Raw genomic sequence first — 67,995 nt, 5'->3', positions numbered from 1 at the left:
GTATATTTTTCTATTACTAGGTTTTCTTTGGGGAATTCATGTAAGGAACATTCCACAATATAACAGAAGTGCTTTTGTTTTGGTTGTCTTAATTTTTTTAACTTAGTGTCTTATGTTTTATATTGCTGTATTTATATCTACTGTGGTTTAGATTGCCAAGAGTAAAGACTGATAGTAAGTTAGTATACACTACTGTAGTCACATCAGCCATGAAAGAACTAATAATACTGCATGCTATTCATGCTATTTTTATAAATATCCTCTACTTTGGGCCTCCAAGTGCTATCAATTCTACCTGGAACACTGTCATGGTGTCTCCTACACCCCCTCCATGATCATCAAGTAGTGGGGTAATGCCAGCAGAGCAGTGTGCATCCGTGCCCAGGTCCAGTGCAGGGGCTGAATAGGCAACTGTTTTGTTGGTGTAAGTGCTGTACCAATTATGAGGTATTTTTGAATATCACTCCTGTTTATAGTGTTAAATATAGGTCTAACTTTATTTTTCTCCATATCTACCTATATAAAACCCTAATATGCAAATAGACAGAACAGCAGAACAACTGGTGGAATGACCAGTCTCTATGATGTGCACTGACCACCAGGGGGCAGATGCTCAACGCAGGAGCTGCCCCCAGCCTGCAGGCCCCAACCGGCAGTGGCGGTGGGAGGCGAGACTGATGAGCAGGCCATGCCAGCCCAGCCAAGGCAGGTGTGAGTGGGGGCTCCCTAATCGCCCCCCCACTCCCGGGTCGCCCACAGAGGGAGACAACTGCCGGCAGCAGTGGCAGGGGGCGGGGTCAGAGAGCTGGCAGTGCCAAGAGAGCCAAGATGGGTGTGAGTGCGAGCTCCTGATGGCCCCACCGGTCACCCCACAGAGGGAGGTGACCGGCAGCAACAGCGGGGTTGGGGTTGGCGAGTGGGCAGCACCAGGCCAGCCAAGGAAGGTGTGAGTGGGGACCCCTGGTTGCCCCACCAGTCGCCCCACAGATTGGCCCTGATTGCCGGCCAGGCCTAGGGACCCTACCCATGCCCAAATTTCGTTCCCCAAGCCTCTAGTAGAGATAATAATTGATCTTTTTCCCACTACTTTGAAATGTCAGCTCTATTATTTACCAAGTCCTTACATTTATATGGTTGTGTTTCTTTTCCATCATTGATGTTTTTTACTTTTCTTACAGCAATGCCACAACATTTTTATTATTAATCTTTTTAACGTATACTATTATATGATAAGGTAAGTTCCCATTAGAATTCTGTCAGGAATTTTTAGGGGGTTTTGTATATTTTATTTTCTACACATTTTATAATCAACACCACTCTGTCACATCCTATTGGTTACAAGTGAGTCACTAAAGAGAAGGGAGACTGGACTTGACTTCTTCATGGGAGAAATGTCAAAGAATTAGTGGCTATCTTTAAAACTTCCATATGTAATGTTAATTTTTCTCCTTTGTGACTTTTTTGTTCATTACTAAAATTGCAACTATGATTTACTTTTGTTTTTCCATACTGTTTATATCTTGAGTGCCAAAGCTGTAAGTCCAAGAGCTTACTATGTACTTCAACTTATATGTCTCATGGGTAATCAAACTCAACATGCCTAAAAATGTACTTCTGATCTTACCCTTGAGCCTCTACCTCTTCCTATAATGATGTTCCATATAGTTTCTCAGATCATAACCTCATGCATGAATATGCTCTCTCCCACACTCTTGCCATCTAATGTAATAACCCAGAAGACAAGGGCCATGTTTGAATTATAATCCTAGTTACTAGCATACATTCAATCATTTGTACAACATTTATTTAATCATTTATTTAACAAACATTTATGGGTCTCTCCCATACACCAAGCACTGTTCTGGCAATGAAGATACAGCAGTGAACATAACAGAACAAAATTCCTGCCCTTATGCTGTTTACATTTTAGTGAATGGAGACTAACTGAACAAATAAATGAGTAAAATGTTATGGTCATTGACAGTGATAAATCCTATGCAGACCAGTGAAACACAGAAGGCATTAAGAAAATATTTGTGTTTGGGGGGAATATTGTTGAATACTATTTTAAATACTGTGGTCAAGAAGACCCATGGGCAGAGGAACAAACAGTAAAATTTCCCAAAGGCAGAAATATGGTTCACATTTTTTGCAAAATTGCTAGGAAGGCAGTTTACATGTAGTAAACTGAAGGAGGAAGTCAAATAGGTGAGTGAGTCCCACCTAGAGAAATAAATTCCTCTCCCTTCTGGGCTTCAAAACAGCCTTATTGCCCTAATCGGTTTGGCTCAGTGGATAGAGCGTCGGCCTGTGGACTGAAAGGTCCCAGGTTCGATTCCGGTCAAGGGCATGTACCTTGGTTGCAGGCACATCCCCAGTAGAGGGTGTGCAGGAGGCAGCTGATTGATGTTTGTCTCTCATCGATGTTTCTAACTCTCTATCCCTCTCTCTTCCTCTCTGTAAAAAATCAATAAAATATATTTTTTTTAAAAACTGCCTTATTTATGTATTTTAATCTAACTCTTATTACATTGCAATATAATTGATTTTACATATGCGTGTCTTTCCCACCAGACTATGTGTCGTTTTTATATAATGGGATCAAGATTATTTTTTGAGATTCCCATTTTCTAGCACTCTGCTGGACATAAAATAACTTTCAATAAATATTTTTAAATACCCAAAGAAAAATGTTAAAGCATAGTGGCTATTTTAAAAGTTGTTTTTTAATCTATTTACCCTTCCAAAGCCCATGTACTATCTTTAGGTACTGACACTTCCCACCAACTACACATCTTTAATTAGTATAGAATTTCCATTTCCACTGGCTCTACTGGAGATTTCATCAGGATCAGGCAATTAGTTTTGATGCTTGACTCATCAAAATTCATAGCACCCGGTCTGAGTAGCATAGTGAGCAATTACACAACTATATCCTTAGTTTCTGTCAAGATACCATAAAATAATAAGAAATAAGATGTAATCCTGCATATCATTAGGCGTGTCCAGAGAGATTAAGATTTGCATTTCTTTCAATCCCTGCCTCCTGATCATGATTGTGAGTATTCTTTATTGCGAAAAGCAAAGCAAGAACACAATTACTTTCTTCTGTCACCTACCTCTCCTTAATAATTTCCAAATCCCCTGTTTAATCTCCTGGGTGCGTACGCCATAGACAATGGGGTTGAGAGCTGCAGGAATTACATGGTGTAGGACATTAAGTAAGACAGGGATATCAGGGGAAACCTTTTTCTTGGCCATATGGGTAAAAACAAAAACCAGCAGGATGGTGCTGAAGAAGAGGATGAGAATAAAATGAGAGCCGCAAGTGCTCAGAGCTTTGCCAGCTGCCCCTTTTGCCTTGAGTCTAAGCACAGCTCGAAGGATGAATGTGTAGGAGAGGAAGATGAGGATGAGGTCAGAGCCCAGGAGAGTCCAGGCCACAATTAACTGGTAGATTTTATTAAGGACAACTTTATCACAGGAGAGCTTGGACACAGAGAGGTTGGCACAGATACAGTTCTCAATGATATTTTTTCCACAATAATGGAGCCAGGCAGAGAGGATAGGGATTGGTGCAGTGAGAAATGTATTCCGGATCAAGATGAAGACAATGGCTTTTGCCACAAATTGGTCAGTGATGATGGATGGGTAGTGCAGAGGCTTACAGATGGCCACATAGCGGTCATAGGCCATGGCCAGGAATGTGCAGGATTCCATTGGCAGGAAGTTGTTCATGATGAACATCTGAAGGAAGCAGGCAGAGAAGCTGATGGACCTGAGGTCAAACCAAAAGATGGCCAGGACCTTGGGAATAACAGTAAGACAGAGCACCATGTCCAGCAGAGAGAGGAAGCTGAGCAGGTAGTACATGGGCTCATGCAGAGACTCCTCTAGCCAGATGGTGATCAGGAGGGTGGCGTTGGCCCCCATGGCCAAAAGGAAGAGGAAGCTGAGAGGCAGGGACAACCAGAGTTGCCACTTGGGGGATCTGACAAAACAATTCAGGAGGAATTCAGAGACTTCAGCGGAGAGGGAGCTGTTGCTATCAGGCAGCATTGGCAGTGACTTTCGTGAGGTAGATGTCTTTGAGTAGCTGAAGAAGGAAAAAGGAGTTAATTCTATCATAGACTCTGATAACTACATACTTAGCTTGCAAGATCCATGAAGATAAGGACACAGCCCACCTCATCTATCCCACACCCTTGTGCCTAGCACACTTTTTAACACATAAGAGGTGGCTAAAAAATATTTGTTGAATGTGTAAAATAATGTTTCCCTGTTGTTCTTTCATCTGTGTTTCATTTTATATCTTCTCCTGTGTGAACTGGAGAAATCTTTTTAGTGTTTTCTTGGTTAATACTTAATGAGTAAAAAATCATTTGAGCATCAAATGTTATTTTAATGAAACATATAAAATCAAAGAGAACATTTTAGTTTAAATTTTTAAAATGTATAAGTATACATTTTAAAGGCTATAGTATCCACAATTAAGTTTTTAAGGAAGTAAAAGATAAAAGCACTTTAGAGGCATGATGGTCTGGGTACATAGAGTAAATCTCCTTATGAAAATGAACAACAATCATATCTATGGTTAGTCTATGTCTCTATATATGTCAGTATCCTTTTCTATAGCTATATCTATACCTATATGCATATTTGAATACCTTGAATGTATCCATAGCAGGCAGAAAGAAAGAATTATCAGGCTACAGATTGAGTGACATCCAGACATGAAAATCAAACCCTGATGTTGGCTTTCAACCAGAGGGCATTTGTGGCATTATATAAACTAAAGCACCAGTTTTCATTACCTAACAGAGCTCAGGGACAGAAGTAAAATCCAGGCTGAAGCAGGTGACAAACCTATTAGGTGATATCCCACATGATAGGCCTTTACAGCACTATATCCTGAATAAAGGGGCTAGAAATAAACTCACTTTTTCATCCCCATCCCTCATCCCCACCTGAATTCAAAGAAAACTCGGAAAAATTCCTCCGACTCATTGTATACTGGTAGAAGTTTCCCTGTAAAACCTGAACTGCAGGCTGGTCCTCATGTGACTTTGCAGCCTGAGTTCACATCAACAGTTTGGCTCAAAGAGGAATTCAGAGTTATCCCAAATTGTAGTGGCCCCAGAAAATATAAGATGAAACACAGATGAGAGAAGAAAGTACAAATCCTTTTTTTAGGAACCAGCTTTTATCTCAGGCCTCAGAGAACGTCAACACAGATCCTTCTGAAGATAGAGTTGCTTGCAGTAAAAAAAATAAATAAAATAAAATAATTAAGAAAAATATCATGAGTAAAAAGCCCACAAAAACAATGGAGGATAGAATAACTTACATATGGTCAGAGTTCCAGATTGAGGGGGAGAGAGAATGGATAGAGACTTATGAATTTTTCAGCAGAGATGAAATACATCAATAACTAAATTCAAGAATTCAAGTGAATCTCAGTGAGATAAATAAAAATAATTTCACACCTAGATATATCTAAGTGTGTAACCCTTGATTTCATCTTCTAACTTCAAATACCAAAGGCAAAGAAAAGACCTTAAAGATTAATGTGACTATAACAATCAGAGGAATCAGTGTGTGCCAGGACACTGATACTAGAGTTGCACACTAGTCTTAGGATTCTTGACCTCTTTTTTGAAAGGTACCTTTACTCTCACAGTACCTCCTCATGCTTCTCCTTCTAACCCGCTGCATTTATATTATTCTTCCCTCTTTTCCCCAATTGTTAGATTTCTTTGTGCAGCTTAAATGGTGTCACTGTCCACTTCATTGTCTCCGATAGCCTGTAGACAGCCTTCCTGGGGCAAAATTATTATCTCTAATGGGCTATTTCACGAGCAAACCACAGTGATCCAACCTGTAAGATTGTTGCTTTTTGATTTGCATCTCTCGGATGATTAGTGACTTTGAGCATGTTTTCATATGTCTCTTGGCTTTCTGAATGTCCTCTTTTGAGAGGTGTCTATTTAGATCCTTTGCCCATTTTTTTATTGGATTGTTTATCTTCTTTTTGTTAAGTTGTATGAGTTCCCTATAAATTTTGGAGATTAGGCCCTTATCAGTCAGACTGGCTATCATCAACAAATCAACAAACAACAAGTGCTGGAGAGGATGTTGAGAAAAAGGAACACTCGTGCACTGCTGGTGGGAATGCAGACTGATGCAGCCACTATGGAAGACAGTATGGAGTTTCCTCAAAAAACTAAAAATGGAACTCCCATTTGACCCTGTGATCCCACTTCTAGGAATGTATCCCAAGAAACCAGAAACACCAATCAGAAAGGATATGTGCACCCATATGTTCATAGCAGCACAATTCACCATAGCTAAGATCTGGAAACAGCCTAAGTGCCCATCAGTAGATGAATGGATTAGAAAACTGTGGTACATCTACACAATGGAATACTATGCTGCTGTAAAAAAGAAGGAACTCTTACCATTTGCAACAGCATGGATGGAACTGGAGAGCATTATGCTAAGTGAAATAAGCCAGTTGATGAAGGAAAAATACCACATGATCTCTCACTCATTCATGGATAATAAAGACCATTATAAACTTTTGAACAATAATAGATATAGAGGCAGAGCTGCCTCAAACAGATTGTCAAACTGCAGCGGGAAGGCCAGGGAGGGTTGGGGGGCAGGAGGGAGGCAGGTAAGAGATCAACCGAAGGACTTGTATGCATGCATATAAGCATAACCAATGGACATAAGACACTGGGGGGTAGGGGAGGCCAGGGGATTGTCAAGGGCGGGGGGAAAAAGGACACATATGTAATACCCTTTGTAATAATTTAAGCAATAAAACAATTAAAAAAAAAAAAAAGATTGTTCCTTTTTGTGACTACAGGGCCCACATCTGGGCAGAGACTTTTCTGTTACCTTTTTGGGCACTAAATTAAGAGTATAGAGAAGGTGGCTACGAATTTGTCTTAATCTTAAAAAAAATAGTATTTCTGATGTCAAACCTGTTCTATAGGACCTGGAGGCAAGAGAGGGGTAAGGAATGTAATAATGATGAAGGGAGCAGAGAACGTTATTGAGTGGAACACAATCATCTAAGCTTGCTTCCCTGGGTACCTCTGTTGGCGTGGAGGAAGCTGTTAACAGTGGAGTGAATCTCAGCCAATAGGTGGAGGATAGACTAAGAGAGTGAGTGGAAAGAATGGGGAGAACAGAAGCATACATGCCCAGGAAATAGATGGTGGAGAGAAGATGGAAAAGAGAAAACTGAAATCAAAACAGAAGAGATTGCATGTAAGTAGAAAGGACAAGGAAGTAAAGATCCGAAAGGGACCAGAGCACTTTCAGGGAATGAGAAAGGCAGTAAAGGGCGGACTAGTCAAGATTTCTTAGGAATGATAATCAAGGGTGTGTGACTGGGAATCCTTTTTCCCTTTTAAATCTGCATTCTTCGTTTTCCCGTAAGAGTATGATTAAGGCTCTTTAAGACATCGCCCACATGATACTCTGCCACAGATCCTTGAGCCTCCATCTGGACCTCACCTCTCCCCAGAGCACACAGAAGTCTGGGCTCTGCTTTGGCACAGCCATCTGTATCTAGTCCTGTCATTTTTCTCCCCTACTTTCCCTTCAAGCTCCTATCCTCAACTTCAATCCTACAGCTTTTCCAGTTGAAAGCCTGGTTTTAGTCCCACCACAGTCCCTGCTCTAGCCAGCTGTCCAATACCACAGTGGTAGCTTAGTGCCTTCCCATTCTAGTGGAGCCAGACTTACAGGATGGAGACAGTGATCTCTGCCAGGAAGGGCTATTTCCAGCTCTATCTGTCTGAGTCTGTTACACTCTGGCTTTCAGAAGGTAGAATTATGCTTGAGCTTCCCCAGGGAAAGACTGCTTTGCTGACCCTGAAGGGGCCAGAGACTCAAGAGCCCAGCATCTTCTTATTCCTGAGGTAGAAAGCTTTCCTCTCAGTTCTTCACATTCTGTGATCCCTAAGCAATTAATTTTGCCCACAAAGGCATAGGTAGAATCTCAGAGTCATCACCCTGTACCAGTTGAATGAGTAGAATGTTAATACTTAGGAAATACAAGTATTAATTGTTATTTATTTATTTATTATACAAAAGCAAAGCCTTAGGGCAAGAGGGTTTAGGCAAAATGTCAGTGTGTACTAAGTTCTGATTTCCCAAAAATGTATTAATAAAAAAAATACATAAATCCAATTATGTGCACTCCTATAGTTTGTAGTAACTATAAAACACTCAGATCACTCCCTAACTTTTTAATGTCTGACCAATAGTTCTACTTCAATGAAATGTTTTCAAGAAGCCCTATTCTTATGACATTTTTAGTATAAAAATCCAAGATGTTTTTGGTTGCTTATGTCTAACTAACCTATAATAATAAAAGCATAATATGCAAATTGACTGAACGACTAAACAGCAAAACCACTGAACAGCAGAACAACCGTCCGGACCACCTTTTTGATGACCACGCTATGACACACACTGGTGCCAAGGCAGGTGCGATGCAATTGGTCGGGGAGCCCCACCATCGCCCCACGATCATCTTGCAGAGGGATGCCAAGGCCAGCCAAGCAATCGCACCCCACACCTGTTGCCTGCAGAGGGGGGTGACTGGTGGCAGGGGAGGGGAAGGTAGCACCACACAGATGGCAAGTAGTGGCAGCAGCATGGGGGGAAAGAAAACCCTGATAGGCCCTAATCTATGGCCAGGCCTTAGGACCCTACCTGAGGGGTTCCAGATTGCTGCAGGGTGCAGGCTGGGCTGAGGGACATCCCCCACCCACACCTGCATCCCTACCCCATGCACGAATTTCATGCACCAGGCCTCTACTTACTACATAATATATGCCTTTTGCTAGGTAGCATTCCTAAGAGTTTTAATGTCTGTCCCAATTTTCCAACAATACACTGGGATCTGTTTTATTATGTTTGGTTATACATTCATTTACTTAATCAATATTATTGTAGCCCAACAACTGCTGTGCCAGATTAGGCATCTTTACTAAAACAGTCAAGGTGCCTAACATTTACTGTGTGAATATTATTCTCACTGATGTGCTCTTTTCAGTTAATCTCTATCAAGAAAACAATTGTCAGCCAACTAGGGTAGGCAGCAGTGCGCATACAAGGACTTTGTGTAGGTTACATTTACCTTTTTGCTCTGTCACAGAACAGACTGAAACAACCTGGATCATTTAGATGCTTCCTATCACACTGATCCAGTACATCGATGTCATCATATGAATTAGACTGCTTAAACAGAAAATTTCAAGGACCCTGGATTCTCTGATAAGACACACGCACATGACAGAGTGGAAGATAAGTATCACAGAAATTCAGAAGCTTGCCACATTAAGGGTGTTTTTACAATTCCAATGGTGGGGAGCATGCTCAGACATCACCCCCATGTTAACAAATTACCTTAACGTGCATCTCCTACCACTAAGAAAGAAGCATCTCTGGATTTTGGAGACAGCATAAACAACCCTTGAAAATTCTGGTCTAACATATGATTTATCTGGTGACATCAAAGGCTGAGAGTTTTGATTGGGACCAAGAGCAAGGAAGAACTCTATAGCAAGTTTAGACTGAGGTTCAAGCAGCCTGCTTCTCAGATATGGGAGATACAGGCGGTGCTCCTGGCATTCGTGGTAGATAAAGAAATAGGGGGGAGTCTCTGATAAGTCCTAATATGAGTCCCAGAATAAACCCGTAGAGTCTGCAGCAAAGAATGCAACAAAGAATTAGCCACTATTTGAAACAGCTACAACTGTCTGAAACAAGAAGCAATTAAGTTATATAGGCATAGCAGCAACCCATTGTATCAAGAGAATAGTATTTAAGGGGGTTGTCCCAGACCTTATTTTGCCTACCTCATTTGCATGAATGCCTTTCCCTCTCCTCACACATGGTCTCAGGGAGACTCCCTATGATCAGATAAAAGGAGAAAAAAAAGCTCGGTCCTGGTAATGAATGAATCATCTCACTATGTGCAGGCCAAGAGCAGTTTCCACATTATAGTCCTAATCGTGGGAAAACCACAAAGATGGAAACAGGGTTCTGAACAGTGCATCTGGACATTAACCAGATGAATTAGCAAGACTTGAACATCAGAGACAAAGAAGTCTGGGGAGAAAGCACATGAATTCCCCCCAATGCATTTGTCACATGCAGATCTTAATAGTTCACACTAATGCCCCCCTCAGAGCATGAGTTATGGAGGAAGAGGCAGCCAGAAGTAGCAGTGACTTCTAAAAGCTCTGATTTCCGCCCTGGCCGGTTTTGCTCAGTGGATAGAGCGTCCGCCTGCGGACTCAAGGGTCCCAGGTGGGGAGTGTGCAGGAGGAGGCTGAGCAATGTTTCTCTCTCATAGATGTTTCTAACTCTCTATCCCTCTCCCTTCCTCTCTGTAAAAAATCAGTAAAATATATTTTAAAAGCTCTGATTGCCTGTGAGCAGAATCTAGAATGGGCAAGAAAGGAAAGAGGGAAAGAAAGTTATTGTAGCCTATAGACAAACTGCAGTGGCAGAAATGTATCTTTCTATCCTCAGAAATTGTGATAACCCACATCTTGAAGAACTAGAAACAGGACAGAGCTAAAAAACATAGAGAATAAGATCTTACCAGTGCAGGGTAAGCTGTAGCAGACATAGTCAGTGCCCTGTCCCTGTTCCTTCTGCACTTTGATTACACACCAACATATTTCTCTTGCCAACACCTGGGAGTGTGTCTTGGAGCGCCCTCTGGCTGTGGAAGCATGCTAGACTTGTGGTTGGGGCAGGGCTGGAAGTGTCAGGGGATGAAAGCCTTGAGCAACAGTTACCAAACAATGATGGACAGAAGTTATGGCAATATCTTTCCAATCATTCTGATCATCACTTGGATCTGCTACTACCACAGTTCTCTCCTGATTTGATTCAGTGGCCATCATTTTGTTTGTTTGTTTTTTAAATTATTTATCGTATTATATGAGTCTCCTTTTCCCCCCATTGACTTTTCCCCAGCTTCTCCAATCCCCCAGCACATACCTTCACCACCCTACTGTGTCCATTGGTTATGCTCATATGCATGCATACACGTCCTTTGGTTGATTTCTTACCTCCCCATCCCCCACCTTCCCTCATAGGTTGGGCAGTCTGCTCGATGCTTCTATGTATCTGGTTCTATATTTGTTAATCAGTTTATGTTGTTCATTATAATCCATAAATGAGTGAGATCGTGTGATATTTATCTTTCTCTGACTGGCCTATTTCGCTTAGCATAATGCTCTTCAGTTCCATCCATGCTATTGTGAATTGTAAGAATTCCTTCTTTTTTATAGCAGCATAGTATTCCATTGTGTAGATGTACCAGTTTTTTAATCCACGCATCTGCTGATGGGTACTTAGGCTGTTTTTAAATCTTAGCTATTGTAAATTGTGCTTCTATGAACATATATCCTTTCTGATTGGTGCAGAGACCATTGTTTCAATAATGGCGCCAAAAGCAGGTTACATTACATAAAATCCCTGCATATATGCTGGAGAGATATCTGAGATATTATTAGTGAGTCTCTCTTGATTCAAAATTTACTTGTATGGTCATTGAGGTATGTGGATCGCTAGGGCGTATTCCAGGAACACTAGAGGCCGGACTTAAAAGAATAATATTAAGGTAACACATACTTGCTAAGGGAATGAGGTTACCTTCGAAGTTGTTTCCTTTTAGAAAATTGCACAAAAGCCCTTAAGTCCTCTCAATGGAAAATTTTTTGTACATAAATAACACATAATATAACTCATACATGACAAATATTCTGGCACTAAAGTTTCTATTAAACATTTTAGCTTCTTTGGTGAACTCGTTATTTCTCTTAGATTTCAAATGGCCTTTTAGAAATGCAAAAATCTAGCTAATTATACTAACTAAAGCCAACCTATGGCAAACTTTGGCAAGTTGAGTCAGTTGTGGAAAGTAAGGTTGGATCACACACACGCAGCACAACTGTATAATGGAACATGTGACAGACATGTGATGAGGGCAGGAAGATAATAATTAATGTCTCTGGTAAAGCTTTATCAAGTTGGTTCAGAAAGTCAGCAGGGTGAAACATAGGTATAATGCAATAGTGCTTGAGTGTTTAGAATACAAACATTGGGCCGGCCTGCGTGGCTCAGCGGTTGAGCATTGGCCTATGAACCAGGAGGTCACTGGTTCGATTCCGGTCACACACCCAGGTTTTGGGCTTGATCCCCAGTAGGGGGCGTTGCAGGAGGCAGCCGATCAATGATTCTCTCTCATCATTGATGTTTCTATCTCTCACTCTCTCTCTCCCTTCCTCTCTGAAATCAATAATAGAATACAAACATTGTACTTGGCCTTGGTTTCTTCTTCTAACTGAATCCAAACACAAATACATACATATATGATTCATATATATATATATATATATATATATATATATATATATATATTAGAAGCCCTCTGCACAAAGATTCGCGCAATAGGCCTTCCTTCCCCTGGCTGCTGGCACTGGTTTTCCTCTGGCACCCGGGACCCAGGCCTTTGGTCCAGACGCAGCGAGGCTTGGCTTTTCCCTTCCTGCCACAGCGAGGCTTCTTCACTCCAGCCAGAGCCTTCTGTCTTCGCTCCACGCCTGCATATGCAAATTAACCACCATCTTTTTTGGGTTAATTTGCATAGTCACTCTGATTGGCTGGTGGGTGTAGCAGAGTGACACCAGTTTGCATGTTTCTCTTTTAATAGTGTAGATCTATCACAATACCATACATATCATCATGATTGGGGCAGCTGAGGAACAAACATTTTTAGGGTTAAGAATTCTTAGAACTTGCTCCCGGATCTGTTTTGTCCTGACCCCATAGATAACAGGGTTGAGTGCTGGTGGAACAACTATATATAAGTTGGCCAGAAATATATGAACATAGCCAGGGATGCTATGACCAAAGCGGTGGGTCAAAAATGAGAAAAATGCTGGGATGTAGAAGATGAGCATGACACAGACATGGGAGCCACAGGTGTTGAGAGCCTTGAATCGGGCATTCCATGATGGTAAACGAAACACTGTGCAGAGTATCTTCACGTAGGAGAAACCAATTACTATAAGGTCAATGAATCCCACAGAAAAGGCAGCCATCCCAAACAAATTGTTGGCCCTGATACTGGCACAGGAAATACGGGCAATGCCCATGTGCTCACAGTAAGTGTGGGGAATGATCCTGGCACCACAGAATGACAACAGCAAGATGAGAAACACAAAAGGGATAACAAAGATTAAAGATCTCACTATCATGGCTATACCTAGAATGGCCACTACCTTGTCTGTGAGTATCATGGTATATCTAAGAGGATTGCATATAGCAACATAGCGGTCTATGGCCATTACTGTCAGTACCCCAGACTCCAGACCAGTGCACAGATGAATCATGAACATCTGTGCAAGACAGGCACCAAAAAGAATTTCCCTTAAATTGAACCAGAAGATGCCCAGCATCTTGGGGATAGTGGCAGTGGACAGGCTTAGGTCAGTGCAGGCCAACATTGCCAAGAAATAAAACATGGGCTGATGGAGAGTAGGCTCAGCCTGAATTATAAACAGGATTGTAATGTTCCCCAGGAGGGCAATCAGATAGACAGCACAAAAGGGAAAACCAATCCAGATATGAAGATTTTCCAGGCCTGGAATCCCCAAGAGGACAAAGGAGAAAGGATGGAATTGGGTGGTGTTCTGATGGGCCATCTTCATGGCTGCTGGTCAGTTTTTTCACTCAACTCAAGACTCTAATCCCATTCATGTCATTTTTTCAGGTCACGGAAATACACGGCATCAATTCTCTGACTTAATACAGCAGAAGACCCTGGAGTGAAAAATGATAAAAGGTTTGAAAAGCTCCCAATGTAGAACTGACCAGATTCATGACATCTTGTTTTCCTGTCCAAAGTACATTCCAAATTTGATGTTCTACTACAGTCCCAGCAATGATGTAATTTCAGTTACATTTTAGAGGGACTTCTGTAATGTTACAATGGACAATGGATTGAAGGGGCAAGTAAGAGTTTGCAGTAAACTGAGAGATATATTGCTTGCCTAATCTAAATAAATAGTACTGGAGATGGCAAGGCAATGATATATAAAATAAATTGGCAGGAAACACTTTCTGATATGATTTGGGGGATGGAAGAGAGTAATAAGTCATGTTTAATTTCCAGTATTCTGTCTTTGGTTATTAAGTGACTATTGGTGCTATTCACTGAGATATGAGAGAGTTCTATTTGTTTATCTTAATTTATGAGTGAAGTTGTTGAAATTAATTCTGCAATGAGTAGATATGAGATTCATATTGAATCAAGCACAAATTCTCAGCAGGCAGAATATGAGTTAAGCTCCCATTTTCACTGAAGTCCAGTTTTTGGACATCAGTGAGTTTATAAAACACTAAAAGTTCCATTCACGTGACTCTAAAAATAATAGGATTCCAACTGTGATGAAGTTAATATCATATTTTTTTCATATTAAAAATATTTACAATCTCTGCAGAACTATGCTACTTAGAAATTACAATCTTACTGACCTCACTCTTTCACTCATTTCCAATTAAATTACTCACTTTCTGGGCTAAGTTACATTTACCAAAGCCTCAGATATGGACATCATTAGTGCATCAGAAAAGCTCTCATATGGTAGAAGTTGTTCATGGATGATACTAAAATTGAGTTTTCTGGAAATTCAATACATTTGCAAAAAGAAAGAGTAAACATATATTAAAAAGATGTTTCTTCTATAGGTCTTATTTTAGGCTTTAAATATATAAATGCAAATATTCAGCTCTAAGAATAAGATTTTGTAATTAAATATTAAATAATAAATTACCATTAAATATTAAAATAAGTTTGCAGCATATCCTTAAGTTATGATCGCAAGAAATCCATTTAATTAAACAGCTAAAATTTAGTTCTTAAGGGAATACAATGTTATTCTATGGTAACGTTTGGGTGCCGTGGGTCCTCTAAGTCTTTCTGAGACATAAATGTTTCAAGTGTTTATTTAATATTTATTATTTACTTTATAGCTAGTGTTGGATGTGAAAATACCTAAGATACATGGCCAAGATAAAGAAGAGTCTTTTTTTCATAACTCTTACATTCTAAATTAGCAAAAAAGACAATAAGCTTGCAAAAATAATTACTCCAGATAATCTTTTATGAAAATAAAGTTGAATAGCTTTAAAAATCAGCACTAAGAATACAAAAGCATCAATTAAAAAGAAAAAAAGATGAACAGACACTTTTATAGAAGATACACAAGTGGTTAATAGCAAATGAAAAGATACTCAGCATCATTAGTCAGCAGGGAAATGAAAATTAGTATCACAAAATGATTTCATTTTATTCTCCTTGAACGGCTAAAGGAAAAATGAATAATATTATAATATATTAAAGAAGACGTGGAATAACTGAAATTCTCATACATTAATGTTTGGTATGTGAAATATACAACTACTTTGGAAAACTGTTTGGCTTATTTCTTATGAAGTGAAAAATACATCTTCACTATTTTCAACAATGCCACTCCTAGATATTTACCAAAAAAATATCCAGTGAACATATCAAATAGACAATTACATATATAATTGCAAAAATAATTACTCCAGATAATGTTTTATGAAAATAAAATATATATATGCCTGACTCTGGAAAGGTCATGGCTGCTAATAAATATTTGGAAGTCATCAGTGTATGATGTCTTTGATACACATCATCTGCATTGTATATATGGATGGGAGATTGAAGAGGAAAAGCTCTAAAACAAAAAGTAGTGATGAATATTCTTATTTATTGCTCTTCTAATCAATATTTTAGGATCCACTGCTGATAATAAAAAACATACAGAAATAAGTTTATAATTCAACTCTATTTGAAGAGAGAGAGAGAGAGAGAGAGATTACTGGTCATTGAATATGAGGTGTAACAGAATCATAGATGGTCTTCATAAAAATCAGGGATGCTCCATGCCACCCTTTCCCCCTCTATTATCAAGATTAATTAAGAATTATTTTCTTTTTCCCAATCCTTTCTTTCAATGACTTTATAACAAATGGGTCTAAGTCATCTTACTCTTTTCATTATCTCTTCCTCTGCCCGATTTCTTTACCTTTATTTCTACTAGAGCTCCATTATTTAATAGGAAGCCAACGTACCAACTCTTTTAGCAGCTCATCCATATTCCAGAAGAGTCATCTGCTTGGATGCTACAACCTCTGGGCTTTGTGAAGTCATAACTTATAGTAGTAAGAATTTATAGTGATATTTCCCAGATGCATTTGCCCTTGGGGCTCCCAAGGGCCTGAGGATAGAGAGGAAAAAAAAGAATTCCCGAGTTGCCAAACTAAAGCTGATTATTTCCCCAATGCTGGTTCAGGTCCATAGTTCAGTCATACTCTTGCATTGCCTGTGGGCTCTGTACTGGCCGAGATGGTGTTAGAAGAAGCCACTTTATGGAAGCAACAAACAATTAGAATAGAATAAGATAATTTTTCACTTTTTTAATCATTCCATAATTTTTACAAGTCCCTGTAAGGGACTCGGGGATATCAAGAGTAGAAACACTTGCCAAAACCAGTTTGGCTCAGTGGATAGAGTGTCGGCCTGTGGACTGAAGGGTCCCAGGTTCGATTCCGGTCAAGGGCATGTACCTGGGTTGCTGGCACATCCCCAGTGGGAGATGTGCAGGAGGCAGCTGATCGATGGTTTCTCTCTCATCGATGTTTCTAGCTCTCTATCTCTCTCCCTTCCTCTCTGTAAAAAATCAATAAAATATTTTTTTTAAAAAAAAGAGTAGAAACACCTACTATTTTTATTTAATAGGAAATGAGACTCAGAAAGATGAGATACATTATTAGGTCATAGCTGAGCAATGCCAGAGAAGAAAGTGAAATCCAAGTCCATTGAATTCCTAAACCAGTATTATTTTCAATAAATGCTTCTGAGTATCCTTCTTAATTCATAGGTTATTTATACAGATTTAACCTCGATATTTGTGCTACAAACGATGATAATAATAATGAGGCAGAGATTGCTAGCTAGGCAGTTTCCTACCATGTCATGGCTTAAATATCTTTGATAAGTCCTAGCCTAATGCTAGTATGAATGGTAGTCAGAAAGGCAATGCTGAGATTCCAGTTGAATTCTGAAGGCTTGAGAGCCAGAGCTCTGATGGTGTAAGTCCTAGTGTTAGAGTAGGTGAATACTGAGTTCCAGATCATTAGGAGAGAGAGAGAGAGAGAGAGAGAGAGAGAGAGAGAGAGAGAGAGAGAGAGAGAGATCTAATGGCCAGGGGATGAGAAGCTGCTGGGGAAGCTGTTGTAGCAGACCCTAATTGTGAAGCACCATATGTAACAGATTGTAACTTAGGGGAAGGCGGGACCTACGCCCTGGCCAGCCACTGGAGAAGAACGAGATCTTTGTCCTGTGTTTGAACAGTGGTTTCCCATTGACTGAAGATGAGGCAAGGTCTGCACAGAATGAGGTTATGGGTTAAGACATGTCCTGTTGAGCCTGAATTTGAAGAATGAAAAGGTGTGGATGATGGTGGTTGGAAGCCAAGATTTATTAAACTAGGAAGGGCTGCATTTTGCTGAAACAAAACTGGAACAAACTCTTGACTAGAGGTAGCATGAATAGAAAGGCAAGAAGGTTCATTGTACACATTAGTTTGCATAGGCTGATAGGAAGACCCCATAGGAGATGTTAGTGTGACTGGAAAAGGTTGGTGCATGACTGAAGAAAGTGTCATATGCTATTCTTTACCATAACTCTCATTGCTACATTGCAATTGTGTCAGATGAAATGAGTGGGGTTTTTTTAGTTTTTTTAATTGGACACCTAACTCTGTAGGTCAGAAGTGGTTGGAAGCCAAGTGGTTGGTTTTCGGCTTCAGGGTCTCCCAAAATTGCAATCAAGATTTTAGGAAAGACTCTAATTTCATCTGAGGCTTACTCTAGCTATTTACCTATCATCTATCTATCTCAGATATATGCTATAGATACGATGCATATAATTGAGAAAACAGGACAATAACATGCAAAAAAATTAAACTGGGTCCCTGTCTTACACCACACACAAAAGTCAAAACAAAATGGATTAACAGCTTGAACAAAAGACCTGAAACCATAAACCTCCTTGAAGAAAACATAGGGATTAAGCTATTAATGATTTTTGACAATATTTTCTTTTAATTTGACACCAAGAGCAGAGACAACAAAAGCAATAATAAACAACTGGGAGTACATAAAATGTAAAAGCTTCTGCATAACAAAGAAAACCATTAATAAAATTAAAAGGCAAATTATGGAATGTGAGAAATATTTGTAAATCTTATATCTGATAAGAGATTAACATCCCAAATATATAAAGATATTCTACAACACAATAGCAAAAAAATCCAATTTAAAAATGGGCAGAGGATTTGAATAGATATGTTTGCAAAGATAATGTACAAATGGCCAGCAGTGCCGGGAGCCTGTCCATGCTTGCTGTTTCAAGGGACCTGGCATATATGGCATACTGTTCTTAATATGTTTGCTCACCTTCTTGGCACTATGTGTTTTAACCAAGGTCTCTGAGAAAGGTTGTTTCCCCAGGTGGGGATTTTCCCCTGAAGTTAGGGAGGGAATAAAACCTCTTAACTAAGTGCCAGGTGGGTAATTAATCACTTTAACTATGAACAATCATGCTTAAGCTACATAATCTTTACTCCCTGGAATGGAGATAAGAAACGCCCTAACCTTTGTAGTAGAGATTGATAGGATTGAATCAACTGGTATAAATACAGTTGTAACAAGACAGCAAGAGACAGAACTTAGGAGACAGAAAGAAGACAGCACCTACACAGAACCTACAGACAGAAGAACTTCGCTGGAGAGAACATGGCAAAAGATCCTGGACTGAACCTGACTACAGAAATTGGCAAGAGAACCTGACTAGAACCTGGTGACTGAACCTGGCTGGAGAACCTGGACAGAACCTGGCTGGAGAACCTAGCGAGGGAACATGGCTACAGAACCTGGCTGGAGAATCTGGAGAACCTGGAGAACCTAGCAAGAGAACATGGACACAGAACCTGGCTGGAGATCCTAACCAGAACCTCTCTGGAGATCCTAAATAGAACTTGGCTGGAGATCCTGGCTAGAGATCCTGGCTAGGCTGCTGATCAACTGAATGCTGTCTCCATGTCCTTCCTTCTTCGCCGACTCCGTCCACACCTTTGCGGACCCCTGGACCCGCTGGGGTTGGACCCCGGCACAGCAGATATATGTAAAGATGCACAACATCATTAATCATTTCAATAAAGCAAATCACAGTCAATAATATTGTGATATGTTTACATGGTGACAAATGTTTACCAGAATTGGTGATGTGATCACGGTGCAAGGTATAAAAATGTTGAGTTACTATATTGTCTACCTAAAACTAATATAATATTGTATACCAACTGTACTTAATTTTTTTAAATCTTTATTGTTGAAAGTATTACATATGTTCACTTTTTTTCCTCATTGACCCCCTTTAGCAGCCCCTCACCCTTGCCCCAGGCCTTCACCACATTATTATCTGTATCCATGGGTTATACATATATGAATAAAAGTTCTTTGGTTGATCTCTTCCCACCCACCCACCCGGCCTTCTCTCTGAGATTTCATAGTCTGTTCCATTTTTCTATGTCTCTGAATCTATATTGTTCATAGTTTATTTTGTTCATTAGATTCCACATATGAGTGAGATCATGTGATACTTGTCTTTCTTTGACTGGCTTATTTTGCTCTTATACTCTTCAGGTCCCTCCATGCTGTCTCAAAGGATAAGTGATTCATCTTTTTTACTGCTGCATAGTAGTCCATGGTTTTAATTTTAAAAAAATAAGCTATCACTTCATACCTTTTAAATTGATTATCATCAAGAAGACAAGAGAGACATGTAGAAACATGGAACAGACTGGGGGATCTCAGGGGGAAGGAAAGAAGGGGCAGGAAGAGATTAACCAAACAATTTTTATGGGTATGCATTGTCCATGAACACAGACAATAGGGTGGTGGAGACCTGGGGTAGGGCAGGAGCTGGATAGTGGAGGGCAAGTGCGGGGGGAAGGGTAAGGAGAGACATCATCAATACTGTCAACAATAAAAAATTATTTTTAAAGAAGACAAGAGATAAGTGTTAGCAAAGATATGGCAAAAAGGGAATCCTTTTGCACACTTGGTAGGAATGTATATTGTTTCAGCCACTATGGAAAACAATATGGATAGCCCTTAAAAATTAAAAATTAAACTACCATATGACCCAGGAATTTTACTTCTGGGTATATATATATATATATATATATATATATATATATATCTCCAAAGGAAATGAAATCAAGATATTGGTGAGATACTGTATTCCCATGCAGCATTATACACAATAGCCAGGATATAGAACAACCTAATTTCCATCAACAGATAAATGGATAAAGATGATGTGGTATATGTATGCAATACAGCCATGAGGAAAAAGAGCATCCTGCCATCCTGCAAAATATGAATGGACCTAAAGGGTATTATGCCAAGTAAAATAAGTTACACAGAGAAAGATTCATGCTGCATAGCCTCACTTACATGTGAAATTTAAAAAACTAAACTCATAGAAACAGAAAAGAAACATGTTGTTGCCAGAGGTGTGTGTGTGGGGAGGGCGGGGGGAGGTGGTCATGAAAATGGGTAAAAGTGGTCAAAAGATACAAACTTCCAGTTGTAAGATAAATAAGTTCTGGGGATGTGATATATAGTATTGTTACTATAGTTAACAATACTGTATTGTGCATTTGAAGTTTAAGAGAATAGATCATAAAAGTTGTCATCACAAGAAAAAAAAAGTGTAACTATATGAGGTGAGAGATGCTAACTACACTTTCGTGGTAATCACTTCACAATATACATATATCTGATAATGATGTTGTACACTTTATACTAACATGTAATATATCAATTATATTTTACTAAAACTGAAAAATATGAAGTAAATATATATAAAATTAGAAAAGTTATTTTAAAAAGAGTTGTGGTAATGCATGAAGCAAGGACCTATGTCTTTTCAACAACCATGTTGGGACTTGTTTACAAGTGCATAATCATTCTATGATTCAGACATTCTAGATTCCTTTCCACCTGCCCTAAACTGCTGGGTATCAAATTAATATTTATAATGTCAATACTAAGTGCCAGAAACCAAGTCTGGCTGGGGATATAAGAAGCTTGGGATGTAACTCAAGGGTTTTTAAAAATTCAATAAGTTATTCTGTTGCCAAGGTTGGGACAAGCAGTTTTGTGTAAAGAGTTCAGGCTTCAGAAATCCAAGTGGCATGGAGTCATCCTGCTCAATTGCTTGGGAGTTTGTTTCTTCATCGAGAGCCAACATAAAAACCTCTCAGAGCAAAAGTAGAGGTAAAATAAGAATGTATATAAAGTGTCTGGTACATGGTAGCTATTCAAATAGTAAGTTTATAAAAAGGAGGGATTAGAAGGGATGAAAGAAAATGACAGAGAGCTCAGCCAAATCAATCTCTTGATACCTTCATGAGGCCAATGTTATGAAATGGGTTGTAACAGACCCTAAAAGAAGTCTCTTTCAAAATCAGCACTTCAAAAAGGCATGCATAGAGTGAAATTTAGCCTTCTCAAATGCAGAGCAGGACCAGGTACCTGTGCCAAAGAAAGACATCCTAAAAAAAAATCCCATCACAAAAAACAACATTGTAACTATGTGAGGTGATGGATGTTAATTAAAGTTACTGTGGTAATCATTTTGCAATATACAGATATATCAAGTCACTATGTTGTATACCTTAAATTAATACATTGCTATATGTCAGTTATCCTATATAATAAAGAGGTAATATGCAAATTGACCCTCATGCCCTCGTGTAATCACAAGATGGCCACCCCCACGTTGTCACAAGATGGCCACCCCCACGTTGTCACAAGATGGCCTCCCCCACATTGTGAGATGATGGCCACCCCCACGTCGTCACAAGATGGACACCATAAAATGGCCGCCCCCACGTCATCACAAAATGGCCGCCCCCACATTGTCACAAGATGGCCAGCAGGGGAGGGCAGTAGGGGGCCATTGGGCCTGCAGGGGAGGGCAGTTGAGGGTGATTGGACCAGCAGGGGAGCAGTTAGGTGTCAATCAGGCTGGCAGGGGAGTGGTTAGGGGGTGGTCAGGCTGGCAGGCAGAAGTGGTTAGGTGCAATCAGTCAGGCAGGCAGGCAGGTGAGTGGTTAGGAGCCAGCCATCCGGATTGTGAGAGGGATGTCTGACCTGTAGGATCAGGCCTAAACCAGCAGCGGACATCCCTCACGGGGTCCCAAACTGCAGAGGGTGCAGGCTGGGCTGAGAGACAACGCCCCCCCCCACCCCCCCCGTCCAGTACACAAATTTTGTGCACCCGGCCTCTAGTATTCAATAAAACTAGAAAAAATAAGTAAAGTGATACACAAAAGGAAAAATACTATAGAAATACTACATTTGAATTAAAGTCATTTGGCAAACATAGCTTCAATACAAAAAAAAGTAGGATCATCCAATTGGGAAAATTATTTAAATAATCTTTTGGAAAATGCAGAACTTGACACAATATCATCTTCAAAAGAGATAGGCTGCTCCTGAAAAATATTTCTTGGAAATATTGGACTAATGTGTGCCATCATGAAGAAGGGGATTTAAAAAAGGGCAAAACACACCTATGAAAATGAAACCTTAGAACTTTCATGCCTCAAACACTGGACAGCAGCACCAGCCACAGCTTGGGATGGAGGCTGAAGCAAACAGGACAACAGAGAGGATGAACAGGATAGTTTATTTGTGTCTAGAAAGGACAGGTCATAGTGGAATTGAGATGTTACCTGAAATTTTATCAAAAGTTCTAAGGTCCTTATAGGCTGATGAGATGAAATAATGTAAAGATTTTAAAGTCATAAAGATGAAGATAATGAAAAAAAGAGCACATAACACTTTGAAGAATACAACCCCTTCACTGATCTCCTCCCCCAAAACTAAAAAGCTGTCTATCTCCTTTACAGACAAAACAAACAAACAAACAAAACACTAAATAAAGAACATCCTAGTAGAAAGAAAGAAAAATAGGGAAATGCTGTGCCCAGAGAGTTTCACAGACAGAAAATCTAAGCAGGATCTGAGAGTCTCTGAGGAACCAGAAGATGGCATGCCTGCCATAGGTGCCAGAGAAAAGAGTCAAGAGATGCTCAGGTTAAAACATTCAACTTCAAGAGCCTAAGTTTTGGGGTAAATGTCTACACTTCAGCCCAAGAAACAATTCACAACACAAAGGCCATGCTGAATCAAGAGATGGGAGAGGCATGTGTATCCCTTACAATTCAGAGAACATGCAGATCTTTTTAAAGTTATTGTATCAAGTTTGTTTCCTTAGCTACCAAACACTCCATTCCCACTCCATTTTGCTAATGCTGGGCAAGGCCTTGGTTAAGGATTTGGTCTAGGATATTTCCCAAGTAACAAGAAAATCCAGGAAGGGGAAGTTTTCTTTGAAGCAACAGGGAACAATGAGTCACAAAGGAACGTTTCCATTGTTGTTTGAGGTAATAAGGAAAAGAAAAGTCAACACTCATTCCACTCATTAAAAGTGAAATTTCCTTTCCAACATAAAAATAATTCCTGACTTTCATTAATAATTTCAAAGACGAACCTGATCCTTTTTGTGTCTTACAGTCTTCTCAGTAGCTTCAGGATTCCCTGCTTGATCTCCTTGGTTCTCACGCCATAAACAATGGGGTTCAGAGCTGGGGGGATCAGGTGGTGCAGGATGTTGAGCAGGATGGGGACATCTGGGGGGATTCTCTTCTTGGCCAGGTTAGTGATGACCAGAACCAGCAGGACGGTGCTGAAGAACAGGATGAGGATGAAGTGGGAACCGCACGTGCTCAGGGCCTTGGCCGCAGCACCCTCAGCCTTGATCCTTAGCACAGCTCTCAGGATGAAGGAGTAGGAGAGAACAATAAGGATGAGGTCAGAGCCCAGTAAGGTCCAGCCTGCCACAAACTGGTAGAGCCGGTTGAAGGTGATGTCATCACAGGAGAGTTTGGACACAGACAGGTTAGTGCAGATGCAGTTCTTGATGATGTTCTCTGCACAATATCTGAGTCGGGAAGAAAGGATTGGAACAGGAAGAGAAAAGAGAGCATTCCGGGCCACAACAAATACGGCAGCCCTAGCCACAAATTGGTCAGTGATGATGGATGGGTACCGTAGAGGGTGGCAGATGGCCACATAACGGTCATAGGCCATGACCATGAATGTGCAGGACTCCATGGTCAAGAAGCTGTTCATGATGAACATCTGGAGGAAGCAGGCAAAGAAGCTGATGGACCTGAGGTCAAACCAGAAGATGGCCAGGACCTTGGGGATGACGGTGAGGCAGAGCACAACATCCAGTAGTGAGAGCAGGCTGAGCAGGTAGTACATGGGCTCATGCAGAGAGGCCTCCAGTCGGATGGTGATCAAAAGAATACCATTGGCCCCCATGGCCAGGAGGAAGAGGAGGGTGAGGGGAAGGGACAGCCATTGCTGCCAACTCTGGTAGTTAGGGAAGCAGATGAGGAAAAATTCAAAGACTGGAGCAGTGGAGTAATTGCTGGGTGATGCCATGTAAAGGCTCCTGTACAAGCTAGAAATTCGGAGTCCCTGAAAATGACAACAGAATATATCACAGTTGAAAGTATATATTCTAGATTCAGTAGAACTCCGTGTCCATTAAGAACTCAGTTTCTTAGCCTGTCCCAATGGAGTTTTTATTTATTTATTTTTCTTTCTGACAAATGTACCAATATTTATTTAACCAATCCCCTTGCTATACATTTAGTTTGTTTCTAGATTATCCCTGCTCCTATAGAGTTTGAAATCATCATCAATCATCTCTGACATTTAACTGAACACTTGTCATGTGCTAGGCATTATGTTTATAACCACAATCTTACTCTATACTTTTTAAAAACACTTAAGAATAATCAATACTGTTATACTAATTTCACAGAAAATGAAAGGGTATCAATAAAAGGGAACAAAGTCATTTGAACAAAATCAGGAGAGCCAGTAAATTGTGAAGAACCAGGGAATCTGACTCTAGTTTCCATGCTTCCAACCACCACACAAGATTTACACTCAACCAGAATAATTCCTTCCTTCAGTGTAGAAGAGATAGCTATATGGGGAGCTCTGCTACCTGACTCCCTACAATTGGACAGAACTCAACATCGGGATTCTGCGTTTTCACTCCTCAGAATATACTGGGTTAGAGGTAGAGCAGCCCTTGATCCCACCCAAAGGCAGTGATTTATCTTAGCTCCAAAGAGGGTTTTGGTTTAAAGGCATAGAGTTTATCATTCTCTTACTGGATTACTTGCTGCTGTTTATCTTTTTTGAAGGATCAAGAGTCTCTTTGGATCCTTTAGTCAGTACTGAAAGATACAGGAGGAGGTTCATCAAAGGCAGAATGGAAGCTAGTTAGTAGTGAATAAGTGTAGGCATATAAACCTACATAGGGATTCATCTGCTCTTATGGTAAACAAAGCTGTCAGGATCCAATTTTCCTAGCCTGGCCTGTGGAATCTGTGTTCTGTAAATGCATCAGCTTTGGTTCCAGGTGTCTCTTTAGTTGGGTACTCTCTTATTTTCCTTACTGCTAAACAGAGAGCAGGTGACCAAGGGTGACCAAGTGCTAGAAAGGGTAATAGTAATGGCTGTCACATCAAAGAATCAGGGAAAAGCCCAGGATTTATGGCAGGTGGAGAGGAAGCCCAGGAGGCATATAATCAGTATAGTTGGGATTACTGATCCTGCTCACCCATCTCATCTAATAGTCTTCTCCAGGACATCAAGTGTGTCTGAGAAAAGTATCAGACTTCAGCTTCCAGAGAAGGTAAGACCCAAGGCCTTTCATTCTTTCATTTTTAACATCCCATACTCTCCAAAACAGTACACACACACACACACACACACAACTTTCTACCCATTGTGGGGCTTTAAGAAACCAAGGATTCGAAGGTTAAAGCTAGGTTAAGGACAAGTATATATCAGTTCTGTCCTGTAGTTTCATATGTGATTAGGAAAATGGCCCTCATTGAGAATCAAAGAAATAAGGATAGAAAACATACCTGCTTTTCTGAAAACATACCTTCCTTTCCAATAATCTCAAGTTCAGGACCAGAGAGTGACTTGATCTATTTGAACAAGTGAGAAAATAGTCAGTGCCTTCCCTGTACTTGGTCTTAATGTTAGGCATACTAATATGCATCATGGATTTAGCAAATATCTTCTGAGAACTTAATAGAGAAAAATTTTAAAAAGCACTTATAATGCAGTATAAATGTTGGTCTACTAAAGATGATCTTACAGTAGGAAAGGGACATACATACAGATAAATAAAGCAATGTGCTGTGGTTAGAAAGTTGGCTTCAGCCCGGCCAGTATGGCTCAGTGATTATCAACCTATGAACCAGGAGGTTGCAGTTCAATTCCCCGTCAGGGCACATGCTCAGGTTGGGGCTCAGGGTTGTGGGCTCAGGGTCGTGAGCTTGATCCCCAGTAGGGGATGTGCAGGAGGCAGCCAATCAGTGATTCTCTCTCATCATTGATGTTCTCTCTCTCCCTCTCCCTTTTTCTTAATAAAAATATTTTTTGTTTGCCTCAGATAAATTCAAATCTTGTTCTTAAACTTATTCTATGACCCTGATATCTATTTAAATTCCATAGTACTTAGTTTTCTCATTTATGAAACAAAGAAATAATATTTAAGCTTAAGGTGTTGTGTGGAGGGAAAGGGGCTATCAGTTCCTGAGGTGCTCTTTGGCCCAGAGACATAGCAAGCTGGGAGCATGAGTGAAGAAAAGAAAAAAAGAGACAACATTTACCTGAGGGAAAGAACTATCCTTATAGGCAATGGTAAGAGAAGAAAGCCCTGCCTGGGCAGATGTTCGGTAATGATTAGTTATGAGGTGTAGGTGCTGGCAGATCCTAGTTCTTTGAGGAAAGGAGGTAGGAGAACAGAGTGTCCAGAGACAATGATCAAAGGTATGCAGCAGTACATCCAACCATGTGAGGCCTGTAGCAGTAGATATCTTATACACTGCAAGGAAGCACAGAATATTTGAAACAGAGAGTGATGTGCTATAGGTGGGACAAAAGGGAATCACACAGAAGGTAGGGACTCTCTTTTTGGTGAGTTCTGAATAGTTCAAAAGAGAAGTGATTACAATCTGAACAAAGCCCATGCAAGTGAAGAAGAAAGATTGTATTTGAGGGTGGGAGGACTGTAGAATTTAGTGTAAATAACAATTAAGGGGTCAGGGAGAGACTAGAGTCAAAAATGTCACTGAGGATCTCTAAAACATATTTAAAGGATCTTTAAAAGAGGATCTTTTAACTGATACAGGGAAGAAATGTCACTTTCAGACCTATAGCACAGACATGTTCTCTCAGGCAGTTATATACTTTCAGCTCTGTTTTGTAGTTCCTTTTAAATTCCTTAATAGGTGAACCAATTTTCCTCTCTGACTGTATACTCCTCAGTAAAACTGAGCCTCCTAATCTGAGAAATAAAGAATTGTTGGCTAACTGGGCATTGTTTTGTTCTCCAATATTCAATGCTATTAGTTTGCATTCACGGGCTGATATTCACAAAGAAGTTGTTGTAATGGTTCCTTGTTCTAAGCACTCATGAGCAAAACATAGTCTCTCACTGTAAAATATTGACAGTCTGGGAAGGTCAGACAAGTACTGAGGTAGCTAAAATTACAGCAGAAGATTCAAGCCCAGCTATGATTGCCTAGAAAAGGAGTGATCACCTTGGCTGATTACTTTGGGTCAGAAAGAAGATGATGGCCCAATCAGACACAGAGGCTTGACCTCCCAGCCATGATGTGCATGGTAGTCTTTGATCTACAGAGGTTTTGGACACACAACTCTTTATTATCACAGAATGACTCAGCCTCAGCTCTAAATGAAATAACAGCTTTAGGTCACCCTTACACCAAGATCTACTAGTAAGTATCTTGGCAGTTTTGGCATCTGCACCCTATTAAAAGAGTTATATCTTCTATATATATACCAGGCTCCCAAATTCCCCTTCTTTCTCACAGTTTTCCTGGACTTAACTTAAGACTCACCGTCTTCAGAAGCCTGCACAATTGCTGTTTCTGCCTGTTAGAAAAAGCACCGAAACCGGCTCCTCCATGGACTCTAGAAGCTGTTTTTATGGGCCCTGGTTCCACTATGCCTCTTCCCTCTCCATTACTCCCAGGACATGTGCTCTTGTTAGGAACCTGTACCCTAATCTCTGGTCTATTTCTCAAGAGAGTATACTATAAAAAGCTTAATTCAGCATTGTGAATTGAGGGAGGGAGGGGAGATCAAAAGCTCTCGGGTAGTCTAAATAAAGAAAAAGAAACTCTGGGTGAAGGAGGGGGGAAGTCGAGTGATTAGGTTCCTCGGGAAAAATTCTATGTGGGTAAGACCTGGAATAACCTACCCTCAGCCCTGTAGCTCCTTAGAGGGAGATGATAGAGGAACATCCCCAGCAATCAAAGGAGCATACTTCTCTAAGGACAGTGAGGTGGGCAGGGAGCACTTTCCCTCTGAGCCCTCTCCAGCAATGGGAATATTAGTCTGGACCCACGCAAATCCGTGGGAATGACCTCGTTTATCATATGGTCTTATGTTTAAATTTTCCCTTTTTGTCTAAAGTCCGTTTCTTAAGTATAGTTGTAGAAAGGGCAGCTGTTAACCATACTCACCTTCCACAGAGCATCACTTAGCATTGATTCCTTGGGAAAACAGTGGGATTGTCACCAGCACAGCCACCACTCTGAACGGATGCACAATAGGACCTGGAAAACAGCCTCTCCAGTGAAGGTCTCCAGATGCGTCTTAGAACAGGGATACTCAGTCTAAGTGTAGGCTCTTTGGGGCTTTGAGCACAGGAATCCTGGAGAGAGGAGAGTAAGTGGACTCGGGTTCTAGGTCTTACACTTCCCTACCTACACTTTCTCCCATTCCCTCCATGCAGTAACTCCTCTCCTGCTCTACCTCTACCTTGGGGCCTGGAGGTTCTGAATGTAACAGCAATGACCTTGGCAGCATCAAATAAAGTTGATCAATGAAGAAAATTGTTACATGAGTCAATCATCATCCAATGAAAGTATGTTGCCAGAGCATGCAGTTTATACTGGGCAAAATATCCTGATCCTCAAGGTTACTTATAAAAATAAACAATCCCTCTCCACTCTCAAATCACAGGGATATGGCAAAGAGACAACTGGAGGCTTAAGTGAAATGACATATAATAAAACTAATTTTGCCGTAGGCTAATTGATATAAACAAAGAAATAAGTTTCTACGGCATATTCCTGGTCACAAAAATATTACCAAACTTCTAAATAAAGACCCCAAACACGTATTATATTGAACATTGAAATACATGTGAGCTATACATACATTTTTTAAAAAATTAATAGAAATAAGTAAGATAATTCTTTCCCAACCCGCTATTTCAGTTCATGGTGGGAAGTGGCTGGAAGCTATCCCAGCAGCTCAGATTACAGGGTGGAAGTCACCCTTCACAGGACACCCTTCCATCAAGGGCACACTCACACACACACGCACACTCACTCAGATGGCAGGGTTTACCCACATCAACTCATCTAGCATGCACATCGTGAGGATGTGGGAGGAAGCTGGAGTACCTGGAGAAAACCCATGCAGGCGTGGGGAGAGCACGCAAACTCCACACTCACAGTGGTCCAGGCCACAGTAAATTTTTTTCCTCATCAACATTATAATGAAACAATGTTGAATAAAATGATATTATTTGAGGACCTCTGTATATGTCATATATAATATATATGTAATATATACTAGTAAATGTGTACATATACATGTAATATATATATATATATATATATATATATATATATATATATATATCCACAGCTTTCTTGCACCTATTGTTGCTGTTGAGAATATGCTGTCAGTAAAATTGCTGTACCTTTGTAAGTTATGTATCACCTCTCTGGGTCTTTTCAGAACATTTTGTCTTTGGGGTTTTAGAATGTTAGCAAATGTGCATAGATTTTTCAACATTATTCTGTTTATGATTAATTAGGCTTCTTGAGTCTAAATATAATTTAGCCATTGTTTGAATAGTCCTCTTCCCCTATTTTCTATATTCCAATTAAGAGTATATTGGGCCTTTTAAGTCAATTATCTTTTCACTTCTGTTTCACATTCCATTCTCTTTCAAATTGCACTGCTTTTAGATTAAGCTCTTCAACTTTTGCTCCTTTTGACCTATCCTCAGCTTAGCTTTGTCAATCTTTTGTAATATGTTATTCTTTTATTTATATCAGTTTCTTGTAACTTAGAAACCATTGCCTAATCCAAAGTCATGAAGATTTACCCCCATGTTTTCTCCTAAGAGTTTTATGGTTTTAACTCTTACATTTAGGTTTGCATACATCTTAAATTAATTTTTATAGTGTGGTTTCATTTATTTCTTATAGTAACAGTTTATAGATTTGAACCGATTTTTTTTCTATTTCTCCTAATTTTGCTGATAGAGTTCCTAGTTCAAGAGCACCCTTTCCAGTCAGCATGAAGATCAGTTTATTTGAAGAATAATAACATTGCTGGGAGAGCAGGGAGAGGTTGCCCTGTCTGTGGTCTTCTTTTATTTCTTTAGGATCTTGAGCCTCCCACTTCCCTCCTCTTTTCTTTTCTTACCACCTCTCTAAAGAGGCACCTTTTGCCTTCAGTTGTCTCCTATGTCCCCAGAAGCAATGCCTTTCTGCGGCTGTCACCTCTGGGCCTACTCATTTTGAATCCACTTTCTTGTAGCCAGTGTTGTTTCAATGACATCCTTGACCTTTGTTTGACATTTTAGAATTTCATGTAGATTTCTTATTTGTGGTGAGTTTATTTGTGCTATGCATATTTCTTCCACACCCTCTCCTCTCTTCCACTTAGCGTTGTAAACTGCCCTTTACCTACACTCTGAACCTACAGTTAGTGGCATCTGTAATTCTTTTTCTCTTCTTAAAACAATTTGAAATTGTGCCCGTCTGTTTTCTATTGTTAAAGGAGTGGACCAATGTGGTTTTATTTACACTCCTTCTGATGTTATGGCTTCTTAGGGAGGATGGTGAGGCTCAGAATCAGGCAGCCATCATTTTCCCAGGGCCAATGAGAATATATGCACAGATACATTTACATGTGTATGTATGTATATGTGTATGTATGTATGCATTAGTTTGCAACCTCGGGACATCTCCGGGTGAAATCTGAAACCGGCCCCACATATGGAGGGCCAGAAGAGAATGAAGAAAGAGACAGACCACTGCAGATTTTAGGTGGCAGGTTTAATGAGCAAGAGAACTTACAAACAAGGCTTGTCTTGGGTGGCCACTATGTAAGTAGATCTGCTAGAATCTTAAAATGTTCATATAGCCCTAGCTAGTTTGGCTCGTTGGATACATATTATTTTTTAAATATATTTTAAGAAAGCAGATACTATTTTTAAATATATTTTTATTGTTTTCAGAGAGAAATGGAGAGGGAAAGAGATAGAAACATCAATGATGAGAGAGAGTCATTGATTGGCTGCCTCCTACATGCCCCACACTGGGGACTGAGCCTGCAACCCAGGCAGGTGCCCTGACCAGGAATCAAACCTTGACCTCCTGGTTTATAGGTCGACACTCAACCACTGAGCCATGCCAGCCAGTCAACAGATACTATTTTTTTTAAAGTGCTTATACAGATTCCCTCGACAACATTTTACTCTCTTAAGACTGTGTCCTTGAAACAGCCTTTAGTGTGTGAATGGTAGGTGGAAGTACATTTCACCTCCCAAGAACAGGGGAGTGGATGAGAAGTCTGATTACCCAGGTCAAGCTTGCTGGTCAACCTGTGATCACGTTCTGTCAATGATCCTCAACAGTGCATATATGTGCACTTGCAGTTGTTACTGTGGTTTTGCACTTTGGCTATTATCTTAACTGGTTTTATTGTCATAAGATATAGCTGGGTTTTTAGTTGACAACACTGGAGATCTTGTGAATAGCAATTTTTTCAGACTATTCTGTCAATATTTTAGGAAGAATATTGTATTACTTACAAATAGTGATTAATTTTAATTTTTTATGTATGTTTCCTTCATTTACTAGTTGAATTTTATTATATCAAGTTGATATTATAATACTTTAGTAAATAATTTCAAGAAACTTATTAGAATAAAACAACTTATTTCTGATTTTAATAGCAATTATATACTTAAAAAGAAAGAATTATTCTTCCATGTTAATAAACTGACTTAATTGTTGTTCTATACATTTTTTTAAATAATTCATTTTTTAACTTTTTCACTAGCCTCAAAATTTATGGAGTTTTTTATGTAATATTTATAAATTAATTTATTGCATAACCTATTGTTGATCTAATGGATTTAATTTCTATGTTTTCTCACATTAAAACATTATTTTTCTCTGTAATTATTCAATATAGGTTTAGAACTTGGAATGTAAAACTAGAGCGAGGCTAAATTGCTACATGATATTAATGAAAAAATTTATCATGTTGAAGTCACAATTTTCTTATCTTAAATATGGAGATATTAAATCTTCTGACAGAGGGTTGTTGAAAGGATAAACTCCCTTTTACTTTTTCATGGAACAAACATTTGACCTTTTTGTACAAAACACTATACTAATGCTAGAAATAACGTACATCAAAGAATGGTTTCTCCCACCTTAAAGAAGGAAACCAAACCTGAGCATAAAGTTATGCCAAGGATTACACTAGCAAGAGTAATGATGTCATTGTTGAATCCTGAATATGTCACATTATTCCAGTTATTACCTAATATTTTATTTTATTTTCATAACTAGAGGCCTGGTGCATGAAATTTGTGCACAGGGAGAGGCGGGGGGGGGGGGGGGGGGCGGGTGCGGTCCCCTCAGCCCAGCCTGTACCCTCTGCAATCTGGGACCCTTCAGGTGATGTCCCACTGCCAGTTTAGGCCCGATCCTGGAGATCAGGCCTAACCCGGCAGTCGAACATTCCTCTCACAATCCTGGACTGCTGGCGCCTAATTGCTCACCTGCCTGCCTGCCTGATCACCCCTAACTGCCCCCCCCCCCCGACAGCCTGGTTGCCCCCAACTGCCCCCCCCCCCGCCGTCCTCGTCACCCCTCACTGCCCCCCATGCCAGCCTAATCGCCCCAACTACCCCCCCCCGGTGGCCTGGTTGCCCCCAACTGTTCCCCCTGCCGACCTTGTTGGCCCTCATGCCCCCCACACTGGCCTGGTTACCCCACACAGACTGCTGTTTAGTTATTTGGTCGTCCTTCACTAACACCCCTGCTGGCCTGGTCTCCCCACACAGCCTGCTTGTTCAGTTATTGTTCATTCCTCACTAACCCTCCCCCCCGGCCCCCCCCCCCCCCCGCAGCCTGGTTGTAGGCAGCCATCTTGTGAGGGTGTGTGGGTTAATTTGCATATTACCTCTATTACATAGGATGAACTAAGGAAATACATATTATAGTCAACAACTATATGAACAATTTGTAATAAGGAATAAAAAAATGTTATAGCTGGAAATGTGCCCCCAAAAAGATATGTTAAAGTCCTAATCCCAGATAACTATGAATGCAACCTTATTTAGAAGTATGGATCTTGTAGATGTAATCAAGTTAAGAGCTACCAGTTAAAAAAAAGATTAATGAGCTTCATTTCAACCACACTCTGTTTGTATATCCCCAGTTTAAAATGTGTATTTGAGAAGATAATTATCAGAATCTATTTTTGGCAAGTCCTGGCCTTTGTTTTTTATCTCCTCATGCCTGGAAGTTGCCAAATTTTTGCTCCATTTCATACTGATTTCTTCATGATTTAAATCCTGAGTTTATCTGTCAGGATAACCTTCTCTAGTTTTGACTTTCATTCTTAACTCTTTTGTGTTTTTAAAAGTATGTTTCTATTTCATTAGTTCAAGCAAATTTTTAGTGACAATTTAGCTAGATAAATGTTTGAATATTGACAAGTATTTTATGCATATATAAATAGAGTAATACAAATATGTGTTTTACATATAATTTTGTGTCATATATATGTACTTCTACAGTTTTTTGACATATATTGTTGCTGTTGAGAATATACTGTCAGTTAAATTGTCTCCTGGAGTTCCTAACTGGTGACCTTTAAATGTGCACCTGAATTCATCGGTTTTCTTCTCATAAACACGGATGTGCTTTTCCCACCATTCTAATACTTATACTTTGTATTCTCATCCTGAACAAAACAGCCCAATGAACAGAAGTTTTTAATTTTTCCTTTGATTATAAAATGATACATCGACATGCTAGCATTCAAATTACATGATATTATCATTTGAAGTCCAGCAAAATGTCACCCATCAGAAATAACTGGTGTAACTATCTGTTATGTATTTTTCATCTGTTTTTCCACATATATATCAGGATTGGGATTGTGTAATTGTAGCAGTCTGTTGCCTCGATGGAGCTATGTATATAAGTAAATTATACGATCCCATATCATTTAACTTCTATGCATTTGTCTGTTATAAACTCTTTATAATGTCCCAGGCCTTTATGCTAAGCACCCTCATTTTATTTTTTTAATCTTTATTGCTAAAAATATTACATATGCCTCCTCTTCCCCCCTCCCTTAACCCCTTTCTAGCCCACCTCCATCCCCTCCCCAGGCCTTCACCACCCTATTGTCTGTATCCATGGCTTATGAATATATACATACAAGTTCTTTTTAAAAAATATATTTTTATTGATTTCAGAGAAGAAGGGAGAGGGAGAGATAGAAACATAAATGATGAAAGAGAATCATTGCTCGGCTGCCTCCTGCACTACTGGGGATCAAGCCTGAACCAGGAACGGAACTGTGACCTCCTGGTTTGTAAGTCAACACTCAACCACTGAGCCACGCCGCCGCCGGGGGAACAGAAACAATGATTGATCCTAATAGTTTACAACCGGAAGTAGGCTCCAAATGTAGCGTCTGCAAATGAAGTCATGTGCTCCAATGCCTGCTTCACTTGATGTCAATTGAAGACACTGAAGAAGGGACAATCCCCCAAAGTCAGAACAAGAGAACAGAGAAGACAATGGCCAGGAGAGTTCCTCCGGAGAACATAACCAGTGTCTGATCAGGGACCTTACCTGACTAACGTGAGGTAAAACTGTTGTGATGCCTGCCCCCAAAGTATTCCAGCATTACCATTGGCAAATTATTCCTAAATGAATTCCATGCTTCACTTCCAACTGGGAATCTTTATGGCTGGTCCCCAGTGTCTGCTCCACCTTAAATATTTAGTGGGAGGGAGAAGATGACTTGTCTAATAGGAATCACATCCGGAACCCATGGAGAAGACCACACCCCGGGAGGTCTTGGGCTTTGTGCTACACTCAGGGACTAGATGAGAATTTGTATAGTCTGATTTAGGATGCAGTAACATATATTTTACATGCAAGAGTCTCTCAGATTATGTCTCCTAAGACATGAATATTTAGTGACCTAGTGTCTCCTTTGGGCGCTTGGATCTATGTGAGGGGTCTGGCAAATGGAATGATAGAGAGAATGATGTAAATATCTGTAGATTGAGTCCTTAAAAACTTCTACACATTCCCTCCCTTTGCTTGTATGACATCCAGGTTCAGAAGCACCATTAGACATGGAGGTCCACGTATGGAAGAAGCACAAGTCCCTAAATATTGACATGAAGCAAAGCCCCCATGCATTGGAATGGGGTATGGATGAGAAGTAAACTTTTACTGTGTTAACTTACTGTGATACCTTTGTTGTAGCAACTAACTTTATTTGCAGTGTCTAATTCAATATATGGAGGGCTTTTGTGTGCAATGCCTTTGCTACTATATTCTGTAGTATGTAAAACTTCAGAAAACTACAAAGCTATCCTGTTGAAGTCTAAAAATGTAGCTCACTCCCTAAACAATGTAATTAGGAAAATGGATTTAGGTAGCAAACATGCCTAATTTCTCATTCTAGCTTCTAGTCCCTATTAGTTTGAATGACCATTAGTAATTTATCTTTTTTGCTGAGTTGCCTAATCTGCATAATTGGGAATAATGATCCTTCATGGGCTATTTTGTCCATAATCTCCCTGCAAGTAATTTACCTCTTGGTAATTATCCATGCTAATCATTACTATGTTCATATATAAAATACTCAATAACTTACTTTTTGGTTGAGCAGGTTTTTAAAAAGTTATTACTATATATATTCTGTAGCCAAATACAGCTAATACAGCATCTTATTAAATACCAATATGCATTCTACCTTCTTGAATACTTGACTCATATCATTGATGATATTGACTCTTAAATGTCACTGGGGAAAGGAAACCAGAGTATGAATTGTTATGTCTTTTATTTTTGAAATTTATCATTCAAATCTCCCTGTGCCTTAGGCTCAGGAAGTACAGTATGTTCTTCTTGAAGCTACCCGCTACCCTCCCGCTCAGTGTTGGAGATCTCAGGAGTTTTCTCAGCCCAGAATTGTCCGTCCCTTTCAAACACCAAGCAGAGGTTGAGAAGGGAATTCACTCCAGTGTTGCTATTTCCATTGATGGCCACAAGGGGGCACTGTTGATTTCCCCACAATGAAGCTTTTATTTAATCGTGGCAGTAAAGCCAGTATGTTTAGACTCCGTGGCCGCACAGACTTGCTGTCCCACATTGAGCATCGAATACTATATGCTTAGAATATATCCCAGAGCTCAACAGAGCTTCAGGATCACGATGTACTAAGAGGCTCCCCTGGTTTTATTTCATAATACAGAGAAAACATAGTTTTGTTTGCTCAACAATATTTAGGTCTTTGTTCTGAGCCATGGTCGCCAACACAGACTCTCTTTTTCCTCCAGATATTTAATTCCAGGGCACTTGTTGCTCTCTCTTGTCAGTAGGTCTTGATTTAAATCTGCTCTTTTCCTGAATAGCAGCATACAGTGGTTTCAAATATTCTTTCTCAAAAGGCTCTGTGTTCGTTGCAAATTTCTCATGCAAATGTGACTGGCCTTCAAACCAGCCAGTGAGGTGAGTGGCTATTGGTAAGCCACGCCCCTCCCCTTCCTCATGTTCTTAATACACCCCCTTCCAGTACAATTGGACCATAGTCAGCTTATATTAGCAAAGTGACTCTTCACAGATTTTCTCAGTTAAGCTGACAAAACAACTGTACCTCGTCAATTTATTTTTTTCTTTCCATTTTATTGAGATGTAACTGATATACAGCCCCTTATAAGTTTAAAGTGCAGCATAATGATTTTACTTACATTTGTTGTGAAATGATTAACACAATTAGTTTAGTTAATATCCAACATCTCATACAAATACAAAAAAAAAAAAGCCTTTTTCCCCTTGTAATAAGAACTTTTAGGATTTACTCAGCTTTCCAATATACCATACGCAGTGCTAACTATAGTTATCATGTTATAAATTACGTCCCCAGTACTTATAACTGGACATTTATTCCTTTTATACCCCACCAATTTAAAGTGCCTGAAGCTTATGATAGTTCATTGTATCCACTTGGGACAGTGTTCAAAGATTTCTACCAGAGTTCATTTTTAATGCGATGGGAACTTTAAGCAGAGTTCTGTTTGCCCTTCCATATCTGGTTTCTTGAGTAATCCTGTTTCCCCATCACCTTTATCTGGTATGGATTCACCCCAAAACCTGTCTTAGGACCATTGTGACTAGTTTCTTGACCATTGTGAGAAACAATGGTCTTAACTTCTCCCCCTCAGAACCAGAGCAGAAAGCCAACCTTAAGGATGCGGCTTGTCCATTCCTTTTATTTAGGGCTTTACTACTATGAAACTAGAGACCCATTGAAAACACTATTTGTCAAGCCTTCACTTAGCCCCTTCAATATGGTAAGTAAGAGAGTGTTTACTGAGCCCCTCAATGTGCTAGTTACTATGATGAATGACAACTGGTGTGCTAGTCTCTGTATATTTTACCAATCCCTACAACAAGTTGGTAGTTTCTATTCCTGTGTATACCACTTTGAGTAAACTTCTCATAATTATGATGGCTATTTGAATTAATCTAGAGAAGCCAGATTCAGGAATTAGGATCAGAAATTAGAATCTATATTTTGATCAGCTAATAAACTCCTCTTCGAGTCCCTTCTGGGTTTGCACGTGGGTGAAAGCATAGCAGAGTTAGAGAAGGCACTCCGAGAAAGACCAACAGAGGGGACCAAATGTGTGAAAATATTACCTGGCCACATGTATCATACTTCTATGAATTCTATCCTCTCTGCTGGATTTAAAAAAACAAACCTCATTTTATAATCATCCACAGAAGGCTCTTATGAAAATTAAAGATTATCTTGCACAGACACTGACAGTTTACTACTGCTCAAAACACTTGAGCATTTTATTTTATTATGATTACTGTCCTTATTATCAATATATGAAGATACTGAGATTATTAGTATCATTTTGAGCAATCGGTGTTAAAATTGGCCATTCTGTCCTGGGAGGGACAATAGGAAGATGGTGGGGGATAAAACCCTTCTAGCAGCCAGGAATGTAGAGAAGCCCTCGTAGAGAATTCTCTTCTTTATAACAATGACAAGTATCAAGTCACACTTGTGGCTCTGGCTTGAGAAAATGAGAACCAAGTCTGAGAACATAAGAGTGTTAAAAGCCCCTTCTTGTAGGCAAATGGGTGTCGTTTTCTTTCCTGATATTATTGGGTGTGGCTTTGGAGACCCTGGAGCCCACACAAGCAGAGTTGCAGTTACTCAATCTAATTGCTAGTGTGGGGCAGCCAATCTCTATTCCTGCTGCCAACTTCATGCAGATTTTTTCATAGTTATGAAAGTTGCCCCTGTGACATTACGTAGTGTCGCTTTGCCTACTTGCAACGGAGGACTTGATTCTGACTCCAGTTCCCTGGGATGCATTGTGCACTGCAGGGCGCCGTTACAGATGTCACTCATGTCTTTCAAAGCTTTCTGACTCAACCAGGAGGAGCCATACAGTCATTAACTCCTGTCTCTCAGCCTTAAAGCCTGTCATTCACAGTCTGCTTTGTGATGCCCAGGCTGGTCTTAGCCCCAGCTCTAAGGGTACCTCCTCAGAGTTCCTGTGACATCAGTAGTTCCTGAACCCATCGTTCAGTGGGTTCTATGTTTTAATGACCCAACCTCTTCCTAAGTGTAAGGTTCTTCCTGCAGGTACTATCTCCATGTTACACCATCCTCTTTTTTTCTGTTTCAATTCTCCAATACCCATTTAATCAATTGCTTACATTAAATTTTCTAAAAACACTGGGTGTGATATCTTCTCTCCTGACTTGCCCACTGTTATCCAGAAACCTGATAGTATGCCATGCCTTCCCACCTTCAGCTAGAGTGCTTGGGCAGAGTCAACAGATCAAATGAGACTAGATTTTCAGTTCACTGCATGGGTAACTCAAGCACATAGGGAAAGTGGCCAACTCACTGTTCTGGTCCGTTTCTCCATTTTCCCCCCATTGGTATCCTCTCTCTCCACCTGTATCCTCATTTTCAAGTCTCCCTGAAGGTAATAAGGTTATGGAGGATAAAATAGAAAGCCGGTATTGTGTTATACCATTGTGAACACTCTTTTCCTGTGGTCCTGCAGATTGTTTGTTGGGCAGGACTCTGTCTTCTCTAAGAACATCCTGGCTCTCAAAGAAGTAGGTATAGGCAGGAAATACATATGGACAGCCAGAAGGACAATCACAGGCCAAAGGAGAGTAGGGTGGAAGACTGGTCTCCAGATTCAATTGCACTTGAAGAAGCATTTCTATAGAAAGAACTTAGACTCTATAGCCTGGATTTTGATATCTACTCTATACCTCTCCAGATATGTGATCTTTGCCAGTTACCTCTCTTAAAAGCATTTTTTTACTTTGTTAAATGTAAGTAATGATGCATTCAGGGATGTTGTGAAGATGAAATTACTTAAATATGATTGCCTAGGCTCAAAGCAGTTACTCAAGAAATATGTTTCTCCCTCTTGCCTACCTTCACCTGAACCAGGCAAAGAGAATAAAGAAAGGTGTCTGGATAATTATGAAGTAAGCCTCCATGTGCATAATAAATTCTCACTCACAGGCATTTCTAGGCATTGCTACCCAGGAAAAATCACTAAGCAAAAAGGGGAGAAGGATTTAGACACCTTTTCTACATATTCACATTTCTCTGTGCAGCAATTTCTGAATTCCTTGTTTTATCTCTTTGGTCCGAACCCCATATACAATGGGGTTCAAGGCAGGGGGTATGAGGTGATGAAGGACATTGAGCAGGATCAGGATGTCCATAGGGACCCTCTTTCTGGCCACATTTGTCAATACCACAACCAGCAGGATGGTGCTAAAGAAGAGGATGAGGATGAAGTGGGAGCTGCACGTGCTCAGGGCTTTGACTGCAGCCCCCTCGGCCTTGAATCTAAGCACAGCTCTTAGGATGAAGGTGTAGGAGAGGAAGATAAGGATGAAATCTGAGCCCAGTAGGGTCCAACCAGCCACAAATTGGTAGAGTCTGTTCAGGGTGAAATTGTCACAGGAGAGCCTGGACACAAACAGGTTGGCACAGATGCAGTTCTCAATGACATTTTTTCCACAATAATGGAGCTGGGCAGAGAGAATGGGAATGGGTGCAGTGAGAAGGGCATTTCGTGCGACAATAAAGATACTAGCCTTGGCCACAAATTGATCAGTGATGATGGATGGGTACCGTAGTGGGTGGCAGATGGCCACGTAGCGGTCATAGGCCATAACCATGAATGTGCAGGACTCCATGGGGAGGAAACTGTTCATGATGAACATCTGGAAGAAGCAGGCAGAGAAGCTGATGGACCTGAGGTCAAACCAGAAGATGGCCAGGACCTTGGGGATGACTGTGAGGCAGAGCACAACGTCCAGCAGTGAGAGCAGGCTGAGCAGGTAGTACATGGGCTCATGCAGAGAGGCCTCCAGTCGGATGGTGAGCAAAAGAATACCATTGGCCCCATGGCCAGGAGGAAGAGGAGGCTGAGGGGCAGGGACAGCCAGTGCTGCCAACTCTGGTAGTTAGGGAAGCAGATGAGGAGGAATTCGGAGACTGGAGCAGTGGAGTAGTTGCTGGGTGAAGCCATTGAATTAATCTTGAGCTGAGAAGGTTTCTCTTAACTATTTGTACAGTCAGATGTAAGACATAATTTTTTTAAATTGACTTCAAAATTATTCCTCTCACTTACTTTTTAGGAATATAGGATATTTCCCAAATAAGGAAAATTCCAGTCAATGTTTTACTTTGTTTTTAGTGCAATAATCAGGAATGGTTAATATTCAAAATGTTATCTGAACATCCATGCACATATCATGTTGGTAATATGCCATTTAAATTAGACAGTGAGTAGTTTAAAAGGAGGGTGAAGACTTTTTGAGAGATCTAAGTATAGATAAAAAGGCATGTCACGTCCTTCCAAAAGAATTTTTTTCTTTTTCTTTTTCTTTTTCTTTTTCTTTTTCTTTTCTCTTTTGGTAGAGTGGTGAGACTTAACAAATAATGCCACAGTCTATGGAGAAAAAATGGATCCGTGAAATAATTAGATTTTCAAGTTAGGTCAGCATGGTACCAGTTTAAGAAAAGAACAATGTTAGTAGTATAAAGGAGAGAGGCTAAAAAACATTCCTACTTTGTATAGTAATCTCATATATGGTGAGGGGGGCAACTAACCTATGGTGAATACGATGTTTTTTTAATGGGTGTTATTTTAAATTTTTAAATAGGTGTTTTGAGATAATTGTTGACATTTCAAGGGGGAAAAGCATCTATTTAGGTCCTCACCTACTACCATACACCAATATAAGTTAAGATGGATAATATTGTTGTATCCCCTCCCCAAACTTATGCTAATCTAGAAGAGAAAAGAATATAAATTTGCTTAAATTCAACCTTTGCTAAAATCCCAATACTATTGGAATATAACCATCTCTTTTCCCAGAACTCTTAGAATAAACCAACAGGAAAGGCTGATTGCACTATAAATTTATAGTTACCAATTTCAAATGGGCCCACAATATTTCCTGTCCATCCTACAAAGCTTTCCTAATCAACTCTTCCTTCTTGCCAACGCCCTTTTCAACCTTTATTCTTTTTAATCCTTGAACTCTTCTTCTCTTGGAAGGTGACATCAATTACTACCTCACAGAGAAAAGGGAATGTGCCCAGTGAGATTTTCTTCAACTTCCTAAGAGAAAAATTACAATTTTACTTGCACAGTCTCCCATTCTTTCATTGCTTACTCACATTAAATAGAATCTGTCCATCCTCAAAATGTCAAACCTTCCATCTCTACGTTGACTCCTAGCCCTCCCAGCCTGTATTTATACAATCAATTGTGCATTCTAGTTCCCAATTTTGATTCATAGTTGTTTCTTTACTGAGTCTGCCTTGTCTTTCAAACATTATCAGTATCTTTCATCTTTAAATATAAAAAATTTGAAAGCCTCCTTTTTGCCTTTCAGCTATTTCTTTCTTTCCTTTCCTTCACATCCAAACTTCTCACAGCACTGTTATACTTACCACCTCCATTTCCTCCCTGCATATCCATTCCATAACTCACTTCAATGTGGCTTCTTTTCCATTAATTTCCACAAAAACTCTCTCAAAAAATTACTTGTAGATTGCTGAATCTTGCTAAAACAATTGACCTACTCCTCTTCCTTGAAACATTCCCTTTGGCTTAGTTTGCATCCTGGTTTATCTCAGACCTCCTGGTCTCCTTCTCACTTTTTCTGACTTGTCTTACATCCACCACCTTGGCATCAGTTTCAAGATTCAATCCTGACTTCTCTTTGATTTCCTTTTCTCATCTGTGTTAGTCTGTTTTCCACTTTCTTCCACTTATTTTCTCTGCTCTGTATCCTCAGATAATTATCACCATCTCTATGTTGATTATTACTGAGTTATATACCTCAAACCTAGAATTCTTTAAAAGGCTACATGACATATTAACTTGGGTCTCTCAAAGATATCCAAAACTCATCAAGTCCAAAATCAACTCAAAATTTTTCTTCCAAACTTGGTCTTTTTCTAGCATCTCCTATCTCAGTGAATGGCATATAGATCCGGACTCCTCCACAAGCTAAAGACTAGACATTTGAACATATTCTTCACCTATATCACCCATTACAAACCTACCATCAAGACCTGTCAAATTTCCCTTTTAATTAGCTCTTTAGTCTTCTCTACTAGTATCTCCACTGTCACCACCCAAGACTAAAGTACCATTGTCTCTTAAATGAAATTACCTCCTAATGCATTCTAGGTTTCATTTTAAAACTATTCCCTACATTGAAGTTAGAGAAATATTTTAATACAGAAATCTGAATTTGCCACTCATCTGCTTAAAATATGTTATTGGTTTTTCATTGTTGATAGAATAAAACAGAAGCTTTAATTTGAGCAATATTAGATCACCAGAGGCCTGGTGCACGAATTCATGCATGGGTAGGATCCCTATGCCTGGCTGGCAATCCGGTTCCTAGGCCTGGCCAGCAATCAGGGCCGATTGAGGCTGTCTCACCCAGTCCTGATCAGGGCTGGCCAATCAGGGCCTGCTGGCTGGGGGGTAGGACCGGAGGGAGAGACTGTGAGAGATTGGCCAGCCGGCCCCAATCAGGGCAGATCAGGGCTGGCCAGCCAGGGGGAAGGACCATGGGAGGTTGGCCAACCATGGTAGGTTGGATGTGGGAGCGCACTGACCACCAGGGGCAGCTCCTGCATTGAGTGTCTGTCCCTTGGTGGGCAGTGTGCTTCATAGCAACTGGTTGACTGGTCGTTCCAGTCATTCTGGTCATTTGGTCATAGCAGCCACTTAGGTTTTTATATATATAGATAAGTTCATGAGAAAAGAAACCATGTCCATTGGGTGGGGGTTTTTTCATCACTATAGGTACAGTGAATAAGTAGATTCCTTCATAGGTGCTCCTGGTTCAGTGAATAAATTACTTAGTAATTAAGTAAATGAGTGAATAAATACAAAGTGATATATCCTTTAACTCCTTACTCATTTTCAAATCTCATCTGATGCCCCTCTATCTCTTGCCTCCTGAACTCCAGCCACACTGTTCTTTCAACTCTTCAAATACAACTTGCATTTCTGATCCCATTTCTCTAAAAGACTGTGCATCCTATGCTTCTACACATGCACCCACATACTTTCTACACATCCTTCCCATCTCAGTTCAAATATTCCCTTCTCTGGGAGATTTCTTCTAACCCTCTCTAGACAACATCAAAATCTCCTGTTTTATGTTTCTACTAGAGGCCCGGTGCATGAATTCATGCACAGTGGAGTTCCTAGGCCTAGTCGGTGATCAGGGCCAATCAGGGCCACCTCGCCCAGTCCTGATTGGGGCTGGGCCATTTGGGACTGGGGTGGTCAGGGCCTGCCAACCTGGAAGAGGAAGAGGAATGGGTGGCCGGCCGTGGGGAGGGACCAGCCCGGGGGAGAGACTGCGGGAGGTTGGCCAGCCATGGGAGGTTGGCTGTAGGTGTGCACTGACCACCAGAGGGCAGGTCCTGCATTGAGCATCTGCCCCCTGGTGGTCAGTGTGCATCATAGCGACTGATTATTCTGGTCGTTCGGTCATAACAGTCACTTAGGCTTTTTTATATATAGATAGTATTTTTCTTTACCCTCACAATTTATAGTTATACATGTGTGTGATAATTTGGTTAAATACATTTCCCCCCAAGTCCAATTAGCCATTTCATGCCATGAAAGTAGGGGCCATTGGCACATTGTTTGGCATGAAGTGGTGCCCAAAAATATTTGTAGGATGAATTCATTGCTAATCCTATGAGCAGAGTGATAAAGTGATACAAAATAAAGTATCCTAAATCAGCCTGAAGGGGGGAAAAAAGGAAATCCTTTCTAAAGTTGCTAGCACTTTAGTTGCGTTTTGATGGATGTGGAAGACATAACTGTAGGTTGGATATTTCAGGTAGTATATAAAATGGATTGTGTAAAGGCATGGTAATGAGTTGGAGAAAAACTTTGGAGCGAAATTCTATGTAATATTTAATCTGGCTGGAGCCAAGAAGATGGTTAGTTGAAACAAAGAGCAGAAAATGGAGTTTTATAAAAAGAGAGAAAGTCAGATCATGAAGGACCTTTGCTATGCTAAAGATTTTAGAATTAATTTTATAGATAAAGAGGAGACAAAAATATTTTTACTAGAGAGAGATATGACTAGATAGGGGCTATGGGAATATGATTCTGGATGCAATGTTATGGATGGATTTGGGTAAAAAGAGAGCAGAAGCAGAAAGAAAGGATGATACAATAGTCCAGATGGGAAATAGTAAGCATCTGAACAAAGACTGAAGCACTGAGAATGGAAAGAAGGGGCATATTTCAATGGTTAGGTAGACAGAGAATTCAGTGACAAATCAGTTATGAAAGAGACAGTAGGTGAGAAGCCCAGAGTGATGCCCTGTTTTCCTACTTGAATAAGTAAATAAAACCACCAAGATGAAACACAGGCAAATAGCATGTTTAATGCACATGGGTTTATATCAAAGCTGAGTTGTTTATAATCTCCACATGGAGATTTATCTTGGGCTGTCGAAAATGAAGAATTTGAACAAATTAGTAGGATCCTGGTTTAAGGTTAAAAATTGAAAGAGCATCAGTACATAGCTGATGGAGTCAGAAAATCATAAGGCTGAGATTGAAACCCTTGAAAATAGCCACCTTAAAAAATTTTCAAAAAAGAGAAACAGAGAGACATAAACAGAGAGTCTGGAAAAGCATGAAAAAAATTAGGAGGATATGGTAGCCTAGAAACATTGAGGGGAAAATTACTAGGAGTGAATGACCAACTTTTCAGTTAAGCAGACACTGAGGATAACATGAGAATAAGGATAGCTAATACATTTTTTTATCCTCACCCCAAGGATATTGTTTTTATTGATATTTTTAGAGAGAGAAAAAGAGGAAGAGAGAGAGATATATTTCAATGTAAGAGAGAAACATTGATTGGTCGCCTCCCATATGCCCCCCAACCCAGGATCAAACCCACAACCTAGGTATGTGCCCTGACCAGAAATAGAACCACCAACCTTTCAGTGTACAAGACAATGCTCCAACCAACTGAGCCACCCAGTCAGGGCTGGAAAGCTATTAATTTTTATTAAAAGGTTGTCATTAGTAACCTGGACTTCATTAGACTGGTGACAGTAGAAACCAGAATGAAAGCAGTTGGAAGTGTAAATAGGGAGGATTGACTATGTAGCTAAAGAGCCTCATCTCAAGCTTGTAAGTAAAGTAAAAAGCAAGACGAAAAAAGAAACATACTGCTCATGCTTATTTGTTTGAGGAAAGTATAAAATTCAGAAGGAAAGTAAGATAATTGGAGTAGTTAGTCCGTCAAGTAAGCAAGTTCTATTATTGCTATAATTTTCTTTGAAATCCTTAACACATAGCTTTTGTTCCTCGCCCTATACCCCTATACGTAAGGACAACTAAAGTGCACTTTTCCATTTATACAGCCTAATATTATCTAATATCTCATAGATTCTTAATAAAAGTCCATTGAAAAATATTTTGAATTACTGTGACTTAGTGTTTTATCTTGCTGGGAAATTTCAAGAAGAGAATGTAAGAGGAGAGAATTAATCAGAGTTTCAGTGTGCTGAAGAGGACACCGAGGCAGGGAAAAGAAGTTCTGCTCAACACTACGAATGATTGTTTCTGTGGGCTTGTGTGGTGGGCTGCAAGGGTCAGGGAATGGCACAAAATGCATGTTGGAACTTGGGGGCTTACCCATGCTGCTGCATGCAGGTGATCCTCAAGAGCCTGTCCTTGTTGATGGTAAAAACCTGGGATAGGGCTCTGACATAAGTCTTTTGCCCTTGCCCTAATACAAACACAAAACAACTCTATTGTCCCTAATTATTTCGGTAAGAATTTTCTCAAATTTCTTTCAGTCCAAATCATTACCAACTTCTCCATACAAAATCTCCTCTCCCCGCATCCTCCTTGACCCATGGCGTCCCATATCCTATTTCCTCATCCCTGCTGAACGCCATTCTTAGCACTTGGTCCTTTTCAAGCATTGTTTCACATAATCTTCATACCTCCTATGTTCCTTCTCAAAGGCCACTTGCTAATCAATTCTCCTGTGTACCTGCTTCCAGTCATCATCTGTTGGCCGTTTACTTGTGGAAAAGTCAAACCTGTATTGCCTGAAACTCATTAGCCCAGGACATTTGCCTTCAGCCAGCCAGCATTATCACTTTAGCTCCAAGTCTATTAAAGTCCATTTCTTTACCATTTAACGTTGGAGAAGAGAAGGAAGGAAGGAAGACATGAGAAAATCTGAAATAGGAGAGAAGGAAACGGGAACAGATTCCAGGGTGTTCTGACAGGTGGAAGTGCATCCATGAACATTGACTGATAATGTGGTACCTAGAGTAAAAGTTAATGCCAGGACTCTAAAACTGGATTGACAAATTTAGTTGACATATCCATTGTCCAGAATATACCAGCCATTCTCTTAAGTGTACTCTATGTATTAATTTATTTCATAGAAGCACAGTGTCAAGAGCAAAGCAATTGAGAATGTTTCTCAACTCTGTTCTGGTTAGTTCGCCTGGAGTATTCTATCCAATTCAGGACACTATGTATTAAGAAATTCCTTGTCAAACTGAGACGTAATCATGTTACAGGATGATACAAAGCATGCTTTCCTTTTGGAGAGGTATTGCTACAAATTATAGATGTGTGGCCTGCCAAAAGACAAAGAACATTGGTGATAATTTTAAAATATATGAATAGGTAACTTGGGAAAAAAGAGCGAAAGAAGAGAGAGGGATGGGAGAGAGAGACAGAGCGAGAGAGAGAAACAGAGAGACACAGAGAGAGAGAGAGAATCACAGAAAAACTGAGTTTGGTGAAATATGAATAAGAGCTTTCTATCTATCTAAAGAAAAATTTCTCTCTCCAGTTTAAGCGGCGTCCTGGAACAGAGTTGGGTGGAAGCTTCTTCAGTATTTTCTTCTGAATTCAGGTTCATGTGTCCAGTGATATACTAAATGCACTTTATCGATTGTAGAATGCACAGACCTCCATTCTTTACTGGTCAGAAAAGATGAAGCCCTATTATCTCCTTGCACTAAGTCTCCTAACCAAGCAAGGAATGCAGAGGGAAAAAGAGAAAGTAGAAGGCGTCTTACAGGATATTTGGATGCTAACACATCCAGAATCACCATACCTCTCCTTCAACCTCCGCGTTGCCTTTTCTCCCTGTTTGCTGGAGTTTGCCTATTAGAAAAGGACTCCTGCCTGCCTTGTCACTCTTCCTATATAGATCCAATACAGCCTGTAATACTCTCCCCTGGCCCTGGAACTTACAGAAGATGTAAAAGGATGAGTCCATGATGATGTATCCGCTTCAGTGGTAACCATACTGCGACTTGGATAAATAACTCTTGAGAGGTTTCTGAGATCCTCATTCCTCTTCTGCCCCCACCTTCTTAGACCCAGGTGGGAAAAGGTGGCTTAGGAAACAGAGACTTGGGTGATGAGTTGCTGAGTCCTTTGGGAACTCTGACGTATGGTGCTCCTGCATGGAAGGAGTTGCAATATAAAGGATGGAGTGGTCTGAAACTAAAATAAGAACTTTCCTAGAATCCAGAAGTCAGGGATCTGGTGCATAAGCCTGAAACACAAACATGAATGAAAATGTAGGAAAAGAGACTAAAAAATCAAGATCCTCTATTACAATAATAACTCCAGTGTTTTGAGTGCTTTCTGAATGACCAAAACTATTCGTGTCCTTTATATGTATTTTTTTCATTGACTCATCCCCCTTAGACATGAATGAGCAACTCTTCAGAGTAGAAACTATTATCCCCAATACATTCAACAATAAAGATTTTTTAAATAAATAAATAAAAATAAAATACAAAAAAAAATTAAAAATAATAAAAAAAGAAACTATTATCCCCATTGTGTAGGGGACAGATAGAGAGATGATAGCCAAAGTCACACAGTTACCCACCTTGGTCACCACTTGTCTGATTCCAAAATCTGTGTTTTATTGACTCTTCTCTACAGTCTCCACTAGACTGAGGAGTGTGACTGTAGGTATTGCTATCCGAAAGAAAATCCTAGCAAATCGAGTTCAGCAAACGGCTAACATTTTTTTAACCAATAAATACATTTATCTCCTAAAGAAAGCAAAGAGAGTTCAATATAATTTAACACGTCAAGGTTGTACATAAGACCATGGAAATGAAATCATTCCAATCACAAGCATATTAGAATCTTACTCTGGCATTTGCTATTTGTGTGCCCCATCCATTAAACAAATGCTTACTAACTACTTACTGCTGTGTATATTGGTGAATGAGGCAAACGTGGTCCTCGCCCTTATAAGAGCTCATTCTACATATGTGGTTGTCAAAAGAAAATAGGCATCTCTAAGTGTACTTATTAGGATAATTTCGAAGATATATTGATTAACAAACAAACAAGAGGCAGCCCACGCAGGTTTGGCTCACTGGATAGAGTGTCGGCCTGGGGACTGAAGAGTCCCGGGGTTTGATTCTGGTCAAGGGCATGTACCTTGGTTGCAGGCACATCCCCAGTAGGGGGTGTGCAGGAGGCAGCTGATCGATGCTTCTCTCTCATCGATGTTTCTAACTCTCTATCCCTCTCCCTTCCTCTCTGTAAAAAATCAATAAAATATATTTTTAAAAAAAAAAAAACAAGAGGCAAAACAGTACACAGAATGTTACACAAAATAATTTTGTAATACTATATGACAAATACATATAAATTAATATATCTTTATCATGTACTAGAGGCCCGGTGCATGAAAGTCATGCACAGGTAGAGTCTCTAGGCTTGGCGGGCAATCAGGGATGATCAGGGCCTTCCTTACCCCAGTAGCTGGCTGCCAGGTGGGGCCTTCCTTCATTCTCTGCTGCCCCTGGTGGTCATCACATGTCATAGCAAGCAGTCAAACTCCTGAGGGGACAATTAGCCTTTTATTATATAGGATAATTCATATATAATCAAGTTATCTCTGGAAAGATACATAAGAAACCTATAAGAGTAAGACAATTGTGTGTGTGGCAGACAGGAATAAAATGGTATGTTAAAGATTGCTAGTTGCTTACCCAATACCCCCCATTCTTCCTTAGCAACAAAAACCATGGTTTTATTTGGTTACCCACATATACTGCCAAATACAGATTCCAAATGTTAGTAGATGTCACTTGGTGGGGTTTCCAAGAAGACCCTTTAGTGTGGACTAACTCAGTTGAGAAATGAAAGCCATTTGCCTTCATTCTTTCCTCATGGAACCGGCACAAGATTGATGCCTGAATTTCTAACAACCACCTTAAACATTCAGCAACTCTGAGAACTAAAGTCAGATTCTTAGCATAATAAAGCAAAAAGAGAGACATTGGTGAAGCTCCAGAAGCCCTGAATATTCACCTCTGAAACTCTTTTACATGGAAGGAAAAAAATGTTTGCTTAAGCCATCATTATTTGGTTATTCTATTATATGCAATCAAAAGTAATACTAACTGAATCATATGCATATATTATCTAATTTTACATAATTTTAAATCTTATTCTTTTAAACACAGAGATAAAATTATAGAACAAATATATGCAGCTTTAATAATCATACATAAGAAAATGTACAGAATCCTGTCATGTGCCATCATAGGGCCTTACCATAGGAGCAACACTTTAAATAAGGTAGATCAAAGGCTTTAATGAAGAAAGATATGAACTGAAGGGAAAACAAGAGTAGAAACAGAGAAGCCAGCAGAAGACTATTACATGATCCAGGCAAGGGAGGGTGGTGGCCTGAACCAGACTGGAGATAGAGGAAATAAATTGGAATGAACATATTTTGGGAGAATTATCAGGTAGATATACTGATGAATTAGAAATTAGGTATTCAATGTAGAAATCAAATATGATTCTTAGGATTCTGTCTTAGAGAATTTGGTGAATATAAGCCTACTTACTAGAATGGCATCAGACAGCAAGATTTCTGGGTATTGTTGAGTTTACATGTGATAATAAATTTAATGTAAAATCAATAAATTTATGTAGGGGAATTTTTCTAGCAACTTTCAATCTTTCACAGAGGAAATGGGCTTTTATATTTGAATAGAGTTTGGGGGGTTTTCCAGCAACTACAATGGAGGGAGAGAACAAAGAAGGTTAGATTGTTTTCAAGAAAATAATTAAACAACACATTATAGAATCTAAGCTAGACAAAGAATAAAGCCAGGACAAGAGAAATGAATAGGTATAGAGTGGATCCTATCAATGGCTTTGTAGTCTTGCTGTCCAACAACTGTGATTGTACTGAGGATAGTTGAAAATGTGAGTCAGAAATTAGTTTGTTTCAAATCTAACTTTTACAAGTAGATCAACCACAGAAATTAGATAAGCCAAAAAATGGGAGTTTCAACAAGGCAAGTTAAATTTTGAGAACAGGCTGAACTAATTATTCAACCAATTTCAGTTTTCCCAGCAATGGGACTTCCATTGCATGCAAATGACATTCTAATGAAAAATAAATGCATACAAATGAATTAATAATTATAGGAGGAGATACATATACTATAATTACTTCTATCTGAAAGGACTCAGGCAAAAAATATGTTTAACAGAGGAATAATTTGATATATGAATTTTTTTGTTAGGTAATAATCTGTTTAATTTCTTTGTCTCATTTGATCCACCTGCAGCTGTCACTGCCTAAGCTACGTTACATTGGAAAATGGGCAGAAACATTCTCCTGGTGCCCTTTTATAAATGTGTTTGGGACTGAGGTAATTGCGGCAGTCTGCTGCCTCGCTGGAGCTTCCTGTCCTTTTATATTGCACAGTTGCGGGGGGAGCGGGAGGCTAGGCCCATCCGTAACAGGTACAACGAGAAGAACAAAGAGATAACAACTCAGTGAACAAGCTGGGCAGGAGCCTTTCTGCTGGGAACTTGGTAACACAGCTCCATTCACTTGTGCTGGGCGTGGTGCACCTGGAAAGCAAGAGGGCTGTGAAGATAGCCCCGAAACAGACTGATGGCCAAAACTGAACTTTCAAAAGGGTTGCTACAATCAAGCCAATAACAAGTGAAAGGACTGCTTTGTAGTTCCTACGCCTTCCATCCTTATTTTTGTTTCTCCTGGAGTTCCTAACTGGTGACCTTTAAATGTGCACCTGAATTCATGCGTTTTCTTCTCATAAACACGGATGTGTTTTTCCCACCATTCTAATACTTATGCTTTGTATTCTCATCCTGAACAAAACAGCCCAATGAACAGAAGTTTTTAATTTTTCCTTTGATTATAAAAATAATACATCGACATGCTAGCATTCAATTATATGATAGTATCATTTGAAGTCAAGCAAAATGTCACCCATCAGAAATAACTGGTATAAACAATCTGTTATGTAGTTTTCATCTATGTTTTTCTACATAAGATTGGGATTGCGTAATTGTAGCAGTCTGTTGCCTCGATGGAGCTACGTATATAAGTAAATTATACGATCCCATATCGTTTAACTTCTATGCATTTGTCTGTTATAAACTCTTTATTATGTCCCAGGCCTTTATGCTAAGCACCCCCATCTTATTTTTTTAATCTTTATTATTAAAAGTATTACATATGCCTCCTCCCCCTCCCCCCCATTGACTCCCTTCTAGCCCACCTCCATCCCCCACCCCAGGCCTTCCCCACCCTATTTTCTGTATCCATGGCTTATGCATATATGCATACAAGCTCTTTTTTAAAATATATATATTTTTTATTTTAGAGAGGAAAGGAGAGGGAGAAAGATAGAAACATCAATGATGATAGAGAATCATTGATCAGCTACCTCTTGCCCCCTCCCACCCCAGGGATTGAGCCCACAACCCAGGCATGTGTCCTGGCTGGGAGTCAAACTGTGACCTCCTGGTTCATGGGTCAATGCACAACCACTGAGCTGTGCCGGCCAGGCTGCATACAAGTACTTTAGTTGATCTCTTCCCACCCATCCACCCACCTCCACCTTCCCTCTGAGATTCCACAGTCTGTTTCATGTTTCTGTATCTCTGGATCTATTTTGTTCATCATTTTGTTTATTAGATTCCACATATGAGTGAGATCATGTGATACTTGTCTTTCTCTGACTGGCTTATTTCGCTTAGCATAATACTCTCCAGATCCCCCCATGCTGTATCAAAGGGTAAGAGATCCTTCTTTTTTACTACTGCATAGTATTCCATGATATAAATGGACCACAGCCTTTTTCTCTGCTCATCTAGTGATGGACACTTGGGCTGTTTCCAGATCTTGGCTATTATAAATTGCACTGCTATGAATATAGGGGTGCATACATTCTTTCTGATTGGTGTTTCGGATTTCTTAGGATATATTCCTAGAAGTGGAAGCACTGGGTCAAATGGCAGTTCCATATTTAATTTGGGGGGAACATTCTATACTGTTTTACATAATGGCTGCACCAGTCTGCATTCCCACCAGCAGTGAACGAGTGTTCCCTTTTCTCCACATCCTTGCCAGCACTTGTCTTTTGCTGATTTGTTGATGATAACCATTCTGACAGGTGTGAGGTGATACCTCATTGTCATTTTAATTTGCATCTCTCTGATGATCATTTTTCATGTCTCTTGGCCCTCTGTATGTCCACTTTGGAGAAGTGTCTATTTAGGTCCTTTGCCATTCTTTAATTGGATTTTTGTCTTCCTTTTGTTAAGTTGTATGAGTTCCTAATACCTTTTGGATATTAACCATTTATCAGATGTTTCACTGGTAAATATGTTCTCCCATGCAGTGGGCGTTCTCGTTGTTTTGTTGAAGGTTTCTTTGGTTGTACAGAAGCTTTTTATTTTGATGTCGTACCGTTTGTTTATTTTCTCCTTACTTCTCTTTGCCCTAGGAGACGTATCTGCAAACATACAGCTATGAGAGATGTCTGAGTTTTGCTGCCTATGGTTTCTTCTAAGATTTTTATGGTTTCACGACTTAACCATACGCCGTGAAAGCACCTCCCTTTTATATACCATGAGTTTGTATTATGTTTTATTATCTGGTATGGTGTGACTCTAATCTTTTTGAAAACTCTCCTTCATTCAGTGAAATGTTCACCTTCCATATACATTTTAGAATAACTATAACAAACGTCCCCGAATGTCTTGCTGAAAAGCTTCTTGAAAATGCATTGAATTTATCAATTAATTTAGGAGAACTGACATCTTTGAAATGTTCACATGTCTTTTTCACGTACAGGGTTTATTTCTGCATTTAAGCAGATCTTCACTTAACTATTTTAAGCATAATTTTAAAGTAGTATCCTTAAACATCTTGTATGTTTGCTATGATGCCAATTTCTACATATTAAGAAGTTTCTTCCTGCCGTGAATGGCATATTAACTGCTAATATTTTTAGATGATTTTTGCTGGTGTAAAGAAAACTTGCTTTTTAAAGTTCATCTTATACCTGATCATCTTACTGAACATATAACTAATTTTAAAAATCTGTTTATTTTGTATGATCATATCATATGAAAACAATGATAGTTTAACCATTTTTATTCTGATCCCTAAAACTCTCCTTTCTTTTATATGTTGGTCAGGAATTTTTTTTTTACTTTGATAAGGGCATTCAACTGCATTCCTCTTGGTGCATTGCTCCCCAAAAGGAAGCTGCCTCCTCCAAAGTTGTTTCCTTCCTGAGGCAAACGTTATCCAAAGACTAGCTCATAAGACAGAAAAGAGGCCTGGCCCAAATGCTTCAAATTAGACAACTCTGAAAAGGGCCATCCCAAAGCTCCTTATGTGATTATGTGATTTATTATTTTTATTTCTGTTTCCTCAAATATTTGTGGATAATTTTGCACATGCATGCACTGGTCCATACTATGCTGAATACCAAAGGAAGTCCCTCTGAAGATCTTTGGAATTATCTCTTTATGCAGTTCTCTCTTCTTCAATAAAAGCAAACATGCCTCTGGGGGAATCTGAGGTCAGAGTGATTTGGGGATTCCACAGTATTTCAAAGGAATTTTAAGAAAATATACTTTAGGATGGAGGAAGGGCAGTGGTGTACAGAAATGGAAAATCAAGTGAGATGTGACTACTTCAGGATATCCAAGATGAAGATGGTACTTAGGTTTATTTTTAAGTGAAGAGTCTATCAAAATTTTCTTCCTTGAGTGTGGAGATATTAGGATGTATATTTAGGATGAAAATGAGTGTCTCAGGGAAGAACATGTAACTATGGGGTTTCTTACAGGGTTAAGCAAGGACAGCTGCATGACCAGGCCTCTAGGTTAATTATATTTAGTTCTGGGAAACCGATTTCTGTCTTCACCCATAAGAAGAGAACCTTATGTCAAAACTTCTTGAGTTGTCAAAGACTATATGACAAGCAAACCCACAGAGTGTCAGCATGAAAATACAGTCATTGTTCTCTCCCTCTCCCACATTCAAATGAAAATCAAGTTCTGCTCATTCTTCAAAGAAATTCCTTTAAAATGCTTTCTACTCACTTTTTGTGCCCTTTGCAATTGAAGGAATTAAGCAGCTCCCCAGGCTTCCACCTTTCCCTAACTTTTTGTTACACTCTAACACCATATAATAATTACATTTTCATCCAGTATTTACCATTTACAGTCAAGAGACATTTCAAAAGCCAAAGAAGATCATTGCTCTTACATTCCAAATGCCTTTAATAATTGTGGAATCTACTCACCAAAACCAACGTTTAAGGACCTCTTAACAAAGTGGTCCTTGCTTTCACCCTACAGAATTTTGCAAATAAAAATTATGTCTAACCTTTGGGTTTGATTATTGGATGAGCCTGAGCCCTAAATTTCCTACTACCTGTGAACAAAAAACAAGGGACTATATAATAAGCCTGACAAGCTCAACAGGCTACATGGCAGGCCCGACAAGCACAGTGACCAAAAGTAACCACACAGGATGGTCTGATCATAAATTCCTAACTGGGCAAGTCATGGCAAGTAATCATATCCCAGGCCCATAGCTTCCTTATCAAAGGTCAATCTTTACCTGAAGCCAACCCTGTCCATTGTTCTTATGTATCTACAGTGGTCAGCAAACTCATTAGTCAACAGAGCCAAATATCAACAGTACAACGATTGAAATTTCTTTTGAGAGCCACATTTGTTAAACTTAAACTATATAGGTAGGTACATTGTTATTAACTTAATTAGGGTACTCCTAAGGCTTAGGAAGAGACACACTCAAGGGGCCAAAGAGTCTCATGTGGCTCGTGAGCCACAGTTTGCCGACCACGGAGATAACATGCCCTTGAAATGTCAGTGTTACCTTTTCCAAATCCCTGGTAGGCATAACCACTTGGCAAGGTACCCAGTGGAACACTATGACCCTTATCTGTCAAAGAAGCTTGAACAGTCATGATCAGGAAAAGGTGATAATCTCTCTGAATTCTGTGCCTCTGCTTAGTTCTTCCTGACTCTGATGAGGGTCTACAGAGAATGAGCCTATGGACAGCAACAGATTCACAAAAACAATAGTCATGGCCTGAAGAGCAGAGCTAGAGCTTCAACTGTACCTGAGGAAGAAGTGCTGTGTCATGGAACATGTTATTGTTAAGAGATCCAGGGGACACTCCACTCTTAGAATCAATCAATAGAAAAGATAACAGAAATGGAGAGCAATCCATTAGCAAATCGAGAAGGTAATTGTTCTTGTATTGCCAGAGAAGCTGGGTCAGTTTTATACTCAGCAACAAGGAGATCAGCTCCCTATATAAAATGAAGGAGATGCTTCTGTATCTCACACCCTGTCATTGCAATGAGACCAAATGGAGAGAATTAGAGTCAATTCCAAGATAAGGCTGGTTCTCCAGGTTAGAAATAGAGAAAAAACATGGAATGCCAGCTCCACAGATCCACAAAACATACTGTAGCATCTCTGGTTCTCAGCATAAAATCTCTTTTTTAGCAAAAGAGAGAGAACACAGCTCACCTCTTCATTTTCCTCTTGACAGCCTGCAGGGAATTCTACCTGTCAGCAAATCCCTGCACAATGACCTACAGAGTCCTGCAATCTTGGCACAGAAGGAAAGCCTCTGAAGAAACTCACCCTAAGTACCCAAACCAATTTATTCTCATATATGAACAAATAGATAAGAGTCAGAATCTATAGATATTTGAGGAAAATAGAATGAAAAGGAAAGACACACAACACACACACACACACACACACACACACACACACACACTAAACAAGTAGAAAGTCTAATCCATTAGAGAGAAGAGTGCATGGAGAAAAAAAAACATTTATAAAATATGTAATAATTTTTTAAATGGCCTCTTTAATGAAAATTTGAGGTGGTAGAATCATAAAGAAATCTCAGCCAGCAGTAAAAACAAGAAAAGGATAATCCAAAGAGCCAATGCTAACATTTAGCTGAGTAATTATACAGTTCAGATATTTAAATGTTTAATTTTTTAATGTTTTTATAATATTAATAAATGTTTAGTATGGATGACCAAGGAAAACTGAAAAAACACACAAATATAATGAAATAGATGTATAGCAGACACAGAAAATAATAAGAAAATGATGCAAACAATCTTCTGATAATAAATTTGAATGAGAGTAAAATAAAGAGATTTTTAGATAAAAACTACAAACCTTTTCAAAAGGAAATTTTAAAAAACATACATCAGGCAGAATACATATCCCATGTGGAAGATCTGAGATGATAAACATATACTTACTAGGCTATAAGGTTACTCGGCTGCAACCAAAGATTCCCAAAAATACAGGGATGGGCAAAGATAAGTTTACATGCAGATTATGATTATAATAATAATACAAGAATAAACTCTGTTTTGCATACTCACAACTGTAGGCCTACTTTTGCCAACCCCTATATGGTGTCTTAAACCAGGTACAAGTTTACTTATATCTCAGGTGTAAGTTAGAGTTGGTGGCCATACAGCCTCAGGAGCACAGGTTCTTCTGAAGTGTCGTCCTGCATCTTCAGCTCATAATTCCATCTTGTGATCGAAGGAAACTGCTTTAGACTCCACCATACTATCCCTGTCCCAAGCTTCAACCAGTGGTTTAGGTGGGAAGAGAGAACAAACCCCTTCCTTTTATAAAGTACCTCTAGACTCAAGGAAGTTGCTTTCCAATGGGTGTGATACACCATAGCCTGGGCTTCCCCAGGACAACTTACCACCTAGAACCAAGGTGATGACAATGTGTAATTCCTCCTGCAATAAGAACAACTCACACCACTCGTTTCTATTTCATCCATGTGTGCCAACCAAATTAAAGACTTAATTCTCAGTCTCTGTAACAGACAACTCTTTATTGGGAATAAAATTTACAAAGAAAGGAGAAATTGGAAACACTAACCATCCACTCCACTCCTTCTACCACTATTGAATCCCAAAATAGGATCCTCTCCTCACTTGAGCATCCTACGTGAAGGTAGCAGTGACTTGACTTCTTCCAGGACTTAACAAATAAAAATGTGTTTTTTCCCATCCAGTTTTGCTCAGTGGATAGAGCATTGGTCTGTGGACCAAAGGGTCCCGAGTTTGATTCTGGTGAAGGGCACGTAACTCGGTTACAGGCTCCTCCCAGACCCAGGCCCTGGTCAGAGCATGTGCAGGAGACAATCAATCGATGTGTTTCTCTCACATTGATATTTCTCTCTGTCTTTCCCTCTTTCTTCCACTCTCTCTAAAAATCAATGGAAAAATATCCTCAGGTGAGGATTTTTTTTAAAAGTGTTCGTTTTAAGTCACACAAAAGAGTTAAGTCAAATCTTAGGACAATAACCAACAAACAGGAGGCAATACACCAATTGTGACAATCCTCTTGTAGGTTTTTAACCAGTTCCTGTGAGCAGAAATGAGAGGCCTAATTGACCTCACTCCATATCCACATTTCAGAAAGAGAAATTCATTTTTCAGATGGCATAACTATTTCCATATCTATATATATATAAAACCCTAATATGCAAATAGACCAAACGGCAGAACAATAGAGCAACTGGTTGCTATGATGTGTGCTGACCACCAGAGGGTGCGCACGGAACATGGCGGACATCTGCAGCAGACAGCAGAGCACAGAACATGGCCAGCATCAGCAGTGGCAGGATAGTGGAGCAGGTGAGCGGGGTCACCAGACCAAGGTGGGGCACTGGTCACTGTCATTGAGGCAAGCCTCTGGTGGTTACTGAAAATTCTTTGCTCTCGCAAGGCGTGGTCCCACCAGGCATTCGTACCTGTTGGTGCCAGTTCTGCTTATACCCACTGCCGGCGCCAGAGCCACTGCTCACACCCACTGCTGGTGCCTAGCACCAGCCCCAATCACTCGGCACTGTCAGCAGGTGCGAGTGGCGGCTGCCGGCCCTGATTGCCCCTCAGAGCTTCTTCATCTCCCCCTGCTCCTGTGGGGTGATCGGGGCAGCAGCTGCTGCTCACACCACTGACTGTGCCGGCCCTGCTCATACCCGCTGCTGGAACCAGCCCCAATAGCACAACATCGTCAGCGGGTGTGAGTGGGGCTGGCGCTGTCAGGATTTGGGAGCGGTGGTGGCAGGAGCAAGAATGCCAACAGAGAGGGGGCCAGGGGCTATGGTGGGGGGGTGGGCAGGGGCACTGAGGATGGGTCAAGACCTGCCCCTGTGCCCACAGCAGCCTCGCAGCCCACAGTTCCTTTTAAGGTGCATGAATTCGTGCACTGGGCCCCTAGTTTATTAATAAGGCTATGTTTACCAACACCAGACTCTAGCACATTTTATAGTTATTAGATAACCACTCTCTATGTAATGTAATGGTTACTTTTGCTTTGTTAAATTAACACTTATAAAACACACATCTACTCAATACTTGGTCTTATTCTCTCTTTATTCTAAGTAAATATATAAATAAATTAAAATACAGTGAATTTTAAATACAGGCTTATTTTACTTTTTTAACTAGGGATTATAACATTTTATGCTTAGAACCGATTACAGTACCTTTCTCACACCCTGTGGACATCTCAAATGCGTTGAGAGGGCCCTTACCACACAGAAGTCCAGTGACCTAGAGCTCACAGCAATTTTAGGATTTGAGAGCACTCTAAAACTAAAACCACACATTCTGCATTCTGTGTGATGTTGCACAGTCAGAAAAATATCATATCCAGAGTCAATTTATCCTATCTACCAGTTTCTCCATCACAAGGAGTAGGGCAATGTTGGGATCAGGAGGAAAAATGAATGCAGGAAATATTCACAAATCCAGCTACCCAGGTACATCTCAATCCCCTGTGCAACCAAGTGCTCATGACTACTTTGCCGTGAGACTAATAGGGCTAGATGGACTTCTAACTGTGGAATGGCCTCCACCAATACATCCATGGGCAGTGTCTTTGGCAGGAGCCTCTGAAAAAAATAAATGTATTAATATCTACTCTTTTATGTAGAATACCCTGAGTACTCGCTGGCGGATCTGTGCAGTCTTCACCCCATAGACAAATGGATTGAGTGCAGGGGGCACAAGGAGGTAGAGTGTGGCCAGAAGAACATGAACATGATGGGGCACATGGTGGCCAAAACGGTGAGTGAGGAAAGAAAACATTCCAGGGACATAGAAGGCCAGGATGACACAAATATGAGACCCACATGTACTAAAGGCCTTTAATCGGGCCTCGACCCCTGGTAACTTTACCACTGCTTGGAGGATGAGGGCATAGGAAATACCAATGGCCAGGACATCTAGTCCAACCACAAGCAGTGCCACTGCCAGCCCATAGGCTCGATTCACTGTGGTTTCTGAGCAAGCAAGTTTTACCACAGCCATATGTTCACAATACGCATGGCCTATGACAGTGGCCTGGCAGAAGGTAAGTCTCCCCAAAAGGATAGGAAAGGGGAGGAGGAGGACTAATCCCCGCAGCAGCACTGCCATTCCAATGCGCCCTATGACCCCTGGATGCAAGATGGTAGAGTGGTGCAGAGGATGACATATGGCTACATAGCGATCAAGAGCCATGGCCACAAGTACACCTGATTCCATAGAAGAGAACGCATGAATGAAGAACATCTGTATCAGGCAAAGAGTATACCCAATCTCATGGGCATCAACCAGGAGCACTGCAAGCATTTTGGGTGCAGTGGAGGAGGCCAGGACCAGGTCAATGCCAGATAGCATAGCCAGAAGGATGTACATAGGCTTGTGCAAGCCTGGGTCAGTCCAGATGATGAAGAGGATGGTGACATTGCCCACGAGAGCAAAGAGGTAAAGGGCACACAGTGGCAATGCTATCCAGTGCTGACTTTCCTCTAAACCTGGGATGCCAATTAGGAAAAAAGAAGGATGGAGAGGACTCCAGCTGGAATTACTAAGGGTCATCATGAATGGTGCAGAAAGGAGAGAGAGAAAAGAAACCAAAATCATTTCTCCATTGCTGGTGGGTTATCACATTGTCCAGACCTGGCTGCCATCTTCATGAGAAGAAGAAAGAGGCTTAAACTGCAACACAAGGGAATAAAGGAAATAAAGATACAAGGAAGAACATTTCCTTTTCTTGAAATAACTTTTTTAGAGATGAGACATCCTCCTATCTGAATTAGCATAGGTCTCATTTCATTTACAGACATAAGTAAGCATATGCTGATTTTAGAGACATGTTTAAAGTCTGCCATTCAATTACTTGTAATTTGGAACTGCCTACTCAAAGGATTTTCTGTATTAACTCTTGGCATTACTGAACACTATAAATCAATCTGCTATTCTTCAAATGTTTCCCTCAGTTCATTGCATAGCACTCTACAATTGTTTCTTCTGTATCCCCAGTCTCAGCACCTTCTCCATCTACCTATCCATTATATGTTGTTCATTCCAGGGTTCCATCTTCCCCTCTCTTCCAGATTCTGTACATTATGTCTGATTGAGTTCATCCTTTTAAGTGATTTTAACTATTTAAATACTTTACTTTCTTTCATGTCTATGTATCTAAGCCAAATAGCTTTTTGAAACACAAATCCATTTTTTCCTGTGCTTTCTAAACAGCTAACCACACACTCAATATATTCAAGACCAAATCTGCTCTACCTCCCTTTTGTCCATCTTTTTGTGAATTAGATCACCATCTACCTATCCAACCTAATGTAGAAAAGTGAAACTATCCTTACTCATTTATACCTCTCATCCCTTTCATCTAGTCACCAGTTACTATTGAATTTATTTTTAAACTTCTTATATCTACTCCTTTTTCTTAACCCCAATGTCACTGCCAAGTTCGCACTCCCAACTCCTCTTACCTGGATCATTTCCTTAGATCTCCCTGCCTTTGCTATTATACCCTTCCCAATCACTCTCCACCCTGAAGTCAGAGGGTTTTTCCTGAAATGCAGATGTCATCATGTCACATCTGAAGTTAAAATTCTTTACTGAGTTTAATCCATGAAAAAATACACATTTAAGACTGGCATACAAGATCTTCAAGAGTTATCTTATATAAAGTCTCTTATGTCAATATAGCCACTGTTATTAACATTAATAATAAAAGATCATTGACTTGAGATCACTGGCCTCTTTCCTTTTCTCCTTGTCTTCATGAGCCTGCTTCTCTGTTTCAAACTTTTGCTATGTCTGTCTCGTCATGGTGTGATGCTAATTCAGTGTTTTTTACACCCCTATATTAACAAAGAGTACTAATTAAATAGGTGCTCTGATTAACTTTCTCCATGTGAGTCACCTCTTGGGCATTGAAACAAAAAACTTGAAACTGATATATTTGTTTGTGTGTGCTTGTCTTAAAAGCTGTTCACAGTCTGCAATAATTATATTTGTTACCTGAGGGGTGGAGTGGGGGTATATATATGTATATGTTTTTATTAAAAGAGTCAGAAATGACTCAGTCCTGGTGAATTATGCATGAATAGACCACTTCAATTGTCTTTTTTAAATAAATCAATAATGGCTACAATATTGCCACCAAACCTATGAACATACACCTAAAAGGTCAGAAATCCCTGGTAGCTGGTAGGCATTATCTTCCAGCCTTTGTTTTCCTTCCAGATTCAAAACCACTATTAGCCTCAAGTAACAGTGACATAGTTTTATTGAGATCTCACCCCCACCCCAGGAGAACCTCATAATCTTATAAAAAGTCACATTTCAAGTGCTTAACACTCTACGCAGTGAGAAAGTTAATTCTATTTCTTAATCGCTCCCTTCTACTACAAGATTCAGGCCACTTCTTATTTTCCAGCTGAGAAGTCAGAGAACAGCTGAGCATCTGTGGAAGGACGCTCATCTCTTCGAGAGAGGACCTGTCAACAGAGCCATGAAGAATGAAGCCAGGCTGTAGTGGGCGGAGAGAGCAGCAGCGAGCCTGTGCTGCATGTTCTGTGAGTCTAGAGGGAAAGCCTAGAGCTGCTTAATAAGCACTAACTGCTAAAGTAAACAAGAGGTCCCTCTGTTATTCCTAGAAGAAAGCAGAAGGGACTTTATTCCCAGGAACGTAAAAGTGAAGATATATTTAGCTCTCTGACCAGAATGTAACGTACAATTAGCAAAGAACTGATGTTGTGCCTTCCTACTTATTCATGTCAATTCAGTTCAAGTGAGCTGTCATCTATAAAGCTGTCCCCCAATTCTGTAATGCAGTATCAAAACTCTTAGCCAGCCTGTCATTGCACTGATTACCTTGTGCTGAAAACCTGTCCATCGTTGAAGAGCTGCGACTGTGCCTAGCTTATGGCAGCAGTCACAAGGCAAGTTCCAGAAGAGCTGGAATCTAATTGGTATCAGTAGTGTTTGCTGAATAAATTAATAATTATATGATTACATTTTTAAATAAATAGGTGAGTATATAAAACAACCAGGAATCGAGGGAACTTGACAAAACACATTGAACTTACAGGATGGGAAGGATGTAGCAGACAGGGGGATGTCCCAGAGGAATGGACTAATTCCTGAATTCTTCTCAGCTGAAGTGAAATTCTGGGTGCTTTATGGAAAAGGAACCCTATTAAATCTCTCTGCCATAAAGAAAATCACCAAATCCTGGGTGTGTCAGAAATTAAGGTCTCCTATGTTCACCACTGATCACTTCTGTCACTGCAGGCAAGGAAGCTCCTCTATGGGCTATTACCTGTCCCTGTCTCCTTAATCTCCTTAACAGTGTCATGGACTTGATATCAGTGGTAACAGGGAGGTGCAGAAACACACAAGTTATCTTGCAGTAATATGTGATATGAAGGGCAGAAGCTAAGGGGAATGAACCAAGGGAGTTTGTTTTGAGGAGTCAGACCTGAGGAGAGCAGCTACTCTGAGACAAGAAGTCATACATTTAAGACTACTAAGAGGTGTCAGATCACAGGTATCGGAAGACTTGGAGCCATAATAGCCAACCAAGAAATAACTCCTATCACAAGGGTTATAAGATAAGCAGAAGAAGGGAGGCATCAACAGTCTTCCCTAAAACCATAAGCCCCAAACCTGACTTCATTTTCCCACCTGAAATCTCATCATGAACTTTTAGCTGGTTTTGTCATCTTCACTCTGAAAGGCAAGTTTATTCTCGATACTTCCCCAAGGCAGGGCTGGTGACTGTGAACAAAGCACTGGGCAGGCGAGATGTTATTACCATTAGTGGATCCCAGAGGACACTCATACATACATGGACATAGCCTGCAGATTGGCTAGAGATGCACAGAGCTAAGTCTACTGCTCCAGGAATAGATAATTGGGCAGATAAGCAGAGCAGGAATGGCATGTGCACCTGCCCAAGAGGCCCACATCTGTCCAGTGTTGGTCATCACCCTTAAGGCTTTACATCCTTGTTAGGAAACCTCATGCTCAATGAGCTAGAAAAATTCACATTGCTCTATAAGCCCATATTTCTCATTGTTGCAGGTCAAACTCAGACCCAAAATGCTCCTTTTTTTAAATTGTTTGTTAGTTTATCTTGTTCATTAGATACCACATATAAGTGAAATCACATGGTATTTTTCTTTCTCTGACTGGCTTATTTCACTTAGGATAATACTTTCCAGGTCCATCCATGCTGTAGCAAAAGGTCCAGTAGTTTCTTCTGTCTTATGGCCAAGTAGTATTCCACTGTGTAAAGGTACTTACAGCTATTTTATCCACTCATCTACTGATGGACACTTGGGCTGAAAATCTTGGCTATTGTAAATAATGCTGCAATGAGTATATTGTTTCAGATTTCTTCGGATATATTCCCAGAAGTGGAATCACTGGAACATAAAGCAGTTCCATTTTTAACTTTTTCAAGAAATGCCATTTCCACAGTAACTGCATCAATCTGCATTCCCACCAACAGTGCATGCGGGTTCCCTTTTCTCCACATCCTCGGCAACATTTGTTGTTTGTTGATTTACTGATGATAACCATTCTGACAGGTGTGAGGTGATATCTCATTATGGTTTTAATTTGCATTTCTCTGGAGATTAGTGACATTGAGCATCTTTTCATATGTTTAATGGTCATCTGTATGTCCTATTTGGAGAAGTGTCTATTTAGGTCATTTGCCCATTTCTTAACTGGATTGTTTGTTATTTGGCGTGTTGGGTTTTATTAGTTCTTCATAAATTTTAGATATTAACCCCTTATCAGATGTATCATTGGTAAATATGTTCTCCCATTCAGTGGGTTATCTTTTCATTTTGTTGATGGTTTCCTTTGCTGTGCAAAAACTTTTTAGTTTGATGTAGTCCCATTCCTTTATTTTTTCTTTTGTTTTTCTTGCCCAAGGCTGGACATTGCTATGAGAAATGTCCAAGATCTTACTGCCTGTGTTTTCTTCTAGGATTTTTATAGTTTTGAATTTAACCTATAAGTCTTTAATCCATTTTGAATATATTCTCATGTATGGTGTGAGAAGGAGGTCTAATATCAATTATTTTTGCATGTATCTTTCCAATTTTCCCACCACCATGTATTAAATAGACTGTCTTTCCTCCATTGTATGTTCTTGCCTCCTTTGTCACATATTAATTGACCATAAAGGTGTGGATTTATTTTTGGACTCTCTATTCTGTTCCATTGTTCTACATGTTTGTTTTTATGTGAGTACCATGCTGTTTTGATCACTATGGCCTTGTATTATAGTTTGATATAATTCTTCCAACTTTGTTCTTCTTTCTCACTAGTGCTATGGCTATGGGTCTTTTGTGGTTCCATATAAATTTTTGGAATATTTGTTCTGGTTTTGTGAAATGCACCATTGGTATTTTGATAGGAAATCTATAGATTGCTTTGGATAGTATGAACATTTTAGTGATGTTAATTCTTCCTGTCCATAAACACGCTATATGCTTCCACTTATTTGTATCCTCTTCAATTTCTTTCTTCAATGTCTTATAATTTTCTGTGTACAGGTCTTTTACATCCTTGGTTAAATTTGTTCCTAGGTATTTTATTCTTTTTGAAGCAATTGTGAATTGGATTGTTTGTTGTTGTTGTTGTTTTTCAGTTTCCCTTTCTGAGAGTTTATTTTTGGTATGTAAAAATGCAACTGATTTTGGATATTTATTTTGTATCCCACTACTTTACTGAATTCATTGATCAGTTCTAGTAGTTTTTTTGTGGAGTCTTTGGGGTTCTCTCTATACAGTATCATGATGTGCAAGTATTGACAGTCTTACTTCTTTCCAAAAATTTCTTTAGTGAATTCTGGGTTAAATGTGTTCATTTCTCCATCTTCTGTGAGTGTTGGCTACTAAAAGCTCATAATTGAGTCACTCTCTCTTGGACAAATAGAGCTGCATTATCCAAGACATTATCAAGTTCCTTTCTGAGTGTAGCTCTCAATCACTGATGGTTCTATATAGGAATACAAAGACCTGATCCTCTTTTATATGAAACAACACTGAAAAACCATTCCCCTCAAGAACCTACCCTATAATCAGTTCAGACTCTGGGGAAATTGGATCATAGTTTAACTGCTCTCTCTGGTCCATCCTGTTTTCCCCCCTTTTGACAAGTGTCATTCCTAAGTCTACTTCACAATAAGCTTCTTGCATGCAGATATCTGCCTCAGAGTCTATTTCTAGATAATCCAACCTAAAATAAATGACACTTGTCTCAGGTTAATTGAGTTCTCTGCTTCTCTTCTGGTGGATTGTGGCAGGTCTATGGACATCAAGTCCAGTGTACCACAGCAGATATGAGGTGAATATAGACTCTCAGACTATCCAGCCCAGCAAGTTCCCAAAGAGATGGGCTAAGACCTACTTTCACATAAGCAAGAAAATCTTTCCCTTAGTCCTATCCCTGATAAAGCAGCTACCAGTTCACCCTCGTGGCCACATTTCTCCTTTGGAATAGTGTTTCAAATGCACAGCCTATTTATTCATCTAGTCAACAAGTATTTCATTCACAGATTGTGGGAAGCCTCATTTTTCATTCAATAGATATTAAATATCTAGCAAATTGATGTACTCTGCTAAATGTCAGAAAAAATCAATATAACAAATGTCTGTTGTCATCATAGCTCATGGCATGATATATGTTAAGTATGTAATCACTGATACCTAATAATAATTATATGTGTCATAAATTAAAACTACAGTGTGATAAAGCACATAAAAGAAAAACCATCTCAGTCTGGGGAGTTCAAGAAAGTCCTCCCTCATTTAAGTTAGTGATAGAAGAATGGGTTAAAAGTGAAGAGAGATTTGGGAGTATGCTGTAGATACAAAATCCCTGATGCTGCAGGGAAGGGAACTTGACATTGTCAAAAACCTGATAGAATAGTGAAATTTGGG

General features: G+C 39.8%; 5 protein-coding genes across 5 annotated transcripts; all 5 read right to left on the bottom strand.

The window, feature by feature from the left end:
- Positions 1-3,111: 3,111 nt before the first annotated feature.
- LOC308524088 (olfactory receptor 56A3-like) lies at positions 3,112-4,059 on the bottom strand (the record flags this gene model as incomplete). Its single annotated transcript, XM_081098240.1, has 1 exon — positions 3,112-4,059. One exon carries the CDS (start codon positions 4,057-4,059, stop codon positions 3,112-3,114), a length of 948 nt encoding a protein of 315 aa, XP_080954366.1.
- Positions 4,060-12,764: 8,705 nt separating this feature from the next.
- LOC308525439 (olfactory receptor 52E5-like) lies at positions 12,765-13,748 on the bottom strand (the record flags this gene model as incomplete). Its single annotated transcript, XM_081100260.1, has 1 exon — positions 12,765-13,748. One exon carries the CDS (start codon positions 13,746-13,748, stop codon positions 12,765-12,767), a length of 984 nt encoding a protein of 327 aa, XP_080956386.1.
- Positions 13,749-23,784: 10,036 nt separating this feature from the next.
- On the bottom strand, positions 23,785-24,741 carry LOC308524152 (olfactory receptor 56A4-like; the record flags this gene model as incomplete). The annotated part of the gene is made up of 1 exon (XM_081098301.1): positions 23,785-24,741. Exon 1 carries the CDS (start codon positions 24,724-24,726, stop codon positions 23,785-23,787), a length of 942 nt encoding a protein of 313 aa, XP_080954427.1. The 5' UTR covers positions 24,727-24,741.
- Positions 24,742-40,352: 15,611 nt separating this feature from the next.
- Positions 40,353-41,296, bottom strand: LOC308524095 (olfactory receptor 56A1-like; the record flags this gene model as incomplete). The annotated part of the gene is given in 2 exon segments (XM_081098247.1): positions 40,353-41,167; positions 41,170-41,296. Coding segments are annotated over 2 exon segments (942 nt in total).
- Positions 41,297-60,661: 19,365 nt separating this feature from the next.
- On the bottom strand, positions 60,662-61,651 carry LOC308524052 (olfactory receptor 52L1-like; the record flags this gene model as incomplete). The annotated part of the gene is made up of 1 exon (XM_081098206.1): positions 60,662-61,651. The coding sequence occupies one exon, from the start codon at positions 61,649-61,651 to the stop codon at positions 60,662-60,664; it is 990 nt and encodes a 329-aa protein (XP_080954332.1).
- Between the last annotated feature and the right edge of the window lie 6,344 nt (positions 61,652-67,995).

This window comes from Myotis nattereri (genome assembly GCF_964212035.1).
Source record: "Myotis nattereri genome assembly, chromosome: 9".
Lineage (NCBI taxonomy): Eukaryota > Metazoa > Chordata > Mammalia > Chiroptera > Vespertilionidae > Myotis > Myotis nattereri.
Note: the sequence above shows the minus strand (reverse complement) of the source record. Positions and strands in the feature narration are given on the sequence as shown.